This window comes from Vulpes vulpes, chromosome 1 (genome assembly GCF_048418805.1).
Source record: "Vulpes vulpes isolate BD-2025 chromosome 1, VulVul3, whole genome shotgun sequence".
NCBI lineage: Eukaryota > Metazoa > Chordata > Mammalia > Carnivora > Canidae > Vulpes > Vulpes vulpes.
The window spans coordinates 130,932,092-131,004,180 of NC_132780.1; the positions used below are offsets into that span (position 1 = coordinate 130,932,092).

Sequence of the window (72,089 nt, forward strand, 5' to 3'; positions counted from 1 at the left end):
GTATTACCCTATTTAACTCTTAAAATGATCTGTTCTTGAGATGCCATTCATCCACTCTAGCTCTCCCATCCTATTATGTTCACTAACATTTCCCCTTGTTGTCCATGCTGGACCCATGCCACATCTATTTTTGTATAAAAAATTTCCTTCATTGGGCAGCCCGGGTGGCTCAGCGGTTTAGTACCGCCTTTGGCCTGGGGCATGATCCTGGAGACCCGAGATCGAGTCCACATCAGGCTCCCTGCATGGAGCCTGCTTCTCCCTCTGCCTGTGTCTCTACCTTTCTCTCTCCCTCTGTGTCTGTCATGAATAAATAAATAAAATTTTTTAAAAAAATTTCCTTCATTCATTCACAATATTTAATCTTGAAACTTTTGTTTCAAGTCGTTTTTTGTTTTTGTTTTTGTTTTTGTTTTTTTTTTGTCATTTTTGTTGTTTTTTGGTGTGTGGGTTTTTTGTTTTGTTTTTTTTTTTTTTTGTCATTTTTCTATCACCTTCCCCTAAACCAGTCCGTCAAGGGGCCTACTGATTCACTCTTCATATTTCTTTCTTTTTTTTTTTATGATAGTCACAGAGAGAGAGGGGGAGAGAGAGAGGCAGAGACACAGGCGGAGGGAGAAGCAGGCTCCATGCACCGGGAGCCTGACGTGGGATTCGATCCCGGGTCTCCAGGATCGCACCCTGGGCCAAAGGCAGGCGCCAAACCACTGTGCCACCCAGGGATCCCTACTCTTCATATTTCTTAACATCTCATCTTCACACTCTCTGTCCTCTTAAATTCTCTGTGAGTGTTTTGCATGTTTAGAACCCAGCTCCTTGGCTACAATTGCTGACCAAATTCATTAATAAAACATCTTCAAGAATTAATTGTTAACCAAAAATTATATAAATGTGATTGAATGAAGATGGAGACTTTTCCAGCTCTCCTTACCCCAAACACACACATCTACATTCTATAAAATCATTCAGACCTAGATGAGATTCTACATTTTCTATTTCATGCAATAGAGCATAATATTTAAGAATACCATTTCTAGACTCTCTCTTACATGGACAGTGGAGTCAGGTCACTTCCTATTCCCAGGAGAATAGCTGAAAAGAGGATTCACAGGTGAGGGCGGCACATTTTCAGGACAAAATGGAAACAACTTTGCGTTGCAAAACAATGCAAAACAGCATTTCATTGCAAATAGAATGCCCTGTATTTCTGGGATTTGTGCTGGATTTGTAACAGCACGGATGATATGTGGAGTTGTAGGTGACTCCGAAAACAAGCTGCCAGAATGTGTAAAATACAGGAGCTGGTACTAAGTGAGTGATTTATTTTACTAAACGATTTATTGGCAATATGGAGGCAGCTTTTGGTGGCAACCAGTCTTAGGCTTCTGTAGTGATTTTTCAACCTAATCTATTCCTTCACAATCTCTCAGTTATTGAATTCAGCTTGTGCCTTTTAGAACCCACAAAAAAACTTGGGAATTATAAAACAACTTGACTATAGATGTTCAGATCATAACAACAGAACCTGTGGTTGGCTTTCAGGGAAATATTCTGAAATGTGGATTCCAAATTACCAATTCCCCACACCCCCCCCCCCAACAAACACATATACACACATGTACACTTGTGGCCTTAGTGTGAAAGTTATCTCATTTCCAAGCCATAACCTATTACCCCTAAATACCCTCTGGTTCTAGGTTTGGTACTGTGGGAGGAACAAGAGAGAGGTATACATATTTGCATTTAATAATTTCAAAAATTCCCATTAGCTTTTATGTGTCATCTGTATCACAGGAAATAGAAGTAAGAGTATTACATTTCCCAGGCTCTCTTGCCCAGGATCTGGACGTGGCCAACAGGCTGTCAGTGAAAGTTAGTATTATGAGATTTGGAAGGTGACAAGTAGGTTGAAGCCATCTGATACAGCGGACACAAGGGCTTCACGGACAGGACTCTTGGGAACAGCCTTGTATTGCCAAGACTTTCCTTTCCCTGGAGCTGTAGAGGAGCTGTGATGTCCACAGCAGCTTCCCACAGGTTCCTGATCTCTTGGAGTTAGGAGTCTGCACTGACCTTTGCTCTTTCAGGCTTCCTAAACACTTTAAAGTTATAATTCCCTCTAATACAGAAGAATTGTAACAAACAATTCTATTTAGAGTGTCTTACAAGGCCTTCTATTTTCAGACTGAACTATGACTAGTACAGTAGCTCCTCCCACCATTTGATGTCACTTCTCATACCTCACTGAGGTGCCTTCAGAAATCCCCTCAGACATAGGAAGCTAGAGTATGGGAAAAGAACAGGAGACCATGGGTAGTGTCCAGATAGAAACTTCTCTCCTAGCATGGAGAAAGGGAACTGAAAGTATTTTCTAAAGTCTCCCAAATTTGGTAATCTCATGAGAAGAACCAATCAGTATTTTAAATTAAGCCATATCATAAGTTGCTGAGCAACACCTTAGGTTGAAGTTGCTGTTATGACAAGTAAACCCTTTTTCTGTAAAGTGTCTCTGAGTTTACCATATATTCATTGAGCAGCTTATAAGAACCAGGCAGTATGATAGCTAGCAAAGGGCAGGCATACAGACATTATACTTGTTTTTTCCTCTGAGAGAGGAGATGACAAGCCTAAATCATAGGACCAGACTCTCAGCGGAGATTGATACTGTAAAGCCCTCATCTGGCCCATTCCTTTGCATCCAGAAAGTGTATTCCTTAACAATCTGAGGGCAAAACTGTGCTGTGAGTCTCTTCCACATGATCTAGAAGTCAATGTGAGAGGGCGTTCAAAGTCCTTAGATCTGATCAAATAATCGGTAATGTGTAGGGAAAAAACATCATGATTTGTGAGGGTGGCTGTGGAGTAGGATAATATCTCAGCACAACAGTATAGAAAATCCACCAGGAGCATATGTGTCATGACTGATATTAAACAGCAAACTCACCATCTGAGGAGCTGCCTCACTGTCAGGGCTCTCTCCCTTCATCGGAAGTATTCAGATTCCAAGCCTTTCTACATGTGGTTTAATTTTCCTTTATACTGTACTGTATGGTCAGAAACATGAAGGTCAGAATGATTTAACTTTCAGTTTTTTCAGTGGTGAATATCAAAACAAATTCTTGGGATCAGAACTTCAATAACTTATGACATGAGGAGAGCTTTCAGAATGTTATTACCTGAGGGACGTTATGGGAAAGCTCTCCTGCAGGTTATTATCTCTATTTCTCCCAGTAGAATAAGCTCTGCCAAATTTATTCCACCCTATTCATTGATCTAAGTTCCTCAAATGAGAGGTGTCCCCAGCAGTCTACTGCAATCTTTGATCATATTTAAGATGGTAGAGATTACAGTCCACTGTTTCTTATAGCCACTATCTATGGTGTGTCTACCATCCCTCTCTAGCTAGGGGAATGTTGACACTCAGAGTTTCTCTTCTGATATTCTCTCAATATAGTACAGTGCCAGGGATGCCTAGCTGAGTTGGGCTGAGTTGGCCATCTGGGAGTCTAGAGCACTGAAGGAGAATCCTGAAGCAAAAAGCTCCTGAAGTTACTTAAGTGAAGCTCTGTCACCCACTACTGCCAAGAATCAGGCATTCTCCATAGCATGACAACCTACCTTCTTTCTCAGATGATTTGTTGTCCCTTAAACAAACTCCCCAGCTGTCACAGCACAGAAGAATAATCTCTCACTAACTGCCATGTAGGGTGTTTCCATTGATTTTATTCTCACTAATGTGCTTCAAGTACATCCCTTTCTAGAACTTGGATTAGGATGAAACAGTCTATGGGTGAATGTGATTCTTGAACATTTGTTTATTTTGCTATTTTTATTTGATTATATGTATGGGGTGTTTTTTCTTTTTCTTTTCTTTTTTTTTTTTTTATTATTAAGAGCTTTACTTGTTTACCTGACCCTTTGACAAGAGCTCTTCCCCTAGCAACAGATGTGTCATCTCAAAAGTTTTTCTGATTGGCTTCAGCTCAACTTATTTAAATTTCAATCAGTCAAACTCTATCATACCATACATTCTCTCTTTTTTTTTTATCCGTGTCAGTTCTACCCTACTCTTTAGCTCTACTGACCTCCCAACAAATCACAGAAGAAAATGACCATAAGTGGAGTCCCAGTGCTAGGATTTTTCATCATGGCTTTCCTGATGGGTCCTCAGGAATCATGGGCTGTCAAAGGTAAGTGCTGAGAGAAACAAAACTTGGGATAGAAATTCTGAGAGCATTGGAGAGATAAATTGTAAATATTTGCAAGACTGTCTTTGAAGTGAAGGAAAAGTGTGGCAGGCATCATGTGGTCTAAATATGAAAGTATTAAAAAATTGTAGTTTGGAGGAGTTCTGATCTTATAAATTGAAGTCAGTCACATTTAGTTGAGAGGAACAAAAAATGGTATGGATTAATAGCATTGACTTTGAGATAAGGCTGACTTGAAGTGAAAATCTTTTCTGAGAGGCATTAACAAGCTACCCCTCTGGGCTTTAATTTCTTTTTCTGGAAAATTAGTAGATTTTGAAATCTCACATCATTTTGTGGGGATTAAATGAGAAAAAATATGAGAAGTTCTTGCAACTGTTTCTTAGACAAATATATGATATTTTTTTTGGCAAGTGAATCCTGTCAGAATATTTTAAGCACAGATATTGCATTGAAGATCACCAGAAAAGGAAGTTACCAAAAGCAACAATCTACCCAAAGAAGAGCAAGGGCAGGTATGCTTATACCAATTGCTCTTAATTTACTTCCTCTTAGGAGAAGGATGGCGCCTTCACCACTTCAGTGGATCTATGATCTATGGTCACAGCTACTTAGTGATTTTCTCAAAAGAGTAGAACAATGAATAAGGATATGGAAATTCTTTTATTATTCTCTGCCATCTGCAAAGCAAACGTTTACTGCTATGAAGATGTATTGTGAAAAAGTAACCTTTACCCAGACTAAACCCCAGAAAGGATGGCAGTAAGCTGGAAATAAGTAATATAATCATCCAGTTCCAAGACCCATGATAGAAACTGTATGTTTCTATTGCCTTGAAAGGGCCACAAATGGAGATGCATATATGATAAAATAGAGGCTCTTCCCTTGGGATGGAAGAGGAAGCTAGAGGTGTCTCTGTTCCTTAAGCAGTTTTGAACCTAAAATGCTTGTTATAAGCCTGTTGATGTACTAAGAAATTACTTACCTCATCTAATTCTTTTTATTATTATTATTATTATTTTTGAGAAAGAGTATGTGATTGCACAAGCGGGGTGGGGAGAGACAAAGAGAGAAAGAGGGAGAGAATCTTAGGCAGTCTCCATACTCAGCGCAGAGCCCAATTTGGGGCTCAATCTCAGTACCCTGAGATTATGACCTGAGCCAAAACCATCAGTCAGATACTTAACTGACTAAGCCACACAGGCGCCTCTCATTTAATTCTAAAGACAAATTCAAATTAGAAGCAAAACTTAAGAGAATATAATAGGAAAACCGCAAAGAAGTAGATAAAATAATCCATTTAAATCACTAGATAGGTAAATACCTGAATAAGAATTAAAGATTTAATTTGATCCAGAGTTCAGAACCTAGACTCTTATTTATTTATTTTTAAAGATTTTATTTATTTATTCATGAGAGACAGGGGGAGAGAACAGAGATATAGGTAGACGGAGAAGCAGGCTCCCTCTGGGGAGCCTGATGTGGGACTCAATCCCAAGACTCCAGGATCATGACCTGAGCTGAAGGCAGATGCTCAGTCACTGAGCCACCCAGGTGTCCTTTTAAACAGTGTTTCCCTCTTCTTAATAATCCAGTGCTCTGAGAGAGGCCCTAGAACTTTTGTTTAATTGTATTTAATGCCTGGGAAAATACAGTGAGTGATTCTCTTTTAGGAATTGCTGCTAGATTTCCAAAAAGGGAATCATTTCTCAGCTACTAGCATGGAACCTAACAGCAGCTTCACAAGAATCTAGGATTTTCAGCCTTCATTTCCTTCAATGCACCCTACCTCTGCCCTTCATTTCTCCCCTCCTAGCTCTGTTCAACATGTATGTTCTGCACCTGAGCCTCATCTTCCAGCTCATTTCTGCTCTCTGTCATTCCTCCATTCCACATGGCCAATCCCTTCCACTGCCCACACCCACATGTTTGTCTCACATCCTGGGTTCTACTTCCTCTCCTGCTCCTGGTTTCCACCCTAACTCTCTTCCCTGCCTTTTCAGAGGAGCACGTAATCATCCAGGCTGAGTTCTATCTGACCCCTGACCCATCAGGCGAGTTCATGTTTGACTTCGATGGTGATGAGATTTTCCACGTGGATATGGAAAAGAAGGAGACGGTGTGGCGCCTTGAAGAATTTGGACGTTTTGCCAGCTTTGAGGCCCAGGGTGCCTTGGCCAACATAGCTGTGGACAAAGCTAACCTTGACACAATGATAAAGCGCTCTAACCACACCCCGAACACCAATGGTACCTGCTGCACTCCTAGACATGGGAATCATAACTTTGAAATAGATGCTTCAGCTTATGTGTTACATTATTGTGACTGACTTTCCCTCCCAGGGGCCTAGTGTGGCCATAAACAAGTCCCTACTTCTCATGCCACAGGCCCAAGAATTTCATATGAGTTTGTTCCTTTCCTGATGTGCTCATATCTCATCCTTACCATCCACAGTCACTTATAGAGCCATTGCCCCAAATCTATGCTGGGGAGGGGGGACAGGAATGAAATTATCTCCAGTGCCTAAAATATCCTGTATATCTTACACCACAGCACTGGTTCCAGTTCATGGAGGAGAGTATCAGAGATAGGTATCTGAGACTGTAGTACAGATCCTCAGGGCAGAGTTTCAACTGCTTATTCTGTTTCAGTGGGAGGGAGAGGGACTAGCCCAAGCAGGGAAGGCTAATTTCTGTCCTATGTCCCCAGTACCTCCAGAGGTGACTGTACTCTCAAACACCCCTGTGGAACTGGGAGAGCCCAACGTCCTCATCTGTTTCATCGACAAGTTCTCCCCACCAGTGATCAATGTCACGTGGCTTCGAAATGGAAACCCTGTCACCACAGGAGTGTCGGAGACAGTCTTTTTGCCCAGGGAAGACCACCTTTTCCGCAAATTCCACTATCTCCCCTTCCTGCCCTCAGCCGAGGACGTTTATGACTGCAAAGTGGAGCACTGGGGTTTGGATGAACCTCTTCTCAAACACTGGGGTATGGACCATCCTTCCATCTCCTTTCTTTTATGATTTTCCCCGGTGATGCATATGTCTGGTGCTTTGGGATGTTCCCTAACTCATCCATAACAATTGCTATGACTCCTATTCCTTGTCTTCTCCCATTATTCAGTTTCACCCACCTTTTAATATGCATTTCCTTCATACATCATTCTGTCTTCCTCTTATTTAATTGATTGATAATTATTTTTTTGACAGAATACCCTACCTTTGATTCTAATTGTTACGCCATACACAGTCATTACTTCTGTACTGTACTCTGTTTTATTTTCCCCAGAGTTTGAAGCACCAACCCCCCTCCCAGAGACAACAGAGAATGTGGTGTGTGCCCTGGGCCTGATCGTGGGTCTGGTGGGCATCATTACTGGGACCATCTTCATCATCAAGGGCATGCACAAGGTCAATGCTGGTGAACGCCGAGGGCCTCTTTGAGGCACTTTCAGGTGGGTTTGATGTAGTTAGAGGAAGGCATATATATAGAAAGAATTATCCAAAAGAAGGAAACAGAGTGGGGAGAAGGATATGTGATATCTTTAAATGAAAATGATAGGAAAGTCATGACTCTTAATTTATCTTTGCGAGAACAGAATCAGACATTGACACCATCTGGTATCCCAAAACTTTAAGATCCCATATTCTCTCTTATACATGTGTACCTATACCACAACCTCAGTCTTAGAAATTATCTCCACTACCCAATACTATTGTTTCACATAATACTAATGAATCAATGATCTAGGAAAGATTTGAGTACTTTCTGGTATATATTTTCTGAAACAGTACCTCAGCTCAGAAATATTTCCAGAGCTTGGCTCTTTGGGGGTTAGGATAAATTCACCGCATAAATAAAAATCTCCTGAAGGCCAATGTCTGTTTTTTCTTCTCCAATCTGAAAAGTGGTGTTGAAACTTCTAAGAAAGGGTAAGCTCTGGAAGCTCTGGTCTGCTCATTTATGTTCACTTGGAGAGTGGGAGATGCAATTCATGCTAGAAAGTTTCTATTTACTAGATAGAGGTCAAGTGAATATTTAGAGACACTTCCAAAGTCAAAGGATTTTTCTTTTTTTTTTTTCTAAAGGGGTTCCAAAGTCAAAGGTTTAAGGGAGAAGAGGAATGAATCTGAAAAAAAGAGCTTAAAATAATAATCTTAACTCTTTAGTAACTATGTGTGTCCTGCTACAGGCAATGGAGTTTCCTAGAGAGAAGATCAGTGAAGAAATTTATGCTTCAATAGCTTTATAAACCTGGCAATACTCCAACTGTTCACCTCACTGAGAACAACCATTTTTTTGCATTTTCCAGACTTTTAGATATTCTAAGAAAAATGATGTCTTCCTGATCTGATATCTAGTTATTCTCTCTGTGCTGACCGTTCTTGGATCCGTTTTCCTCCATTTTCTACCATCATTTTAATATCACCATGCAATGCCTCTGGAATAAACCCCATAGGATCTTTTCTCTACTATGGAACCTTGTGAATGTTCAAAACAGATATCTCTTCTACACTTAGTGCTTTGGTTTCTTCAAATTGTGATTGTGATTTTTTTTTAACACAATAAAATATTTGATGGATCTGAGATGAAGTTTTTATGTCTAAGCCAGTTCTTCACAGGGACAAGGGAATATATGTGATCCTTTCATCCTGAAATGTGTGAATGTTGAATGTATGTGATAAGTTCTATAAGCAGTCAGAAATATCTAGGTTTGGGGCATGGGTGGCTCAGTCATTTAAGTGTTTGACTCTTGATTTTGACTCAAGTCATGATCTCAGCATCCTGGGCTCCGCATTCAGGGCAGTGTCTGTTTGAGATTCTCTTACTCCCTCTGCCCCTCCCCCTGCTCATGCTTTCTAAACAATAAGTAAATAAATAAATAATCTTAAAATAAAAAGGAATATCTAGGTTCATTATGACCATGTCTCATTCACAGCATCTGCAAGTAATCCAGTTGCTATGGTCCAGTCCCTCTATGGAAAACTCTAGAGTAGAGTTTGTTTGTTGAGAGATCTCTGCTTAGGAATGATTTCAGAATCTAGTTTTGGTTCCTGATTTCCAAGTCAGTGATACATGTGGATCTTTAGTAGAATGAATGTTAAAGCATAGGGTTTAGCCGCAGCTAATAGGCAAGACTGATGATGGGGAGCAGATGAGAGTGGAGTGCAGAACAGAGGAGGATTTACATGTTACAGGATTTACATATCAATGACACTCCAGATTTAACGGAAAATAGGATAGGACACTGTGGATCAGCATTACCCATTTTATTAACATGGTCTTTGATGCCTGTGTCATTACTAGATAAATGGTCTGACTTATTCCTGAAACAATCTTATATTGGATATGTATTCCCGTGCAGAAAAATCAAGTAAAAAGTGGAAAGTTCGGGGAAAACGTGACATTAAAATAGAGTGAAAAAATGTTTGAGATACAGTGAGTTCTTGCTTACTTCTCTGTGAAGCTATTACTTGAAATTTATTTCTAACTAGTTACCAGAGCCTACCCCAAACCATAAAGATCAATTATCCTGACAGTTTGATAGAGTAGCAAATACCAGATGTTGAATTGACGTCAACTTGGGCTTCATCTTACTCTACATTTACTAGCCGTGTATTCACTGATACCTTGCTTAACTCAACTTACTTGATTTGTTTCATGAAAATACTGATGGCAATTTTTACACACTGAGTTATTATAAGATTAAAGGACAAATGCAGAACACCTGGGTGGCTCCGTGGTTGAACATCTGCCTTTGGCTGGGGGCATGATCCTGGGGTCCTGGAATAGAGTCCCACATCAGGCTCCCTGCAGGGAGGCTGCTTCTCCCTCTGCCTCTCTCTGCCTCTCTCTCTAGCAGTCAGAGATAAATAAAATAATTTTTTAAAAAAGGAATTAAAGGACAAATGCAAGAAAAGTAATTATGTCTCATGCTTAGTGATTGCAAAAAATTATAAATTCCATTGTTTTTTCTCAAAATGTTTATAACCTGATGATAAAAATCCCAGAAATGCACAAATCAAAGCAAGATCACTTTGAAGGGCAGCAGAATAACTCATCTCAAAATATGCCACTCTGGCATAAGGCTTATTTTGAGGTGATAAGGCGTTTGAGGTAATAAAATTGGTGTAGATTGCTTGTTAGCTGAAGAAGGACTCAATGCCATAGCAAATACCTCCTGCTGCTCCTGGATCAATACCTCTGATATTATAGAAAGTCAGTACAAGAAATTAACAAGCCTTTTGGCTAAAACACATTGATACCAACTGGTCTGGTTCATGGAGGTCCTGACAAAAAGCATACTTCCCTCCCTTGGTATTCTCGTCCTGATAGTCATCATGAAGCTGTGTTCCCTCAAGGGTCTCAAACACATGCTCAGAGCCATCAGCAGTATATCAGATGGTCTCACTGCATTTGGAGAAACAGAAATGACATGAACAGTGAGGTGCAAACACCTTTCACAAACCTTACTTTATAACCTATGAGTTTCACAGGGAAACAAGAACCACTTAACCCTGATAGTGACCAGAGTGGTACTAATACCAAATTTTTGGTCTACCTCTTATGTGTACAAGGATAACCAAAAGGGGATAATTTTTGGAGTAATTTTACTAGGAGGCCATTAAACTGAGATGGCTCTAACAGCTTGGTAACTTACATAAGCAAACTGAAACCTAAACTAGAGTCAATCCCTGTAAGCACTCGTATCCCAGCAAATTCACCAATAGCCCAATGGGCTTTTCCAGGTAAGGCAACTGAAGAGAATATAGCCAATCAGGAAATTGGTAAGTGCTTTGCCTCTGCACCTGTTCTACCAAAGCCTATTCCTCCAGCTCTTGTCACAGAACTCTTCACCATTTTCAGGTTGGCACAGCCAGACTTGAATCATGTTCTCAAGTAAACACTTAGAAATTGCCTTATGCCTTAGTTTATCTAACACCTTAAAGGACTTACTAAAAACTAGCAAGTTTCTGTACTCTGTGGCTTAAAGAATCAAAGGCACATCTTTATAAATTTGAAAATAGTCACAGGTGTTTCTTTTATGCAACTCCCATTTTTTACCATAAATAGGTGGCAATAGAGAATACACTAAAACTCAGACATATGTGGCATAAAAAAGAAAACATCTACAACCTCCCATATAAAAAGACATTTTTTGAATACTTTACGTTTAATGAGCAGTTTTAGGTTCACAGAAAAATTGGGCACAAAATACAAGAGTTCCTGAATTTCCCCATCTTTCCCCCTCCCTGCTCCATACAGTTTCTCCTATTATTGATACTTGTCAGCAGGGTGGTACATTTGATCTTACCACATTGATGAATCAACATTGATACATTATTATTTACAGATGTCTATAGTTTAGAATAGGGTTCATTCTTTGTATGATATAAATGTCTATAGTTTGCCTTTTCCAGAATGTCATATAGTTGAAATCATACAGTGAGAGTTTTTTAGTCTAACATGATTCTTTCATGTAGCAATATGCATTTAAGGTCACCACGTCTTTTCAAAGCTTAATAGCTTTCTTCAAATTGCTGAATAATACTTCATTGTATGGACGTTCCACAGTTTATCAATCCACCTGTCAAAGGACATCTTGGTTGTTTCCAAGTTTCACAAAGCTGCTATAAACATTCCTGTGCCAGTTTTTGTGGGGACATATGTTTTCAACTCATTGAGTAAATACCAAGGAGAATATTGCTGAACTGTAATATAGGAGCATGTTTAGCTTTGTAAGAAATCACCACAGTGTGTCTTCCAAAATAATTGTAACATTTTGCATTACCATCAGCAAGGAATGAGATCCCCTATTGTACTGCATTCTGGCTTGCTAGCATTTGGTGTTGTGAGGGTTCTTGATTTTACCCAGAAGTCCACCTTAAAAATTTTTTTAATTTGAAATAATTATAGATTCACCAGAACTTGCAAAGACAGTATAGATAGACCCTATGTACGTCTTATCTAGTTTCTCCAAATGATTATACATTAAAAATTATAATACCATATCAAAACCAGAAAACATATTGGTAAATGTGCCTGTTTCCTCCCATGAGTACATCTGTGTGACCACCACCATAGTCAGGCACAGAACTATTCCATTACCAGAGAGTTCTCCCTCATGCTGCCCTTTGTATTCACAATCACTTCTCTTCAGACCCCATCACCTAACAACTGCTAATTTGCTCTCCATCTCTATAATTTGTTATTTTGAGAATGTCAAATAGATGGAATCATTCAGTATGTGGCTTTATGAGCTTGGCCTCTTTCAATTAGCATGATGCCCTTTAGATCTATCTAAGTTGTTGAATGTACCCACAATTTTTCCTTTTTATTGCTGAGAGTCTTCCATGATATGGACACACTTGTTGCAGGGCCTTTTGGTTGTTCCTAGTTTAGGGGAATGACATATAAAGCTGCTATGCAAATTTGTGTACAGTTTTGTGTGAACATGAGTTTTCATTTTTCTGACATAAAGGCCATGAAATGTGACTCCTGGGACAGGAGGTAAGTGTATGTTTAGTTTTTAAGAGACTGCCCCAAACTATCTTCCATTTCACATCCCCATCAGTGCAGGAGACATCCAGCTTCTCTGCATTCTCATCATCATTTGACCTTGTCATTATTTCATATTTTAAGTGCTTCAATAGGTGTATAGCGATGCATCAGCATGGTCTTAATTTGCATTTTCCTAATAGCTAGTGATGTTGAACATCATTCAGTGAGCTTATTTTCCATATGAACATTCTCTCTGATAAATGTCTCTTTGTGTCTTTCTCCCATTTTGTAATTAGAGTAGGTGTGTGTGTGTGTATCTTAACTGTGGAGACTTGGGAGTTCTTTATTGATTCTAGACATATTTGTTATGTTTGTTAATATTTGCTCTTTGTTATATTTTGGATGTTTAGATATTTTGTCTTTGTCTATATCTAACCTTTTCAGTCTCTCAAAAGGATATATTTTTTAATGATTTTATTTATTTGAGAGAGAGGGAGAGAGTGAGTGAGTGAGTGAGAGAGAGAGAACATTAGGTGGAAGAGAGGCAGAGGGAAAAGCAGAAGCATAGGGAGAAGCAGGTTTCCTGCTCAGCAGGGAGACTAATGTAGGGCTTGATCCCTGGACTCCAGGATCACAATTTGAGCTAAAGGTAGACACTTAACCAACTGAGCCACCCAAGTGCCCCAATAGGATATTTTTCAGAATAAAAGTATTTAATTTTTACAAGGCCCAATTCATTGATGTTTCTCCTTTATGGATCATGCCTTTGATGTTATGTCTAAGTAGTCTTCACCAGCCCAAAAATTTCCTGCTGTTTTCTTCTGAAAATTTTACACTCCCATGTCAGGCTCCTTGCATGGAGCCTGCTTCTCCCTCTGCCTGTGTCTCTGCCTCTCTCTCTCTCTCCCTCTCTGTATCTCTCATGAATAAATAAATAAAATAAAATCTTTAAAAAATAATAATAATGATAATTTTTTCCTTTCCTTTTTTTTTTCTTTTCCCTTTGATTTTGCTTGTTTGTTTTGTTTTTGTCTATGGATATCTATTTTGTCTATGGATGTGAAATGTGTTCCAACACCATTGTTTGAAAAGATTATCCATACTCCATTGATTTGCACTGCACCCTTGTCAATAGTGAGTTGGTGTGGGTCTATTTCTGGACTGGCTATACTCTTCCATCAGTCTATGTGCCTGTCCCTCCACAATACCCATTAGTCTTGATATCATAAGAATGTATATAAAGGTTTTAAATCTGGCTCGCACAATTATTCAACTTTATTTTTCTTTATCAAATTTAGCTTCATCTATCCTAATTTCATTGCTTTTTCATATATATTTTAAGATAACTATTAGAATTTAGAATAACTGTCTACAACCATTAAAAATTTAGCCGAGATACGGATATTAATTGCATTATATGGGGATATCAATTTGAGTGAGAATTGACATCTTTACTCTGTTCAGTTTTTCAACTGATGAATATGGTAAATATCTTCATTTATTTAGACCTTCGATTTCTTTCATCAGCATTTCAGATAGAAGTCCTGTGCACACTCTGTTGGAATTCTTCTTTAGTTTTTCTGTGCTTTTCCTTACTTTTTTTTTTTTGAGTGATTTTAAATAGTATTGTATTTTTAATTTTTAATTTTTGTTTTGCATCTTCATTACTATATATAGAAAAACAATAGATTTTTTTCTGTTGATCTTTAGTCCTGCCTTCTTATTAGTTTTTTTTTTTTTTTTTTTTGAGGTTTTATTTGTGTGGTGGGGGAGCAATTCCTTGGGATATTTTATGGAAACTATCATCACATCAAATGAGTGTAAATATAGTTTTATTTCTTCCTTTCTGATGTGCCTTTGTTCTGAATACCTCCTATTCATCTTGTTGATGATGGGGGGTCCCCCACCCTAAAGAAGATGAGATGGTTTATGAGATTAACATGGACAGATGAGATTAACAGCTGTTACATGTACTCACAGCCTGAGAGAGAAGGACACTACATTCTATATAGGGGCCCATGAAGGTTGCATTCGGGAACACAGGGAATCATCAGGGCTGAGAGGCAAGCTTTGTAGGAACAAGAAGATGAAGTGCCTCCGGGTTCCCACAACTGGATGTTATTGGTTTTTTTGAATAGTTCTATGGGCAGGCAAGGGAACTGAAGCCCTTAGGTTGAGGAACAGGTGGAGTGTAGCTTTTCAGACTCAGAAGTAGCTGAGTGAAGTCTTTCCTTCCAGGTTGGGGAAAGATACCTGGTCTAAGTGTGGGCACTCATAGTTATGCTTTCGGCGGCCCTTTAAAGGCTTTGCCACAGTAATTAGCCCCTTCTGTCTTATTGATGGCAAGGATTGAAGGAGTGCTCAAATGAGGTGTTTTGAGACAGCAAACACTTTAGTAAATGCTCCAGGGGATTGATGCTCCTCAAAGTAGCCTAAAAATCCTCAGTAAAGGAAGTCAGAAGAAAGGTTTTAATAGGATAATACTGAGGATGATTTTAAATGGGCTAAGGAAAGCCTTACCTAATCAATCTATTTGCACACCGAAATTGAGAAAGCTGCTCATTAAACTAAACAACCCGAGTGAAATACTGACAAAATTGAGCTCAAAAATATCAACTCCTGTGCTCGCTTCGGCAGCACATATACTAAAAAAAAAAAAAAAAAAAATCAACTCCTTCATACTTCCTACTTCTCTACCTTCTTCTTATCCTGTAAATGAGATACCAGGGATTGAGGCATTAAAATCAAAATCCTCCTTCTCCTCACCATGCTAAGGCAATGAAAGTTCTGAGGTCAAGAGCTGGCTAGAGTAGAAGCTGATATTAAGAGGCTGATAGGAATTCTTGAAGGCCTTCTCCATTAAGAACAAATTAGGACAATGTACCCAGAGAGGAAGAAGCAAATTGAAGGCAAAGTGATCAGATGGATAGATCAACCGATGATGTCTTTTAAGTGACCACCCAATTCCCTGAGAGATTGAAAACAATAGTTACCCTAAAAAAGAAAACATCATTGCTAAACATGAAATATAGGCCCAGAAGGAATTCAAAGTCCTTCAGATTCTCTAGGAACTCTTATCTAGACCATTCTCTGTTCCTAAGCCTGAAGAAAAAAGAGGTGACATGTAGGGGATGGGGTGGTGTGAGGGTTGTGTGGAAGCTTCTTAAAATTCAACTGGCTAGAAAAACACTCTGCTCCAAATCTAACCCAGTTTCCAGAAGATTACTTGTCAAGGATACATACAAATCTTTACTATCTGTGTTTATATATATGTTATAAATATGAGATTGCTCTATCACTGGATATTATTGATAAAATTAGTTTGTAAAATAGCTCTTTTCAGTTGGTGTGATGACAGGTATTTATAAGAATTAGGCTTTTTAAAATTTACAAGTCACCAAACAACAGATGTTGACAAGGATGCAGAGAAAGGGGAACTCTCTCACATTGTTGATGGGAATGCAAGCTGGTACAGCCACTCTGGAAAACACTGTGGAGATTCCTTAAAAAGTTAAAAAATAGAGCTACCCTATGGCTCAGCAATGTACTTCTAGGTATTTACCCCAAAGATACAAATGTAGTGATCCATAGGGATACCTGCACCCCAATGTTTATAGCAATGTCCACAATAGTCAAACTATGGAAATAGCCCAGATGTCCATCAACAGATGCATGGATAGAGAAGATGTAGTATACATATACAATGGAATATTACTTGGCCATCAGAAAATGAAATATTGCCATTTGCAACAATGTGGATGGAACTAGAGTATATTATGCTAAGCAAAATAAGTCAGAGAAAGACAATTATTTTTAATAAATTTATTTTTTTATTGGTGTTCAATTTGTTAACATATAGAATAACACCCAGTGCTCATCCCGTCAAGTGCCCACCTTAATGCCCGTCACCCAATCACCCCCACCCCCCGCCCACCTCTCCTTCCACCACCCCTAGTTCGTTTCCCAGAGTTAGCAGTCGAGAAAGACAATTATTATATGATTTCACTCATATGTAGAATTTAAGAAACAAAATAGAGGACCATGGGGGAAGGGAGGGAAAAATAAAACAGGATGAAATCAGACAGGGAGGCAAACCATAAGAGACTCTCAATCATAGGAAATAAACTGAGGATTGCTAGAGGGGAGAGGAGTGGAGGGATGGGGTAACTGGGTAAAGGACATTAAGGGGGACAGGTATGTAATGCGCACCGGGTATTATATGATGAATCACTGAACTCTATCTCTGAAACTAATAATATACTATATGTTAATTAATTGAATTTAAATTAAAAATAAATAAGAAAAAAATTTTAAAGAAATAGGTGTTCTAAACTCAAAAAGATAGAAACTAATCCAAATATTTCTCAAGTTCCTGAACACCAGAAAAATATTCAGTATTAAAGCTAATGTAAGGTTATTTGTTTAATTAAAATAGACATGCCTTCACATTTATAAGCATTACAATTAAAGCATCTTTTTCTGCCTGCATTTACTTAAGTCAAGCAAGTTGATACGCTCCCTGCTTCAAAATGTTTTTTGTTAATAAAGCTCCAGAGAATGAGTAACTTTGATATCTTGTAAAGTTTTTATTGGTAATCTAAGCATAATTGTCAAGAACAAGTAAATTAGATTTTAAAAATTGTAGGTAAACCTTTAATAGCTTCCAAAATCTTTATTAACCTTAAACTTTGAAGTTTGCCAGATTAAATAATAAAGTGGGTTAAATTCATTGGATATCTAAGTCTTTCCCAAATAAGATAAAATATTGAAACACTAATTTTTAAACATAGGTTTATCTAATTTTGTCTTATTGTTGTAGAATTGCAGGGTGTTTGTCGAAGAATGAATCTTCCAGACACAAAAGGGTGAAGTAAAGTGAAAGTTTATTAAGTGAAGGTGAGAGCAGAAAAGAAAGAAACAAGCTCTAGAGTGAGAGGGGTCCCAAATGAGTTGCCATTGAGGACTGCCACCGGCAGTCTCTTGTTGAGAATCGACTGGGAAGCTTGTGGCCTTGAGATTCTGTGCCATCTTGGTTTGTTCCCTTATACCTTGTTCTGCTCTGTCTCAGCATCTCCACCTGCCAGCAGTAGTTCTGGAGTCTAGTCAGAGGCGTCAGGGGCCTCCTATCTCTCCTGCCTAGACCTTCACCCCTTTCCTTCTCACAGGACAGGACCTGTGGGCAGAAAAAGCTGTACTGGGATTGTGAGGAGTGACTGACCATGTACTTTTTGGTTAGTGAGGGTTAGGAACAGCACAGGTCTCCAAGGAATCTGACAGCAAGGCTCTCAGGGCTTTGAAGGGCCAGCTGCTGCCATAAAAGGTTTTAAACATGCCTTTTAAACAGGAAGGCACTGAGGCAGCCACAAGCTCCATGACAAAGGTCATGCTCTGGCACGTCTCAGGGATCTATCAGTGGGCTACAAGCTGTAAGGAGATTGTTGCTAGGAGATTTTCACTTTCATTTGGTTCCATATATTTTCTATTTTCCTTAAGACATTCTTTCTGACTCAGAAGTATGTTGTTTGGTTTCTAAGCATTAGGAATTGTGCTGGTTATCTTTCTAGTATTGTTTGTTTGTTGGTTTGTTTTGTTTTTTTTTTTAACATAGCCTCCACATCCACTGTGGAGCTCAATACGGGACTTAAACTCAAAATCCTGAGATCAAGAGTTGGATGCTTAATCGGCTGAGCCACCCATGTTCCCTCCTGTTATTGATTTTCAGCTTAATTTCATTGTATCCAAAGAACACAATCTATATGATTTCAGTTCTTTAGCATTTGTTGAAGTTCCTTACATGGCCCACAAGACCATCTACCTTCAAAGAGATTCCATGGACACTTGAAAACAATGTGTATTGTCTTCTTGTTTGGTGGAATGGTCTAGAAGTGTCAATTAGATCATACTGGCTGATGGTGTTAAGTTCTATATTCTTGCTGAATTTCTATCTCGTGGTTTCATTAATTGTTCAGAGAAGACTATTGAAGTCTTCAAGTGTATTTGTGTATTTGTATATTTCTTTTTTCAGTTCTATCAGTTTTTGTTTCACTTATTTGCAACTCTGTTGTTTGCTGCATACACATTTGAGGTTGCTATGTCTTCTTGGAAGACTAGCTATTGTATATTGTTTCTCTGCATCTCTGGCCATATTCTTTGTTTTTTTGGGGTTGTTTTAATAATAAATTTATTTTTTATTGGTGTTCAATTTACCAACATACAGAATAACACCCAGTGCTCATCCCGTCAAGTGCCCCCCTCAGTGCCCGCCACCCAGTCACCCCCACCCCCCACCCTCCTCCCCTTCCATCACCCCTAGTTCGTTTCCCAGAGTTAGGAGTCTTTATATTCTGTCTCCCTTTCTGATATTTCCTACCCATTTCTTCTCCCTTCCCTTCTATTCCCTTTCACTATTGTTTATATTCCCCAAATGAATGAGAACATATAATGTTTGTCCTTCTCCGATTCACTCATTTCACTCAGCATAATACCCTCCAGTTCCATCCACATTGAAGCAAATGGTGGGTATTTGTCATTTCTAATGGCTGAGTAATATTCCATTGTATACATAGACCGCATCTTCTTTATCCATTCATCTTTCGATGGACACCGAGGCTCCTTCCACAGTTTGGCTATTGTGGACATTGCTGCTATAGACATCGGGGTGCAGGTGTCCCGACGTTTCATTGCATCTGTATCTTTGGGGTAAATCCCCAACAGTGCAATTGCTGGGTTGTAGGGCAGGTCTTCTTTGATCTGAGTCCTACTTTAACTCATATAACCATCTCTATTTTTTTGTTAATTGTTTTCTAGGCTTATCTTTTTCCATTCCTCTATTTCAGTCTTCCCATATTATTAAATTTGAAGTGAGCTTGTTGTAGACAGCACACAATTGGATCATTTTTCTCCAGTCTGGTGTTTGTCTGTTAACTGATGTTTTTAGATCATTTACATTTAATGCAATTATTAATATATGAGCACTTATGTTGGACATTGTATCATTTGTTTTGAGTGTACACAGCTCCTGAATCTTTAGGTGCATGACTTTTGCCAAATTTTGGAATATTCAGTCAAGTTTCCATCAAAAAGTTTTTCAGTATCACTTCTTTTTCATCTCCTTCTTGGTCTTGAATAGCACAAATATTTTATCTTTATTTGTAGTCCCACAAAATCTCCTACATGAAGTAATAATAAATATTATGAGCAAGTTTACAAAAATAAATTTGTATGTAGTGGATAAATTACTCAAAATGTGCAATGTATCAAAGCTCACAAACAGTATATAAAATTAAGAGTTCCACATCGAATAAAGAAAATAAGTCCATTATGCAAAACTTTTCCACAACAAAACCCCAAGTTTAGCATTCCAGTAAAGTCTTAAAAGTATTTAAGAAAGAAGCCATCCTAATTTATATGAACTTCCAAAAAAGTGAAAAGAGAGAAAACACTTGCAAATACTTCCTATGAGACCAGGATAATCTTTTTTTCAAAACCTGATTCTGTAACAAAAAGAAATATACAGACTCATCACTTTTATAAAGACAGATGCCAAAATCTTATGAAAAAATTATCAGATTGAATCCAGTGACATTCAGAAAGCATAATACATCATGGCTAAGCGGAACTTATTCCAGGATTGCAAGATTCTTTTAACGTTTGAGAATTAATTAATGCAATTTACCATATTAAGTTAAAGAAGGAGACAAGAAATATAATCATCTTGATAGGAAAATAAAATATCATTGGACAGAACTCAACACCTGTACTTAATTTTTCAATATCTAGATTTTAAAAGTTCTATGAAAAGGGAATTTTCTTGATTTAACAAAGAATAGTTACCCTACTACACACATCAGACTCATTTTATTACCCCCAATTTCCTACCTTTGGCAATCACCCATCTGTTTTCTGTATCTGTGAACAAGACTTTTTGTATTTTTGGGTTTGGGTTTTTTGTTTTTTGTGTTTTTTGTTTTGTTTTGTTTTGTTTTGTTTTGTTTTTTGGTTCAACATATAGGTGAGATCACTTTAATTTGCCTTTCTTGTTGTGATCTATTTTACTTAGCATAATGTCCTCAAGGTCCATTCATGTTGTCACAAATAGCAAAACTTCATTCTTTCTTATGGCTGAATAATACTTTTTTTTAAAAGATTTTGTTGATTTATTCATGAGAGAGAGAGAGAGAGAGAGAGAGAGAGAGAGGCAGAGACATAGGCAGAGGGAGAAGCAGGCTCCCTGGAGCCTGATGTGGAACTCGATCCCAGGACTCCAGGATCATGCTCTGAGTCGAAGGCAGACGTCTAATCGCTGAGCCACCCAGGCATCCCAGGAATAATATTTGTTGATGTATGTATACCATACTTGCTTTACTCATTCATCTCTTGATGGACATTTAGATTATTTTTAGATTATTTCCGTATCTTCACCATTGTAAATAATGCTACAATGAATAAGGGGATGCAAATATCTTTTCAAGTTAGTGTTTTAATTTTCTTTATTTAATCACCCAGAAATGGATTGCTGGATCAAATGATAGGTCTATTTTTAATCTTTTTGGAGAATTTCCACACTGTTTCCATAGTGACTGCACCAATTTAATTCATGCCAACAGTGCACAAGGGTTTGTTTTCTCCACATCCCTACCAACAACCCTTGTTATTTTTGTCTTTTTGATAATAACCATCCTAACAGGTATAAAGTGATATGTCATTGTGGATTTGATTTCTTTTTTCCCTGATGATTAGTGATGTTGAGCATCTTTGCATGTGCCTGTTAGCCATCTGTATGTCTTCTTTGGGAAAATGTCTATTCAGATCTTCTGCTCAAATTTAATTGGATTGGGGTTTTTTTATTGCTACTAGTTGAATGAATTCTATACATATTTTGGATATTAACCCCTCACCAGATATATGATTTGCAAATATTTTCTCCCATTTTGTAGGTTGCCTTTCATTTTGTTGATGGTTTCTTTTACTGTGCAAAAGCTTTTTAATTTGATGTCATTCCACTTTTCATTTTTACCTTTATGGCCTTTGACTTTCATGTTCATCCCAAAAAAATCATCACCAAGATAGATGTCAAGGAGCAGACTGCCTATGTTTTCTCCCACGAGTTGTATGATTTCAGGTTTTACATGCAAGTCTTTAATCTATTTTGGGTTAGTTTTTGTGTATAATGTAAGATAATGACCCATTTTCATTTATTTGCATGTTGCTGTCCAGTTTTCCCAATACCATTTATTAAAGAGACTATTCCTAGCCCATTATATATTCTTGAAATGCTCTACTTTAAAACTCAAGTGTTCATAATCTACTTCTGGAGTCTGCTATACTGCTGTATTTAACCAATAAGGAATCAATCCCAAAGAGTGTCAAGCAAAATTGATATATAACAGGTTTAAGCATTTTATCAAACTTAACACTCATTGTCTTTGAAATTTTTCTGGGAAATATCTTTTTCCTTATAAAATTAAGTATTAACATGTTAACTTCTAAGAACAAATAGTCCTTTTGCTTAGTTGCTGTTTTTTTTTTTATTATAATTGGGTTTATAACTACATTTTAATACTCCATGTTAAAAACAAATCCTTAAAACCTTTATTGATGCACCCCTCAACCTATCATCCTTCATGATGAAATAATTTAAAATAATAACACTCTAATAGTTCCAGATACTATAGTTTCCTTACCTAAAATTGTTCTCTTCTACCCGCTCTCACATTTCTTTCTTTCTGAAGATTATTTGCTCCCATCTTTCCAATGCATCAAATGAGGCAGGCCCCACAAAGCATGAAGCATAGTTTGTCTGAGACTACCACTGTCATTCTGTGGTCCTCTCAATGTGTGGAGGAAGTAGGTCTACTGAGAACACTTGAAGAAGGTTTAGTTCTCCCTTATAAAAATGTATGAGGAGAAACTGTTCCCTTTTCCTGTCTTTGGAAGTTATGAAGAAAATGAAGCCTAAAGCTACTGCAGGCATCCTACTACCATTTCAGGAATACTGACTTGTGGTGTATGATAAAGAGAAGAGATACAAAGTCCCAGGATCACTAGCAACACCACTGGCCTGATGAACTCACCAGCTTGGAGGTTAACTACCCAGGGTCTATCTGCTACATGAGACAAGGAGTTAAAGTCAAATAAAGCCAATTAAATTGATTTTTCTCCACTAGCAACAGAAAGCATCACCACTGAAATATTCCTGCCATACTTTTAAATTCTACATTATAATGTCACACCATAGATCTCAGATAAAATGAGACAACTCTTTTCTGCATCTTAAAGAACACAACAAAAGTAAAGTTGCAACCCTGGGATCAAACAGCGTCTGATTAAACCATATAAATATTGAACACATGACTGTTAGCTTATTAAATTCCCACAGGATGATAACCTGTTTCACACATTAATGCATAATAGAACTATAATATTTGTAAAATAAACTTTGAATTGGCCTGTTGTCTCTTATAGTGGAGAAATTGTGCTGAAATAGCTATTAACTTGAATTGAACTTCTGAATCTATTGTCTACTCTTTAGATTTGATTTACTTTTCAAAATGACTTGTCAACAGATTATGATAGCAGAACTCATCATCTCCTTAACCAATTTAGGTGTATTCTCTGAAACCTTTCCAACTTTTTTACATTATTGAAGTCTATGGAATCTAGAGCTATATACTGATTTACAATTATAGTTCCACAGTGTCCAAGCTCCAAAAATACTTGGTTTACTTTTCTAATTTGTTTCCGTTATGTACTTTTTGTCACATTTTCTTCATCACTACAGTTTGGTTTTAATTTTTACATATTGACTTTTTAAATTTTTTAAGTTATTACATAAAATGTTTTTAGGATCCTCAAACTAAAACTATTAACTAAGACATGTTGAGAAGATCCAGCTCTCATCTCTGTTCCCTTCAACCTACTCATTCATTTTGCCCAAGAGGCAATGGTTTTTAAAAAAATCCTCCATTGTCATATATAGAAAAGTAAGTAGATTAGATAGATGAGAGATAATTATAGCTGGATGTTATAGATAAAGTGATATAGCTATATATTCCTATTCTCTTACTCTATCTTTCAAACAAATTGTTGTGTGATGTACAAACTCTCCCGTACCTGTGCAAATGCCTTTTGGAGATTATTCCATTTCAGGATGGTTATTTTTCCATCCAGCTGCATGGTATTTCATTGTTTGCATGGACATCAGAGTATTCATAATTTCCCCTTTCTTTCCCAGTTTTCCTCTGATTTCTGCTAAGACAATATCTATCTGGGATGTTCCTGTAGATGGTAAATTTATATACAATATGAAAGGTCTCAGAAATGCATCTTTTCCCCTAGAGTTGTGGTTTTGTCCTGATGGTCTGAGACCTATTTATGGGGAAGGATGCATCTCAAGTCAAAGTGTCAGCATGCCACGGATGTTTACCTGAGAGACAGAAAAAGATGGAAGTGTAGATAGAGCTCCCCATCAATATAATGAGAGGGATTTACTCAGTTTTAGATACTTTCCTATAAAACTCAAGAAGGGGGAATTGTGAGCCTCCCGCATTAGGCATGGAGCCTACGTAAAAAGTAAAATGAAATTAAAATTTAAAAACTGAGGCAAAAGACAGTGATTATAAAAATTCTGAGGGCATCATTCCCTTACAAGTTACTCGGATGACATTGCAGGGATATTTTTTGTTCCCTTTCCTCATCCCATGGTGCAAAGGGACGTTTGTGTTTGTGTTTGAGAACACAGAGATATAGGATACCACTGTCACATAGGTCATCAAGGGCTTCCTCCTAGCTCCAGAAAACACGCCTAAATACAGAATGCATAGAGCCCATGATTAAACAGAGAATGAAGCAAGGATACCTTTCAGATGCATATCTGAACAAAATTTAGGAATATAAATAAAAACCATTATTTTTTGTGATGAATCCTCCCATTCTCCCTCTTTTTTTTTTTTTTTTTACTTCTCTTCCTTGAAAACACATGAAGCAGATGATTTTCAATCCACATTTATTTGAGAAAAGCTTATAAAGAAACATGAGCAGAAGGTGAGTTCCCATGCAAGGGAAACATAAGGGCTGCATAGGAAGAGGAAGGAGAGAATGCAGATAAGGTACTGCAGTCAGCACTGGGGGTTCCAGGTCAAGGACGGGGCAGAGGGAGCCATTGGGGAACACAAGCTGTGCAGGGTCACTGAAGCCAGGGCAAACCAGATCCTGAGAAAGCGCTGTATTTGTGGAAGAATAAGAGCCAAGCTGGAAACCTTTGGACTCTGAGAAGAAGCTGGAAAGGAAGGTTTTTTCTTGAGGGTCACCATCTCCACTTCAGCTCAGGAGTCCTGCAGAAGAGAGAGCAGAGTATTGTTCCAGACCCACCTCTATAAGCAGCTTCTTCTCCTCTCCCTCAAGGCCTCATGTCAAAGCGCTTCAGTAATAACATATTTTTAGGTCTCCCGGGGCCAAAGCTATTTTACAGCACAGGCCTTTCACTAAGTGGAGAGAGGTAGCGTCAGTATAAACTGCCAGATCAGAAGTCAGATCCAAAGTCTTTCCCACTGGGATGACTGGGTGGCTCAGTGGTTGAGCATCTGCCTTCAGCTCAGGGTATAACCCTGGAGTCCCAGGATCGAGTCCCACATCGGGGTCCCTACATGGAGCCTGCTTCTCCCTCTGCCTGTGTCTCTGTCTCTCTCTCTGTGTCTCTCATGAATAAATACATAAAATCTTTTAAAAACAACAACAACAACAACAACAAAGTCTTTCCCATTATTTCTGTCTTTTCACCTTTACTATCTGCTCCAGGATAACCAAATCTATCTGTAAAGGGGATGAAGGAGCATTACCTGTTGGCTGAAGTCCAGAGTGTCCTGGAAAAGAGAAGGGAAGACATAGACTTAACAGATATGGAGGTAAATCTGGCCCCACAGACAAGATTCCAGCCCCAGACCTGCCTCCTTAGATTTCTCTAACAGCCCAACCCATATTGCATGATGCCAGGGGAGAGTGGTAAGTGAAAGATATGACCCATAAAGTCTCTGTCACACAAATCCAGTTTCATTAGCTTTAGCGTCTCTTTCTGCATTTGGCCCAGGATCTCAACCCAAGATCCTCATGCTTGTTAATCTCCTTCTTGGCTCTACAGAACACATGACCTCTTAGGCTGTGACACAGTAACCATGGACTGCTGATTTCTGGATTTCTAGGGAATCTGAGGTCAAATTGGGAAAGAATGGCTTTATACAGGGCCATCGGTAGACAGAGAGCTTTTGATCAAAGCTGTATTTCTCTCCATATAGTCTCTGGGGAATCTCAGCTACCAACAGGTGCCTTACCCTTCTGATTTCTGAAGTAGATGAACAGCCCCACTGCAAGGAAGAGCAGACCCAGAACAAAGCCCCCGATTCCACTCAGCATCTTGCTCTGTGCAGAATCAGACCGTGCCCCTGAAAGAAGAAGCAGTTTTAGTGCTTTTTACACCAAACTGATGGACACTGGGATTGAGAATGTCACTTTAGTGATTTTTACACCAAACTGATGGACACTCAGATTGAGAACTTTGAGAATGAGGAAGGAAGGCTGCCTTGGAAGAAGTAGAATAATTAGCAATTTCTGGAAAAGAAATCTAAAATCACATTGAGTAGATACGAAGTCTATGCATTGACCTTTTTAAATATCACAATTCTGACAAATCCACTACTTCAACATCTATGGATGAGGAGCCTGGGACTCCGTGAAGTACAAGTAGCTTGTGCAGGGTGACAGAGCTAATAAAAGGAATCCAAGATTGGATTCCCCTCAAGTCAGAAAGGTCCCTACAATGTAAAGGATTCTCAGATGACAATGAAGAACTCAGAGCAACAGTGCCAGAAGCACAAGCCCGGCCAAAGGCAGTGGACTGGTGCCCAGTGTCAAGACGGAACTCTGACCTGTGAACCATGGAAAATCTGAAAACATGGACAACCTCCTTTCCGCCTGCCACATCTAACTGCCTCCCCAAAGACTATAGGATCTGTAGAAATAATCACAGGATATCTTAAATTATCAGAGGACATCACTCAGCTACCCTCAGGGACCTGTGCTAAACAGAAGAGAATACGGAGGAAACGAAAAATGGTATAAGGAGAGAGAACCCTGACACTCAGAAATAAGCAAATCCCCTCTTTGGTAGTTGAGGAACTTATGTCAGGAAGCTTCTCACTCCATTCCACGGTGACAGGGCTTGTCAAACTTGGGTGCTCCACTTGGCAGGTGTAGACCTCTCCTCTCTGAGGAACGATCTCCAGCATCACCAGGATCTGAAAGGTCCAGTCTCCATTACGGATTAGGCCTGTGGACACAACCCCAGCTTCCTCTTCCTGGCCATTCCGGAACCACCTGACTTCAATGTGGCCTGGATAGAAACCATTCACAGAGCAGACCAGGAGGTTGTGATGCTGCAAGGTCTGAGTCTTCGTAGGATACACAGTCACTGTAGGCTCGACTAGAAGAGAAGTGGTAGAGGGACTCAGTGAGGAAGACAGACAAAGCAAGTCTCCCTGGTTGGCTGCCTTGCTGCCTCCAGTCTCCGGTCACAGGCTGCATTTCAAGCAGGCTTTCCTCAAAACTGACCATGTGGCCCAATAAGAGCCAGTGTCATGAGCCTTTTTTTTTTTATTTTTTTAAAGATTTTATTTATTTACTTGAGAGAGAAAGCAAGCAATAGTGAGAGAGAGAGAGAGAGCACAAGTAGGGGAGAGAAGGAGAAGCAGACTCTTCACTGAGCCAGAAGCCTGATGCGGGGGCTTGATCCCCGGACCCCAGGATCATAAGGTGAGCCAAGGAAGACATTCAATTGACTGAGCCACTCAGGCACCCCCAGTATCGTGACTCTTGAATTTAATCCTGACAGCATGAGTCCATTAGATTTAAGTGATGTTGCAGAAATTTGTGGGGTTTATTTTTCATAGAGTGAAACAGTTTCTTGTTGAATTGAAGTGTTTACAAATTTTGCAAGTCATATAATGTATTTAAGTAAAAGCATGATTTCTAGAGAAGGCTGACTAAATTCACGTCCAGACTCTATTACTTTACTGATTCATCCTGGGAGAATATTTACATTCTTCTGTGCCCCAGCTTTTTAACCTATCAAGGAGGATAGTAATACTAACTTAGCTCTCAGGGTTACATGATACTAATGCACCCGAGGTATATAAAACAATAACTGGAATTTAGTTTTCAATATATGTTACCTTATTATCCTTTTTAATTGGGGAGAAAATATGATTTGAAGAAGTGTGGTTAAAGTGGGGAACAGCCTAAGATAGGTGGGGGAAGAGAGTAGGACATCCTGGGAAAGCCACACTCACACCTTAGAACACCATGGAAATGGATCTACCCTGGAAAGCAGGAAAGACAGAGGTGCTTCTCTAGGTCTGGGAGCTGAGTCCCAAGGACAGTATGAGTCCTGAAAGGGAAAGGAGCAAAGGAACTCATTTATTTAAAAAAGTTCTTATAATTGCATTTGCCTGATTACTCCTTCTTCTTTGCAATACAAAAATATCCATTATTATAATTGTCATCATTTCATTAATTTATTAATTATAAACTGACATTTGAATTCAGGGGAGTGTCTGAGACTCATTAAAAGGTATCCTTAGAGCCTAAGACAATCCCCGACACTACAGCCTCCATAAATACAATTTCCGTTTTTGTAAAAGGAGAAATATGAGGAAAACCTTTTACAAACCATAAAATTATAGATCTAAGATTGATGACAAATCATTGCCAATTATTTTGTAGCAAATTTCATTCAATAAAAATGTTTACATTCCTAGCATGAAAAGTAATAAACAGAATCAAAATATAAACCACAAACTAGGGAAAATGTTGACTCAAATATCAGGAAAGCTTTAATAATCTTATGCATGGAGACACAAAATCACTGAGGAAAAAATGAGAGCTCTACAGATAGTAGACAGGAGATAATGTTTACAGTAGCAACAACAATTAGCCAATAAATATGTGAAATAAATGTTCGAGAACCATACAAATCAAACAAATATAAATTAAAAATAAAAAAGATAAATGTTTGGCAATATGGATAAAAAGGTTCTAACAAAGGGGAATGAATGTGAGGTGAATTGTTATGACTATGTAAAGAAATCACATGCAACTCCTTAAATACTTTCATCATTATAAAAATGGGAACATCAGTATGTTAAGTAAGAAAGTCATAAGTAAAAAATCCGATTTGCGGACGCCTGAGTGGCCAGTGGTTGAGCCTCTGCCTCTGCCTCAGGGCTGATCCTGGGGTCCTGGGATGGATGTGTCCCCCCCCCCCACCCCCCCACCCACAGGCTCCCTGCGGAGCTCTGGCTGTGTCTCTACCTCTCTCTCTGTGTGTCTCTCTTGAATAAATAAATAAAATATTTTTTAAAACAAACAAAAAACACCAGCTTTCACAATCATTTCATGTAAGAATACATGCGCTAAGAAATACAAATCAAGTAGCTGAGACCCAAAGGAAGCCTCAGAAAGATGAGAGAGGCCTCAGAAGTCCCCTTACCCCTCAAAACTCAGTGGCCACTTTTTCTCAGTGAAGTGGTCCCCCCCACACAGACACAGGCGGACCTACTTCAGGGGGTCCAGGGTGAGGAAGGGCGCGTGCCAAGCACAGGGGTGAGTGGTCTCCTCACTTTCTCCCCAGTCTTTAATCCGCCCCCTCCCCTAAACCCGCACCCCAGCCTGGACTCCTGCCACTTCCCTTCCCAGGTGTCCAACCACCTGCCTAGTGTCCCCTCCAACTGGAGCTCTGAGCCCCCTCCCCCTCCCTCAGGGACCACCCACCATGCCCGCTGTCCCCTCCTGTCCCCCCCCACTCTTCCAACCCATCCCCCACATGCTGCCCACAGCCCCCTCACACCCATTCCCTGCCCCCCTCACTGCGCAGTCCCCCTCCCCTCCCCACAGTCACCCAGGGACACAGCTACGCAATCTCCACGGTCACGCAGACACCCTGACGCTCCTGAAACCGGGCTCTCGGAGGGACCCCCCTCGCTTGTACCGGCTCGAGGCAGTGCTCCTCCGGGACAGGCTCTGTCTGTCTGTCTGTCCCACACACCTCACCACCGGGCCCCGCTGCGCTCACCTCGCCGCTGCACCGTGAAGCTCTCAAACACCCCGTAGTTGTGTCTGCACACCGTGTCCACCTCGGCCCGCTTCTCCTCCAAGATCTCCTTCTGCCCGTTCCAGTACTCAGCGTCGGGCCGCCCGAGCTCCGTGACCGCCCGGAACTCCCCCACGTCGCTGTCGAAGCGCACGAACTCCTCGCGGTTATGGATGTATCTGTCCAGGAACCGCACCCGCTCCGTCCCGTTGGTGAAATAGCACTCGGACTTTGCCATCTCCAAGAAATGTGCTGGGGGTGGGGGGGGGCATCCGGTCACCCGAGGCTCCTGGAAGACTCCGACGGCGGCACCCCTCGGTGGTGCCACCTGCACCCCCAGCCCACCAGCACCCACGGCTCCTGTTCCCTCCGCTGGCGGTGGACGGAGGCGGCCCGGCGTGAGGTGCCCCCTCTCAGGGGTCCCCTCGCCCCTCGCCCCTCGCCCGTCGCCCCTCGCCTCCCGCAGCCCTTTACCTGTCCTCAAGCACGTCCCTGCTGCTTCCCCCTGGTTTGGGCCGAGCTGCCCTGTGAATCCAGAGAAGGGAAGACACACGCCCCCTCCGCTCGGGGAGCGCAAAATGGAGGGAAAGTGACGGACTAAACCCAAAGTGGCAAGACTTTGCACAGAGGCGAGGAATGTTAGAGGGATGAAGTTCCAGGACTGAGGATAGTTGGATGGTCTGAATTACCTCAGAGTGCCAGAGAGGTGGTTCAAGGGTGACATGAGATGTGACGTGAAGGATGAAGTAGATGCGCCGAGAGAGGGGGAGAGAGAAGAGTTTGGGGACAAGGGGAGGCACCATTCAGGTCAAGGCAAATGTAACTGTGCAAGAGCCCGAAAGAACTGATGAATTTCCTCAAGAACCCAGAGGAAACAGTTGATGGAAACACAGACAGTGAGAGGAAGGAGAGGGAAGTTTAGGCTGGAGTCATCAAATGGAGCCCGTTTGATGGTGGTGGGTGGTGACAGCTTTTGACTTTTACACTAAATTCAATGGGACATGACTGAAGTTTCAACGAGATTAAAACCATGATCGCAATACAGTTCTCAATCTTTTACCTACGTTTCCAGATTCAGAAATCTCAGAAAACCAGATCTTTCTAAGAATTCTGATGCAGAACCCGTTGGCCAATCTAATCTGATGAGGTAAGGGTCAGTCAGAGCTCTTACTGGTCAGTCACGTGTGCTTCTGTAGTTTCAGTATATGTAAACACACACACATCATAATTCATGTATATATTTGCAAACTATGTATATATTTCGATATTTATGTTTTACATTTAATTAAATTAAGACAAGTGTTTTATTCAAGTATAATTAACATGAAAATTTTTTAAACATGGAAAAAATAACTGTTTAAAAGGGAGACAAATAAAAGAGAGCATCTGACATTATTAATAGAGTAGATTGTAGAATTAATACAAAAGTTTGACATATTTTACTAAAAAAAATTTGTGGCAGTCACAATTTATGACAGAGATGGGGCTGATCAAGAAATCATGAAATACTGAAAAACGTTGCATAAGGCAAAAAATAAAAAACAAAAATCTTGGCTTGCATGGATTGAATCGGCTCAACAAGAAATTGGTGAATTTACATGATTTTATAGTTTATTACTTCTGTATTTAAACAAACTAAAGGGATCCCTGGGTGGCGCAGCAGTTTGGCGCCTGCCTTTGGCCCAGGGTGCGATCCTGGAGACCCGGGATCGAATCCCACATCAGGCTCCTGGTGCATGGAGCCTGCTTCTTCCTCCGCCTGTGTCTCTGCCTCTCTCTCTCTCTCTCTGTGACTATCATAAGTAAAAAAATAAAAATAAAAAAATAAACAAACTAAAATAAACCACAAAGGCCCGAATTGGAAGGTGAACGTGTGTATAAAGTGTGAGTCAAGAATTTTTAGAAGCCCCACAGTATATAAATCAGTGTTTTCAATCTCAGCACTGTTAACATTTTAGAGTTTTTGTCTGATTCTTTGTTTGAAATCATACCCTGTATATTTTCCAACCACAATGGTACACAACCAAAGAAAATAAAACAAAGCTGGAAAATCTATAATGTTAATATTAAATATTTATTTGTAAATATTAAACAACACATTACTATACTAGCAATGGGCCAAAAAAATCAAATGGCAAATCAAAATATGTCTTAAAGCAAAAGAAAAAGAAAACATAAGTGAAATTTATGCTATAAATGCTTGTATTAAGAAAGAAATCTCAGCTTTCTTCTCCAGCCACCCAAGATGCTGAAAGGAAAGGAGGCTAAGGGGAAGAAGGTGGCCCGAGCCTCTGATGTTGTGAAGAAGTAGGAGGCCAACAAGGTGGTCTCAATATCCTGTTTGAGAAAAGGCCCAAGAATTTTGGCATCTGACAGGACATCCAACCCAAAAGGCACCTTACCCTCTTTGTCAAATGCCCCTGCTACATTTGGCTGCAGTGGCAAAGGGCTATTCTCTATGAACATCTAAAAGTGCCTCTCACGATTAACTAGTTCACCCAAGCCTTGGAAGGCCAAACAGCTACTCACCTGCTTAAACTGGCCCACAGATACAGACCAGAGGCAAAGCAAGAGAAGAAGCAGAGATTGCTGGCCCCTGGCTGAGAAGAAAGTTGCCAGCAAACGGGATATCCCCACTAAGAGGCTCCCTGTCCTTCAAGCTACGGTTAATACTGTCACCACCTTGGTGGAAAAGAAGAAGACTAGCTGGTAGTGACTGCACATGATGTGGATTCCATTGAGCTGGTTGTCTTCCTGCCTGCCCTGTATCATAAGATAGGGGTTTTCTACTGCATCATTAAGGGGAAGGCCAGACTGGGGCATCTGGTCCACGAGAAGACCTGCCCCACTGTCACCTTCATACAGGTTAACTCAGAAGACAAAGAAGCTCTGGTTAAGCTGGTGGAAGCAATTAGGACCAGTTACAATGACAGATATGATGAGACCCACTGTCCCTGGGGAGGCAACATCCTGGCTTCAAAGTCAGTGGCTGGCATTGCCAAGCTGGAAAAGGCAAAGGCTAAAGAACTGACCACCAACCTGGATTATGGGTGTACTGTTGAATTTTCTGTACATAAAAGTAATAAAAAGTACTCTTTCAGCCAGTATCAAGGGAAAAAAAGTTATCTTTCAGCCAGTGTCAAGGAAAAAAAAGTTCAAACAAACAACATCACACCACAAGGAACTAGAAAAAGAAGAAACATGGGGAAATTTAGGAGAGGAAGGAAGTAACAAAGAAAAATCAGAGATAAATAAGAGACCAGAATAACATTGAAAGTAATGACTAGTTTTCCCAAAAAATAAAGTTTCCAATGCTTTATCTACATTAACTAAGAAAAAGAGAGAGAGAGAGAGAGAGAGAATCCTCAAAACCTGAAATGAAAAATGGAAGAGAAAATAATACAATAGATAATCACAGCAGTTGACATTTTGGACAAGATAATGTTGGGAAGCCTGTTCTGTACATTGTAGGATGTCTATCAGCATCACTAGCCTCTACCCACTCAATGTCAGATGAAACCTCAGTTTAAAAAACCAAACAGGGGCTCCAGACATTGCTATATTCCCTGGGGAGGCGGTAGCAAAACAATTCCTGCATAAGAACCACTGTTATATTAACTGAAATATATGCCGTGAAAAAAACTGATGCTAATTATGGAACAGCTGAGTATTACATTGAAAAATTTGCCAATATCATATCTTATAAAAAGCTTATCCCAAGGAAATGTATTTTGCTATAAAATAGCTCAGTGCTGGGACCAGATTCCTAAAAAACATACATAAGGCCTAATAAGAGAGTATCAAAAAGCTGCTAAGAAGTCTAACCTAAAGATGATTGTTCTTGGCTGTGCTCATGCATCAGGCTCACCCAGAACAAAGTGAATGGTGATTGAAAACTAAAATCCAGGCACTCCTAAAAGCTGTAACTATTTTACCTGTGCATTATTTTCAAACAAGGCAATACGGATAACCAGATACAGATTTTCTAACTGGCTCAATCACTACTTTGCATCAGTGACTTACATTCCTGATGGCCACGCTGGACTGTGAGAAACCTGGAATGTCATTGTTTCTGGATAATTGTGCCACATATGGCTCCTCTGAACTTCTTGCAAAAACTAAAGCTTTTGGCTTTGAACTTCCCCTAGTATGATGTCTGTGTTGAAATATTGTGACCAAGGCATTTTTATCTCTTCAAGAGCAGGTACAAACAATTTTCAAATTCCATTCTTATTGCAGTTTACAGAGAAGCCTACAAATCCATGGCTTTCTGAGAGCAATCAGTTACTAGTGCCTATTATGAAGCTAAGAATTAATTAAACAACTTTAACAAACGTTTGGCACAGCCTTTAGGCTACGTTCATGTTTGCATGAACTAGCAGATGAAGATTTTGAAAACTGTCATGTCATTAATGAAAAAAAAATCATATCAAAACTTCAATATAAGCTAGAGTTAATCAGATAAAAATCTAAATAACATCAAAAAACACTGAGCACTGACGATGAGGCCATGTTGGGCATTCCCTGAGTGTTGGAAACTTGGTAGTGGTGACAAACAGCACTCCCCAGCTTCCTCCCTACAATCCAGCCTCTCTAGTCTTCCTTTTCTTTTTTCTTCATTTATTTATTTATTTATTTATTTATTTATTTATTTATGAGAGAGAGAAAGTGCATGCATGAGCAGGGGGACAGGTAGAGGCAGAGGGAGAAGAAAGAGAATATAGAACAGAATGCCCTGAGCATGGAGCCCAGTGTCTGACAAGAGGCTCAATCTCATGACCTGAGCCGAAATCCACTCAGATGCTTAATGGACTGAGTCACCCAGGTGCCCCTCTAGCCTTCCTTCTGTCTTTTAAACTCAGCAAACATCTTCCCACACTTTGTCCTGTTCTCTCTTCCCTCAAATTCTTCACATGGTGGACTTTTCTTCATCAGTCATGTCTCAACTAAATGTCACTTTCTCAGGGGGAGCTCCCTAGCCACTTGCAATGTAGTCAGGTGAATCCAGTTCTCTCTATTTCACAAACCTGGTGTGTTTTTCTCAGAGCGCTGATTGCTCTCTGAAATTTTTTCTCCTTTAAATGTTTTTTGGGCTTTCTACTCTGTCAGTACATAATACTCATGATGGTAGTGATTTTATCTTATTCAAATAGAGTTCACTGAGCCTAGAACAGAACCCATTACAAAATAGGTGCTCAGAAAAATATCTGTGATTTAAACAAATAAACTCAGTGCTCTGAGAATCAGTCACTGTAAGGATCCTGGGAAATAAAAAGGGGCTTTAAGTTTCAACACTCCTTTATTCTTATGATATATTATTTCCCTTCTACTTCCTGGGTGAAAATCAAACAAACTTCCTCTTTCTCCTACTGTTCTAAAAAATATCACGGATAAAGAAAAGTTGGCTTTAAGAAAAAAAGGAAAATTTCAGGCAGCCTGGGTGGCTCAGCAGTTTAGCATTGCCTTCAGCCCAGGGTGTGATCCTGGAGACCCAGGATCGAGTCCTACATTAGGCTCCCTGCATGGAGCCTGTTTCTCCCTCTGCCTGTCTCTCTCTCTCTCTCTCTCTCTCTCTCTCTCTCTGTGTGTGTGTCTCTCATGAATAAATAAATAAAATCTTTTAAAAAAATACACAGCATTTAAAAAAAAAAAGGAAAATTTCATTAGGTTTCAGCTCATCCTGTTTGTGATAATGCTGAAGGTCTGTGCAAACACTGGGCATTCTCAGTAATGGTGATGACTGAGTTGGGAAAGAATAGTGACAAACTGGAAGTGGAAGCAACCAAATACGGCTAATTAAGGAAAAAGAAAACATGATGAATGAATCTATGCAATGTGAGACCAAGACCTCAGTAAGGTAGTAAGTTCAGTTTTTGCTCTTGGCTTTCAGTCCTATAAAATGTAAATAACCTTCACTCTTTCTGTACCTTGCTCAGAGTTTGCAGTTCGAATACATGAAATTCCCAATACTTGACTAGTTTTGGCTTTCAAAAACATAATTTCGTATAATTTCTCCAATACTAGTTGAACCCCTTCCTGTGGGCTCAGGGCAAAATGGGAATATGCAGGAAAACGTGACTCTATAGAAAGGTTCGAAATAGATTCATAATGAAAATTAACCTGTGCCAAGTTCTTGGAAGAGATATTAAGCTCTTTAAGACACCAAAGAACACGCCATATGTGCTTCTTATTTACTGTATTATTTCAAGTACTAAAGATCACTGCTGTAGCTCCAAGGTGAGATATAGAGATAAAAATTAACCCCAACTTTTTTCTGAGAACCTCCAGTATAGGATAAAGGCCTTATAAACTTTGGGGCTCAGGAGAAAGGACAGGAGATCATGGGAGAAACCTCTTGATACATCCTCACATATTAGAAAGAGACACCAACATAACTGATCCAATGAAGACATAAAACAGGGTCTTCTCAGAGAGAACTTTCTAATTCTTTTTCATTCTCCATAAAATTTTCAGAGAAGCTTTCCTACTTTCTAGCATAACTCAACATAATAAAGGGGACTACTTGATGGGAATCAATTTGGAATCATTATTTCTAAGTCTTCTCAAGACCCTGATGGAATGAGATGCAAGCCTGAAAAGCTTTTATTGGAGGAGAGTTGAGAAGAAATGGCCTATATATATGAAAGACCCCTTAAGCAGCTCTTGTAGAGGGCAAGCCGGTGAACTCCTTTTGTTCTCAATAGAATTGGGAGTCTATATATGATAAAAAGTTGGTGGTTATTGAAGAAAATATCACAGTTTTCTAAGGGACATAGCCTGGACACAGTGGCAAAACTAATTTCTTTCTTCCCTCCAACCCACAATATCTTACCACCCAAAGTGTGCACTTACGTGGGGTGTCCCTGGCCCAAGCCAAGGGAGGGTTCAGCACCATCAGTATCAGCATCAGAGCTGTCATCCAGGAGCCTCCAAGAAAACACAGACACACCATGCTGGAAAACAGAGAGGACAGGGTGCAGGGGAGCAGTCAGGTGTCACTCAGTGAAGACTGGGACCCTACTTTGGCCACATCCTAAATAACACTAACCAAAGAATTCATTTCATTGTCCCTGGATTGGGTAATCTTGGTGATAAGAACCAATCAGCATCAGCAATATATTGCATCATCAGTTGCTGGTCAGAGATTCAGTGTGAAGAGCCTCTTCTGAAACTTTGATTTTGTTCATTGGAAGGATTGTTTTAACTTAATACTTTAAAGATTTGATCCAGGTGTATATGAAACATTTTATTGGACCCCTATTGTGAACCAGTTCTGTGCTGGGCAGTGGTGTGCACGAAAGTTCAAGCCTTCTAAGAGTATTCATGTCTCTCTTGAAGACAGAATTGTTTTCATCCATGTAATATGTTTTTAGGAGCTGAGGACATGGAGGGAAGATGATTGCAAGTCAATCATCTTTGCTCTGGACCTTGCTGCACCATCACTTAGTGCTGTAGATTTGAGGAAAATATTTAACCTTAACCTTGAAATGAAGGCACTGCAATCTTTCTGGTACTTCGATATGGAAAGTGATGTGATTCTCTGGAAAGCCCAAGGAGCAGCATCTCCTGGTAACTGATGATATAAAAGAATTATGGCTATTGATTGGAGAGTATAGTATGTACCTCCTTATATGTAGGGAAGTCTCTGGTAAAGCTAAAGGAATTGAAATTCAGTCATTAACTTAACCTGAGTTAAAAGGTCCTTCAAGTTTATTTCCTGATGGGGGAACAGAGGACTGGCTGAGGACAAAGCAGGAGCCCAGGGCAGCACATTGACAAGCCCTTGAAACAGGCAGGGAGACATTCCTCTATGGACTCAACTGCCTCGATGTTCATACTTTGCTAAGGAGAAAAGGGAATCTTAGCCCAACCCCCAGGATCCTGTAAGTCTACTTTAACATAAAATTCCTTTAGAGAGTTCCTTTATCTCTAAACCCCTAAGATACATGTTGGCAATCATCCCCCAAGCACATGGCCCACCCATACACATCTGAAGGGTCTCATGACTAAGGTTTTATTAGACAGTAATAAGTGACCTTTTCCCAACAATAACTAGCCCCCTCAAGGTCCTGGAAACCTTGCTTCCAAAATCCCTTAGACATTTACCCTATCCCTAACCACCTCCCAACTCCCAGGGATATAATCAGCCACCCTTTACAAGCCGGGACAGCAGCTCTTCCTGCCCACAGGTCCTGTCCCCCTGCTTTAATAAAACCACAACTTTGCACCAAAGACGTCTCAAGAATTCTTTCTTGGTCATTGGCTCCAGACCTTACCTATATTCCAAAACTTCATTACTATCATTGAGTTTGGAGACATCTCCAGAATACGCATAGGGAAAGGGCTTAGAACATGATCTATGTGGAATAGAGGGTCTTGAAAGTTCCTTCATATAGCACTTAACCTAACAAAGTGATAAGGCCAACTGCCCAAATCTACACTTACGGGGAGCTAAGAGATTGATAAAGGACTCAAAGTCAGCTTCTAGCGTAACAGCTCTGCTTTCGGATAATTAATATATATGTGGCAAATATGTTCAGTCCACACTCCTGGATCCCATTCAGTTTTCCTCATTTTACTGGATATATGTCTTTAGTGTGCATCTTCTCTTGCTTTGTTTTAAGGAGACATATAAGAAGCTGGTGCTAATGAATACATTATAGAATGTTCAGGAAATAGAACACAATGGAAATATTATGAATTATATCCTTTGATATAACCATATAATTTTAAACATATATTTCCACTTTTAGAAAATTATTATACATTATGTTAATATAAATGTAATATCTCAGATTCAGAATGGACTTTTTAAAAGATTTTATTTATTTATTTATTTATTTATTTATTTATTTATTTATAAGAACAGAAGCAGAGGAGGAAAGGGCAGAGAGAGAGGAAGAAACAAGTCCCTGCTGAGCAGAGAATCCAACGCAGGGCTAGATCTCAGTACCCTGAGATCATGACCTGAACCAATGTTTAGCCAACTGAGTCACCCAGGTGCCCCCAGAATGGACTTTAAAGGACAACTATCTATCTAAACTTCTGCATTAATTCACATTCTACCACAGTCCTTTATGGACTAGTGACAAACTATGGATACCATGTTGCAATAACATGACTAATATTTACTAAGCAAATTTTGAGCATTTTGCTTTGCACCCAGATTATACAAGAGCTATTTACACATCATATTTATATTTAATTCTCACATCACCTCAGTGATTTGAGTACCCTTTGCATCCCTACGGATGGAAAGAATAAAATGATAAATGACATTAAAAAGCTTTGGCAAGGGCAGCCCGGATGGCTCAGCGGTTTAGTGCCACGTTCAGCCCAGGATGTGATCCTGGAGACCCGGGATCAAGTCCCACATCAGACTCCCTGCATGAAGCCTGCTCCTCCCTCTGCCTGTGTCTCTGCCTCTCTCTCTGTCTGTGTCTCTCATGAATAATTAAATATAAAAATCTTTAAAAAATAAAAAAGCTTTGGCAAGGACACAAGGCAAGTAAATGGTGTATTCCAGATTGAGCCAAGTTATATGTGAGTCTAAATCCCACATGGCCAACCATTACACCTTACCACCTCACATTTAATTTATGATGAGAATAGTGACCATTATGTTAAAACTATTATTATCACTTTAATTCATGGTTATGGATGTCTATGTGACTACTCCTTTTAACGAATACAGAACTTTATATAAATTGAGGCAATTCCTCTGTGGTAATTCTAGTTCCTCCCAAAGATTCCTCTCATCACTATCATAAACATCTTGTGAAAATGACAAACCGTGCATTTATCTTATGCAATGGCTCCCAATACTCCTGCAAGTGTCCTTCCTATTAAAACTAACAGTGGCTCCAAATTACTAAATCAATCTATTGTTCTCAATCATAATTTCAAATTTCTCAGCATGATTTATTACAAATTTAAATAAGTCAAGAATAGATAGAAATTTTATCTCATATAGTTTGGAAAAATGTATTTCTGTTAATGTGGAAACTTCAAAGTATCTTGTACAAGTGGGAAAAAAGTCATTGCTGTCCCTGGATTTCAGAAGAAAGTATGTTCCTAGAACCCAGTTTTAATTCAGTTCTATTGTAAGTTGTACAATTGCAACCAGGAGAATGCCATATTTAATTTTAGAAATTAAAATAATAATTTACTCCAAATTAACTAGCTGTACCAGTGACAATCTGGGAGAGTCAAGCTTAAATTCACCTTAAATTATAGGATAAAAAGAATGGCAAAGAAAAGTAATTGTGTATCAAGTACATATTGAATATATTGAAATATCAAAGAGAATACTATCAAAACTTGCCCATATAAGTTTGACAATTTACAAATCATACAAATTTATTTTTGAAAAAAATAGGCCAGCAACTATGACCTAAATTCTGTATTTATATACATTTATGAGTAACAAAATGTGTTGCTTTAAATATTATATATTTCATACTTTTCTTCAACATTATTTCAGTATAAGGAAAATTCAGGTAAAAGAATATAACAACTTCTACCAAACCACCAATCCTACAGGTGTCTAAGCTGAACTTCTTCCCCTGAAGCAAAAGGAGCAGTTCTCAACTTCTGCTGTGTATGAGGAGTGTCAAGTAAGACTTTATTTCCTGAAGAAGAGATGGTTAAATCAGTTTCTAGAAGAGTGGTTATCAATACACAAGTTCTACAGTCTCTGTTCTTGATACATGAAGTGATAGGTTTGTTTTCATTGATAATAAATCAAAACACTTTTGGGAACTAACAAAAGACATCAGAAGCACAAGCTTTTGTTGAACACAGGCAGATGGAAATTTGTAGCATCACAAAATGTCTTGAGTCCTACCAGTTATCACAGAATGGGACTCATTTGTGGTAAGCCTGAAAAGTTGCAATATATCTGGAAAATAGGCTCTTAGTTATCAGCAATCCACAGAATGTTAGCACAGAATGTCCATCATTTATCCAAGTAGTCTCAAAATATTCTCTGCAGTTCTCAGACAGCTATGACCATGAATATGGAACTGAGAAGTGAGAAGCAGGTCAGAAGTCCCTTTATCTAAGAAAAAATAGTAACAATAAGAAGTGGATAAATGGGGCCAATTTCTTCTACCATGGAAGACATGTTTCTTTGACAGAAGACTGTCCTGTTTACAGGTCATATTAGCACTTAGCAGACTTGATTGGACCCTCTCCAGTGAGATCTCATCAATGATGTCTTCCATTGGGGAATTTTGGTTGAAGCCAGTCTTTATACTGTGGAGTTATCTAAGTCAATAGACAGGGCTTCTCCAACTTCTGAATGTCATTTTTTGACTCAATTTTCCTGTGTTTTATAATACTTAACACAGCACTCTTTTTTAGAACCAGAATGTTTCCTATTGACTAGTCACAGAAAGAACAACTAGAATTCTCATAGACCTGTCATTAATATCATATGTAGGAAGAATTTTAGTTTACTTTCTTTTTGTTCTAGGCCATGTTTTAATTGTACTATGGCAAAATACTTATCTCTTATCCAGTACAAATATTGGCCATATTATTTTTCAAAATTCTGCTTTGTTGTTTCATTAGTCAACTGCCCATTGATTCTTGTTGTGTGCCTAGAAGGTTGTCTGTTTTGTTCAAAACTAATAAAATCTTTTAGCTATTTGACTAATAGTTCAGCAGCCTATCTCCTTATAAACAAGCAAGTTTCCACCCTGAGAAAGTAAATTTATTAGTAATTATTCTCCCCAAGAGAAAGAAAAAAGACTTTGCCTTGTAATTTCTTCCTACATGGTATGCCTGTCAAAAAAAACCCCAACTCTTTCAATATTGGAGAGCAATTTTGAGAACATTAGAACATAAGACTCCACTAATTATCGCTGGCATCTATATTTTGGTCATATGTTCATTCCATAGTTTATACAAGCAAGAAAAGGAGCATAACTTGGTGCTATTACACTTCTACCTAAAAATGCTAAAGCTGATTTGGGTGCAATGACAACCTCTCAGTTTTTAGAGTTCAGAATTTAGTACCTGACCTTAAAGAAAAAGTTTTCAGATGAATTATGTCAGTTGTTAAAATAGGATTCAAGGGGAATTTAATTTAAAAAATATATATATTAACCAAGGAATTTAATTTTAAAAAATATATTAATATATATATTAATTCAAATTTAATTTAATTTAATTTAAAATATATATATATATATGTTAACCAAGGAAAAATGTTTCCTAATAACCACAACAGAAGATAACATAAAGACACTTAGAAAGTTTAAGCTTCTTCAGAAGTGAGGATCCTTATTGCTTTTACAATTTTTAAGCTATGAAAACCACAAAAGGATTAATAAGGATCAGAATCAATTCTGACATGCAGCAAAATACATAGCTGTTGGTTTATTTTCCGTATAGAACAGCAGTTAAACACAAAATTATTTTAACTGTCAACATTTCCTTTAGTGCTATTGCTGGTTTAATTGCAATATCATTAATATTAACCATGGTCTTTTTAATCTGAAGTTTTATAGCCATGTGACTTCAAACTATCAGAAACAAGCTCCTTGTGGACAATTCCCTGGATTGTTTACATAGATAGGTTTCTTTCTTTTTTTTTTAAGATTCTATTTATTTATTCATGAGACCCAGAATGATAGAGAGAGAATGAGAGAGAGAGAGAGAGAGGCAGAGACACAGGCAGAGGGAGAAGCAGGCTCCATGCAGGGAGCCTGACGTGGGACTTGATCCAGGGTCTCCAGAATCAGGCCCTGGACTGAAGGCGGCGCTAAACTGCTGAGCCACCCGGGCTGCCCCATAGATAGGTTTCTAAAGGTGAATCTGGTTTCTCTATTAGTTAAAAACAGAATCACTACCATGATAAAGATTTAAGTAAGTGAGTTGTAAAATTCTAGATGTGTTTAAGAAAGTTCATGTAGGCCATGAAATGTTGGCAGAAATTTGTGGCATGCTGTGATCTTTGGCACACCTCTGACAGATCACACTTAAAATGTCACCTATGAAGTCTAAATATAAAACTTCTTGGGAAAATGAAGAGATATAATCAAACTCTCCATAGCTTTTCCTAAACAAGAAGTGCTGAGAGTTGTGACCATGATTTTAATTTCATTCAATCAACTACAAAAATCAGGAAAATTGGCAAAATTTAGGCTGATTTCATAAGGGCACAAATTGATAGTCCTCTCTGTATCGGGCCTCCAGATTTGAAATTTACAGCCAGGGAGAAACTCAGAACCCTTCCAGAATGCAATCCAATATAGATTCCAAAGAGTTCAGTGAAAATATTCTTAAAATGATAAACTTTTAATATCTTAGTGACCCTGTAACCTTTGGGCAGAGATACATTGAGTTCCATAGAAGGAAGACTGCTGCACAGATTGCTGTGCTAGTGGTATCTGCAGACAACAGAGTAAACTTCAGCTTTTCAAACACCCTGATCAGAAAGATGAAAAATATCCTTGGTAAGTATGACAATATCCTTAACTATGTCTGATTATTATCCCCAGACCCACCAAAAAATGATCTCTAAGATTGACAGCAGGGTAATAATGAAAGTTTCTCTAGGTTAAGAAGCCTCATGCAAAAGGAATAAAAACTCCTCAAAAGAAGTGTCTCTGGATCCCAGCTGCTATGGAAAGTCTAAGGTTGAGAGTTGTCTTTTATTATCATCTTCAATTCATTTCCCCATCTCAAACATGGGGAGCATTGCAGATCATATATTTTGATAATGTTTATATTATAATAATGCTCAAAAGCAACAGGGTCACAGTGTCCTGATCTTCAAAATAGCACATGTGGCAAACATGAGAGAAACAGCTATTAACTTGCAAGGCAATTTTGTTTCCACTAATCTTTACAGCATCACCCCCCCAAAACAGGTGCCATCAGTCAGCTCAGTGGCTTAAAAAGCCTATACGTAGATATCCTATAGCCACGTGAAATCACCATTTGTTAGAGGGTGCCAATTCCACCGTGGTAATCATGGTAGCCATCAGCTGATAATAAGTCAATAATCCCTCTAGTAAAAGCTGAATGAACCTGTGCCACAGCCAACCAGCCAGACTAGCACCAGGTCCTGAAGATGTTGAAGAATGCTTCATGAGCACTGATGATGATGCTTACCTCTTCTGAAAATAGCTTCCAGAACCAATGAAACACTGATTTTCATGTTTAAGAAACTCAAAATCTACCAAGCAATATAAATGAAAAAGAAAACATACTAGACATACTCTAGTAAAACCATAGGATACTTAACACAAAGAAATCTTAAAGCATCAGGGGTGGGAGGAATGCAGTTTATCCTCAAAGAGAAGAAATTAGACTAATTGCTGACTTTTCGTCAGCAAAAATGGAAACCAAAAATAGTACAGTGATGTTTTCATGATGTTTAATAAAAATAACTGCCCACCTATGAATTTTATACCTGGTGACTCTATTTTTCAAGAATGAGGAAAGCATTTTCAGATGAACAAAAATCAAGATCATTTGCCTCCACATATTTTAATGAAGAAAATTATAAAAATATGTACTTCATGCAGAAGGAAGGTAATCCCGGATACAAAGCCTGGAATGAAATAAAGAACAAAGACAGTTAGTAAATATGTGAGTCATGCTAACATATCTCAATTTATAAAATCAAACTAATTATTCTGTGGAGTTTTAAAATAATATGTAATTTAATACCCAAAACAAGAATATGTAAATTGAGAGAGAGTATAAAGTGTTAAATCATTTCAACATCTTTGTATTGGTTTTCTTCTTTTTTTTCAAAACAGAAATAATTAGTATCCATATCAGCTATCATGTCTTCCAGAGCAGAGGCTGATTTTATTTATTTAGACTTGAAAAATACTAACATCAAATCACGCTTAACAATGTAGGCCTAGGCTCAGTCTCTCTCTTGTTTTAATAGTGAGTAACTAATGGAATATAATATGTGGATTCCTGGGATCAATCCCGTTCAAATCATGAAGCAAGAATGTACAAACTAGTACCAGTAGCAGTAAGTATTGCACGGGTAATTCTAGCCAATGAGAGATATTTGGAACAAAAGAGTAAGCAAATCCCAAACTCTTAAACTTTCCTTTCCTCCTTAGAGTAACCTTTTGAAAAGTATAATAAAAATTCAATTAATTTAATATTAATAAACTGTATCCAAGTAATATTGTAATAAGAAATATTCCAAATATTATGAAGAAATTCTACTACTGTATTAAACAAAAATGTGTTTAATTCCAAATAAGGAAATCAAAACAGGAACTCTCTGGCACTCTTTCTGGGCTATCAATATATATCTAATTTTTTGTAACATCTTCGTTCGTGATGGTGCTCTGGAGTCACACACTGGATTCTTTTTTTCCTGAAGATTTAATTTAATACCAAGAATCCATTTAAAAGGTGATTGAATAATATCATATCTTTATTTATGATAAAGAATGTTATCTGTGGTATGGATGGGAAGAGGATGGGTGCAAGGCTCATCATCAGTAAAAAATTCAAAGTTATTAGAAATCAAGCAGGGGAGAAACTCTCAAATGTATGGAGAATGAAGACAAACTCTCAAATAACTTCTAGAGGTACAGCTCAGGTAAGACATCTACAGAACATATATCTGTTCACAGCTGTGCCATCAATACTCCTTTCACTGCTCCCACCCAGTTTCAGACTGTCACCAATTTGAGAACTGGCATTCAAAAGTGGCACCAACCTGACATTTTCTCAATTATGTATAAAGTACTAAACATATATAAAAATATTTAAATGCATAAAAATAAAACAGTATTTTTAAATAAAAGGCCTTGGAGAACTGGGAATATTTTTGTGGATATTGGAGCAGATAAGGGAAGGTAAGTGTGGAAAAGGGAGGTAGGAAAGAAATATTTCCTTGAGTATAAATGTTGGGGAGAGGGGTGGGAGCTGGGGGAGAAGCTGAGCATGGTGTTCTATGGTAAAGAACGTGCATGGTTCATGGGAAGTAGCATGCGTGAATCATAGAAGGACCATAATATATGGAGAATAAACCAAGATGGTGTCCTAGGCCAGTTGTCAAAGTCTAGTCAAAAAATACAGTAATAATTCAGTAGCAATATTGAATAAAGTCAGTGAATAATGTAAAAATGAGAAAGTATTGAAATAAGATTACTGATTCCTACAGGACTCTCTTCTTTTTTCTTTAGAGAGAGATTTGGGGCAGAGAAAGAGAGAGAATGAGAGAGAAAGAATTTTAAACAGGCTCCATGCCCAGTGCAGAGCCTGACTCAGAGCTTGATCTTACAACTCTGAGATCATGGTCTGAGCCAAAGTCAAGGGATTGGGCATAGAGATTAGCATGATAACAATAGGAATGGATCTATAGGAATGGACAATAAGAATACCATACATTTTGGGGCACCTTGGTGACTCAGTGGTTGGGCATCTGCCTTTGGCTCAGGTTGTGATCCCAGAGTCCTGGGATCAAGTCCCACGTTTGGCTCCCCTTAGGGAGCCTGCTTCTCCCTCTGCCTAATTCTCTGCCTCTCTCTGTGTCTCTCATGAATAAATAAATAAGATCTTTAAAAAATGTTTTAAAAGGATACCATGCTTTTTTTTATTCCCAGGCATGCATTAGAAACTAGTATTTGGGGTGCCTGCATGGCTCAGCTGGTTAAGCATCTGCCTTTGGCTCAGGTCATGATCTCAGGGTCCTGGCATGGAGCTCCAAGTCAAGCTCCCTGCTCAGCGGGCAGTCTGTTGGTCCTTGTTTCTCTGCCCCTCCCTCTACTTATGCTCTCTCTCTCTCTCTCTCTCTCTCAAGTAAATAAATAAAATCTTTAGAAACTGGTACTTGATGAATAAGGAAAGAACCTGAGTTTTTTTCCCTAAAGAATGTATTTTGCTTTCCTTTTGGAAATAACACCCAAGGATCAGACTTTGTATTGGTGTAGGTGTTAGCTTGTGGGTAAGACACATTGGAGAAAGGGAGAGATAGAGAGAAGTATGCTGAAAAATCTCCATCCTTTCTCAGATAATTGTTTTTCTCTGTGTCCAATGGGGATAAAGAGTAAGGCAACATCACTTATTTCTAGCAGATCCACCTGACTAGAAGGTCTTATTTAAAGTCTGAGGTACAGAGAATCCAGAAGTGGACCCTCAACTTTATGGTCAACTAATATTCGATAAAGGAGGAAAGACTATCCACTGGAAAAAAGCCAGTCTCTTCAATAAATGGTGCTGGGAAAATTGGACATCCACATGCAAAAGAATGAAACTAGACCACTCTCTTGTACCATACACAAAGATAAACTCAAAATGGATGAAAGATCTTAATGTGAGACAAGATTCCATCAAAATCCTAGAGGAGAACACAGGCAACACCCTTTTTGAACTTAGCCACAGTAACTTCTTGCAAGATCCATCCAAGAAGGCAAGGGAAACAAAAGCAAAAATGAACTATTGGGACTTCATCAAGATAAGAAGCTTTTGCACAGCAAAGGATACAGTCAACAAAACTAAAAGACAACCTACAGAATGGGAGAAGATATTTGCAAATGACCTATCAGATAAAGGGCTAGTATCCAAGATCTATAAAAAACTTATTAAACTCAGCAGCAAAGAAACAAACAATCCAATCATGAAATGGGCAAAAGACATGAACAGAAATCTCACAGAGGAAGACATAGACATAGCCAACAAGCACATGAGAAAATGCTCCGCATCACTTGCCTTCAGGGAAATACAAATCAAAACCACAATGAGATCCCACCTCACACCAGTGAGAATGGGGAAAATTAACAAGGTGGGAAACAATAAATGTTGGAGAGGATGTGGAGAAAGGGGAACCCTCCTGCACTGTTGGTAGGAATGTGAACTGGTGCAGCCACACTGGAAAACTGTGTGGAGGTTCCTCAAAGAGTTAAAAATAGATCTGCCCTATGACCCAGCAATTGCACTACTTGGGGATTTACCCAAAGATACAGATGCAGTGAAACGCCTGGACACCTGAACCCCGACGTTTATAGCAGCAATGTCCACAGTAGCCAAACTGTGGAAGCAACCTCGGTGTCCATCGAGAGATGAATGGATAAAGAAGATGTGGTCTATGTATACAATGGAATATTACTCAGCCATTAGAAACAACAAATACCCACCATTTGCTTCCATGTGGATAGAACTGTAGGGTATTATGCTGAGTGAAATGAGTGAATTGAAGAAGGACAAACATTATATGGTCTCATTCATTTGGGGAATATAAAAATTAGTGAAAGGGAATAAAGGGGAAAGGAGAAAAAATGAGTGGGAAATATCAGAAAGGGAGACAGAGCATGAGAGACTCCTAACTCTGGGAAACGAACAAGGGGTGGTAGAAAAGGAGGTGGGCGGGGGGTGGGGGTGACTGGGTGACCGACACTGAGGGGGCACTTGACCGGATGAGCACTGGGTGTTATTCTATATGTTGGCAAATTGAACGCCAATAAAAAATAAATAAAAATATATAAAGTCTGAGGTAGAAGTCAGGGGAGGGCAGAATGACTAAGTTAGATGACTATTAAGGGTAAGACAAGCTGAACATTTCCTTGAATGGAATTATTTAGGACATAATTAGGTGGTTAGCTAGGAAAAGGTATTGTGGAGTAAAGCAAAATGTGGAGTGAGGATTGGAGGAACTAGGCATTTAGAATGGCAGAGACACGATGCCTGTTTTTCTGTGCCTATGTAGGAAGTCCCTGGCTATGATTAAAAAGCACAATTAAAAAGCTCTGATGTTGGCATCTCCCTGCTATTCCTGTTATAAAAGAGATGGGGGATGGGAGGGTACTCAGTTGGCTGAGGGTCTCATTCTTGATTTCAGCTCAGGTCATGATCTTAGGGTCCTGGGGTAGAGCCCCACATGGGCTCCCTACTCAGCAGAGTTTGCTGGAGGAGTCTCTCCCTTTCCCTCTGCCTCTCCCCCTGCTCGCAATTCTCTCTCTAAAATAAATAAATTTAAAAAATAAAATGTATAATTCAGTGTGTTTTGAAAAAAGATGGGGACTATGAAAGAAATCCATAACCCCAACTCCAGTTGCACAGATAGACAAAGGGGGAAGCAAATAGGGAATTATTATTATTTATTTTCTACCAGGCACTTAGTTATAGCCTTCCAGACACTTGATTTCATTAATTATCCCCATAATTAATTTGCAATAGGTGTATCATATCACCTTATACCATCAGTTTACTGCTACAACCCCAGCACATTTAAGAATGCTACCACTCAGAGTACTCAATAAATAGTGACTACTAGAAGGTCAGGAAATTAAATGTTTTGCATTTTTCATACTTTTTAGTGAAATAGACCACAATATAAAAAAGCACATAAAGCAAAAATGTACAACTCATTTGATTATTATAATGCAAACATCCATGGAACCTCCCCAGATCAAGAAACAGAACATTGGGCCAACACCCAGAAGCCCATCATATGCCTCTTCACATCCCCACTGAGATAACTCACTATCCAAACTGGTACAGCAATCACTTCCTGGCTTTTTGATATGCCTTCACCCTGCGTTACTTATCTCTAAACATGTTTAGTAGCAGTATACAAATTAACTTTTGTGTGCTCATTGTTTTCAACTGAGCAGCCAGGAAAGGATAGTCTTGTCAAGAAATGCTGCTGAGCCAGTTGGAAATCTTTATTGAAAAAAATATATGAAATTTCACACCTCTTTCACACCATACACAAATTAATTCCAATTAAAATATATTTGTATATACAAAAATCAATGCAATAAAACCTTCAGAAGATAATATTAGAGGCTCTCTTTATAACCTTGAAGTTGGAAATAACGCCTAACATAGGATCCAAAGCTCACTAGCCATAAAGAAAACAATTAGCCAGTAGTCACAAGTATAACATTTAAATGAAGACAGTAGGAAATTATTGCACACAACTAGAGAGTGTCATGGGATACACTAGGAAAACTCCTGATGTAGATCTTCAATGAGCAGATGACACTGGTGCCAGAAGCCTCTCACTAGCTGGGTTTCAATATTTTTGGTTTAGAAAAAGAGAAATAAGTCGACAGGGGAGCACACCCTCAGATAGTTTGGAAATCACTGAAGGGAAAGGGGTGGTTAAATCTGTGAAACAAGATGACTTTTAGGAAGGTGATGAACTGAAAAGCAAAGAGGGAAGGAGAGAGTGGCATGTCAGTGGCAACCTCTCTAATTATCACTTCCAAAGTCAGAGAAGGAAATTCTTCCTCATTATCCACCTTAATTTCTCCTTGATGCAATGGTATCAACTAAACAATAAATTTTACCCAATCACCTACAAATGTCAAGCGTTATGCTAATTACTGTGTGAACAATGCAAGCATGGAATACAGTTGGTGAAATTCAAAGAGCAAATATTTATTGACCACCTCCTATGTTCAAAGGACTGTGAGAAGGGTTAGGAATACCAGATAAAGATCTCAATAAGGTCAATATCTACCAGAATAGAAACACACATAGAACAGAAACTCCATGAGTTGGAGACTTTATATTCTTTGTGTATCATTCCCTCCCCCGTCTTAAGAAAGTCCTGGTTCAAAGCAGGTAATCATAAGTAGTTGCCAAATTAATAAATAATATATTAAGGATAAATATAGGCATTTATAAATCACAATAAAGATACAAATGGGTGGGCAGCCCTGGTGGCGCAGCAGTTTAGCGCCGCCTGCAGCCCGGGGTGTGATCCTGGAGACCCGGGACCGAGTCCCACGTCGGGCGTCCTGCGTGGAGCCTGCTTCTTCCTCTGTCTGTGTCTCTGCCTCTGTCTCGCTCTCTCTGAATGAATAAATAAATAAATCTTTAAAAAAAAAAAGATACAAATGGGTATAATTTAAAAGTAACAAAATTTTATTTTATTATTATTTTAAGATTTTATTTATTTATTAATAAGAGACACAGAGAGAGAGGCAGAGACATAGGCAGAAGGAGCAGCAGGCTCCCCATGGGGGACTCAATCCCAGGATCCTGGAATCACAACCTAAGCCAAAGGCAGACGCTCAACCACTGAGCGACCAAGGTGCCCCCAAAATTTTAAAATAGTAGAGAGATAGGATGTATTCACAGAGTCTGGAATATTTAGAGGAAACTTGAAAATTTGCAGAAGTGAGACTTGAGGCAGAAAAGGAAGAGGTTGTGATTCAGAAGAACAGCAGGGGAAAAGGAACAATCATGAGCCACAGGAGCAAAAGTAGTACCAAGTGGGGTGACTTAATGTAAGGAGCAACTCTGATTGGCTGGAGTGAACATTCAGATTAAAGAACAGTATGGGATAAGAGAAGATAGGCAGAGAGGACCTGCTGTAGAAGAGGCCTTGGAGGCTGGGCAGAGCAGTTACTTCTTTTGAAAGGTGATGAAATGACTCATACTGAAATATATTACATGTATAAATGTAAAGCAACAAAATCAACTGTTGGTAACCCAGGTGTCTTGTAGGCATAGGAAGACCATCAAAACTAGGAAGATTAACAGTGAGACTAGGGGACTGGCATTACTGAAAGTCTTGTGTCTTCACAAACTTGTACAAGATACTCCTATCAGATGAGTAGGGAAAGAAAATGTAAAGCTTTTTAGAACTGTCTCTCTTCTTTCAGGAGTAGCATCCAGAGACTCAGTCCTTGAACTTCAAGCTGCTTCTCTACTCTCTGTACCCCCAATTTTTTCTTTTAGGTCAGTTTTCTGTACAAAGCACTACTTAAAGTTCCTACTACTAATCAATTTTTTTCCTACAACTGTTGGGTGAAGTAACATGACTTGTCTTCACCAAATAATGCTACTTCAATAGCTCTAGCACTAGTCCAGTTTCAAGATCTTGTGAGAAAGTGAAGTAGGGGCAGGTGAGTTACACAATGAGAGGAAGGTCGAACACCTGGAGTTTGTGGTAAGAAACAGGACATTGGCAGTATGGATTGTCAAAGACTCTCCATATTTGGTTTTCAAGCACAATTTAGACGGGTGTACAGTGCTATTAATCAGGATACTTGTTCTTTTTCAGGCATAGCTGGAAAGCCCCTGGCCAGAGTTAAATGGAAAGGAAATTGCTGTGGTGCTAGTGTGTCTTTGCTGGTAAAAAAAAAAAAAAAAAAAAAAAAAAATTCTCTGTAGTGAAAAGAAGATTGAAAGGAGAGAGTAAGGAGGGAGTGAGGATGAGGGGAGAAAGAGATTAAGGGCCATCACTTCATTTGCTGATCATCAAGAGAAAGTGGAGGGGTGATGATGGAAAAGGCAATCAATAGTTTTGGGCCTTGATTAGGCATTTTAAAATTATCGCATTTAATCTTTATAAAAACTCTGCAAATAAAAATTTATACCATTTGCAGAAATGTTAGTAGGAATGTGGGAATTATAGCTTGATTTCAAAAAGAAAAAATGTTCTTTTTGGGAAATATAAATTTAGTACAACTGTATTAGTACTGCAATCATGCAAAGCATTTTTCAAGGTGCTGGCATTACAAGGATGAATGGGATCTGTTGAACTCGTTTCCTAGGAGTTCAGAACCTACATAATCTTGCTATTTTATACTGCAACAAGAACTGCAATAAATTTGTTTATGACATACAGTGAGTAAATGGGTAGGGCTATGAGTTTTCAACAGTGGACAAAATTGTTTAAGTGTTTTACAAACCTATAAGAACCTTAAAAATTAAAGACTAAGCTCTTTCTGTACATGAAATAATAAGGGAAAGAGACTATATCTCAGATTGATTAAGGGAGAGGAAGGGGCAAAGAAAACATAATGAAATAATATGCAGAACAACAAAAGATAAAAGATGCAGGCAGGGAGAAGAGTCCTGCCTGGTATTAGAGAAAAGTCTTCCTTAAGGAATGAGAGCAGATATACAGAGTGGGACCACCCCAACAAAGCAAAGGAATTGTGCAACTGCAGATAGAAAAGGAAACAAACCAAAAAGTCGTTTTGGCAATTCCAGTGTAGTTACAAGGCTAGAAAGTGACAGAATGGAGTTTCTGGATTTGTAGAGCACTAAAATTCTCATAGTCATGCTAGCAAATAACATTTGCTTAAGAGAGGAATTCATCTTCTCTCTTTTCAAAGCGGCACCTACAGACTCAGCCCTCAAACCTAGAATCTGAGTCATCAGCTAGCTAGTCCAGGTTCAGGTTAATGCCTTCTTGGGAAGGTATTCCAACTCTTGCACTGAGGCATTTTAAGAAAGGAAAGTCATCCTGGAAATCCCCATCCCTTTATTGACCAATAAGGATAGAAAGTGAAATAGTATCACTTGTCTCCAGCAGACGTATCTGCTACGCAGGTCTGATCTGATTCTAGGTCCTAGAGAGAAAATCAATAGGAAGCAGGATGACTGATATGTGGTGAGAGCATTGACTGACCACCTAGTTTCAAGGAAAGAAATGATATGTCATGTTGGAGAGCCAAGAAACTACATTTTATAATTGTGAAGCAGAGTAGACAGTGAGGATCTAACTATTTAGTGTTGGGTGGTGGAGGGGAGGGTACCTGATATTTTTCATGCATCTGTGGAAAGTCCCTGTTCAGTTTAAAAGAGAAGGAAATGGGGATCCCTGGGTGGCGCAGCGGTTTGGCGCCTGCCTTTGGCCCAGGACGCCATCCTGGAGACCCGGGATCGAGTCCCACGTCGGGCTCCCTGCATGGAGCCTGCTTCTCCCTCTGCCTGTGTCTCTGTCTCTCTCTCTCTCACTGTGTGCCTATCATAAATAATAAATAAAAATTTAATAAATAAATAAATAAATAAAAGAGAAGGAAATGGGTATGACATTGAGCATTCCCTGCTAGTGATATGTGAGTACCTGTGGTGGACAAGTAGAAAATTGTGAAAAAAATCCTTGATCACCTGCAGATTTTCATATGACAATTTGAGGGAAAGTCACAATATCATATACTAATATTTGTTCCAGCAAGGCAGGACTTCCAGATATGTTATTTCTCAATTAACTATCATAACAGACTTGCATTTTTATTAACTGCTCAGTCTCCAGAATAGTTCTTTATATTCAATATAAGGTGGGTCAATTAATTAATAAATGGGGATACTAAGAATTAGTGAATTTAAGAGACATAGGATCATAATTATTAGGATCCAATCCCAGTTCTGCCTAAGTCTAAAACCCAGGAATTAAAAAGATTATCTGAGGTCAAAGTGTATCTGGAATAAAACTTGCATCTTCATTCTATGAATTTTACACACCTCAATTTAATAATTCTTCTTCCAGTATCCCTCCCATACAAAGCAATATTTTGCTTTGTCAGACTTACTCTGGAATTCAGTTAGGAAATATATATTGCAAAATAGAAAAAGAATTGTGTTCATTGCCATGAGATTAGAATTCTGACAACTGATCTATATCTTCATCCATGATTTACTCTTTTAAGCTTCCATTTCTTCATCACTAAAATTAAAAGACGGAATTACATTTAATTCCCCGTGTTGACACCTACCTGGTTCCTGGACTATGATAACTATTAATAAAAATTTAATTTCTATTTCACTTACATTCATCATTTCAGTAACAAAATAATCACATAAAGGGGAAAGGAAAATGGCTTAAAAACTGACTTCAAAAAAAAAAAAACTGACTTCAACAGAAAATAAGGATAAATTCTTTTTTAAAAAAGATTTATTTAGGGGGATCCCTGGGTGGCGCAGTGGTTTGGCGCCTGCCTTTGGCCCAGGGCGCGATCCTGGAGACCTGGGATCGAATCCCACGTCGGTCTCCCAGTGCATGGAGCCTGCTTCTCCCTCTGCCTGTGTCTCTGCCTCTCTCTCTCTCTCTCTGTGTGACTATCATAAATAAATAAAAAATTAAAAAAAAAAAAAAGATTTATTTACTCAATCAAGGGGCAAGATGGCACAGGAGTAGGGTCCCCAAATCACCTGTCCCCACCAAATTACCTAGATAACCTTCAAATCATCCTGAAAATCTACGAATTCGGCCTGAGATTTAAAGAGAGACCAGCTGGAATGCTACAGTGAGAAGAGTTCGTGCTTCTGTCAAGGTAGGAAGACGGGGAAAAAGAAAGAAAGGAACAAAAGGCCTCCCAGGGGGAGGGGCCCCGCGAGGAGCCGGGCTGAGGCCGGGGCGAGTGTCTCCAGGACAGGAGAGCCCCGTCCCGGAGGAGCAGGAGCTGCACCAACCTTCCCAGGCGGAAAGGGGCCCGCAGGGAGGTGGAGCAGGACCCAGGAGGGCGGGGATGCCCTAGGGCTCCCTGGGACACTAACAGGCACCTGCGCCCCGGGAGATGCCCCGAGCTCCCTAAGGGCTGCAGCGCGCACGGCGGGACCCAGAGCAGCTCAGAGGGGCTCGGGCGGCGGCTCTGCGGAGGGGGCTGTGGGGCGGGAGCGCGAATCCAACAGCGCAGACCCCTGAGCACAGGGCGCGGGGACACAGCCCAGGATCCGGCCTCCCCCGGGACAGGCAGAGGCCGGGAGGGCCCAGGACAGCGAGGACGCTCCTGCCTGGAGCTGAGCTGATCAGCGGCCCCGCCCTGGAGCCTCCAGGCCCTGCAGACGGAGATCCCCGGAGTTACTGCGGGGGCTGAATCCAGGGCTGCAGAGCTGCCCCCGCCACTGCGGTTGTTCCTCCTGGGGCCTCACGGGGTGAACAACCCCCACTGAGCCCTGCACCAGGCAGGGGGCAGAGCAGCTCCCCCAAGTGCTAACACCTGAGAATCAGCACAGCAGGCCCCTCCCCCAGAAGACCAGCAAGACGGACCAGTTCCAGGGGAAGTCAAGGGACTTAAAAGTATACAGAACCAGAGGATACTCCCCCGTGGTTTTTTTGTTTGTTTGTCTGTTTGTTTGTTTTCCTTTTGGTTTTGTTTGCTTCCTCCACCCCTTTTTTCCCTTTCTTTCTTTTTCTTTCTCTTTTTCTTCTCTTTTTTTCCTTTCTTTCTTCCTTCTTTCTTTTTACTTTTTCTCTTTTCTTTCCTTCTTTCTCTCCTCTCTTTTTCTCCCTTTCCCAATACAACTTGTTTTTGGCCACTCTGCACTGAGCAAAATGACTAGAAGGAAAACCTCACCTCAAAAGAAAGAATCAGAAACAGTCCTCTCTCCCACAGGGTTACAAAATCTGGGTTACAGTTCAAAGTCAGAAAGCCAATTCAGAAGCACTATTATACAGCTACTGGTGGCTCTAGAAAAAAGCATAAAGGACTCAAGAGACTTCATGACTGCAGAATTTAGATCCAATCAGGCAGTAATTAAAAATCAGTTGAATGAGATGCAATGCAAACTAGAAGTCCTAACGGCGAGGGTTAACAAGGTGGAAGAACGAGTAAGTGACATAGAAGACAAGTTGATGGCAAAGAGGGAAACTGAGGAAAAAAGAGAAAAACAATTAAAAGACCATGAAGACAGATTAAGGGAAATAAACGACAGCCTGAGGAAGAAAAACCTACGTTTAATTGGGGTTCCCAAGTGCACCGAAAGGGACAGAGGGCCAGAATATGTATTTGAACAAATCCTAGCTGAAAACATTCCTAATCTGGGACGAGAAACAGGCATTCAGATCCAGGAAATAGAGAGATTCCCCCCTAAAATCAATAAAAACCGTTCAACACCTTGACATTTAATAGTGAAGCTTGCAAATTCCAAAGATAAAGAGAAGATCCTTAAAGCAGCAACAGACAAGAAATCCCTGACTTTTATGGGGAGGAGTATTAGGGTAACAGCAGACCATTCTACAGAGACCTGGCAGGCCAGAAGAGGCTGGCAGGATATATTCAGGGTCCTAAATGAGAAGAACATGCAACCAAGAATACTTTATCCAGCAAGGCTCTCATTCATAATGGAAGGAGAGATAAGAGCTTCCAAAACAGGCAGGAACTGAAAGAATATGTGACCTCCGAACCAGCTCTGCAAGAAATTTTAAGGGGGGACTCTTAAAATTCCCCTTTAAGAAGTTCAGTGGAACAATCCACAAAAACAAGGACTGAATAGATATCATGATGACACTTAACTCATATCTGTCGATAGTAACTCTGAACGTGAACCGGCTTAAACACCCCATCAAAACGCGCAGGGTTTCAGACTGGATCAAAAAGCAGGACCCATCTATTTGCTGCCTACAAGAGACTCATTTTAGACAGAAGGACACCTACAACCTGAAAATAAAAGGTTGGAGAACCATTTACCATTCAAATGGTCCTCAAAAGAAAGCAGGGGTAGCCATCCTTATATCAGATAAACTAAAATTTACCCTGAAGACTGTAGTGAGAGATGAAGAGGGACACTATCTCATACTTAAAGGATCTATCCAACAAGAGGACTTAACAATCCTCAATATATATGCCCCGAATGTGGGAGCTGCCAAATATATCAATCAATTAATAACCAAAGTGAAGAAATACTTAGATAATAATACACTTATACTTGGTGACTTCAATCTAAGCGCTTTCTACGCTCCATAGGTCTTCTAAGCACATCATCTCCAAAGAAACAAGAGCTTTAAATGATACACTGGACCAGATGGATTTCACAGATATCTACAGAACTTTACATCCAAACTCAACTGAATACACATTCTTCTCAAGTGCACATGGAACTTTCTCCAGAATAGACCACATACTGGGTCACAAATCAGGTCTGAACCGATACCAAAAGATTGGGATTGTCCCCTGCATATTCTCAGACCATAATGCCTTGAAATTAGAACTAAATCACAACAAGAAGTTTGGAAGGACCTCAAACACGTGGAGGTTAAGGACCATCCTGCTAAAAGATGAAAGGGTTAACCAGGAAATTAAGGAAGAATTTAAAAGATTCATGGAAACTAATGAGAATGAAGATACAACTCTTCAAAATCTTTGGGATGCAGCAAAAGCAGTCCTAAGGGGGAAATACATTGCAATACAAGCATCCATTCAAAAACTGGAAAGAGGGATCCCTGGGTGGCGCAGCGGTTTAGCGCCTGCCTTTGGCCCAGGGCGCGATCCTGGAGACCCGGAATCGAATCCCACGTCGGGCTCCCAGTGCATGGAGCCTGCTTCTCCCTCTGCCTATGTCTCTGCCTCTCTCTCTCTCTCTCTGTGACTATCATAAATAAATAAAAGTTAACAAAAAAATTAAAAAAAAAACCAAAAACTGGAAAGAACTCAAATACAAAAGCTAACCTTACTAGCTAGAGAGAAAACAGCAAATAGATCCTATACCCAGCAGAAGAAGAGAGTTAACAAAGATTCAAGCAGAACTCAACGAAATCGAGACCAGGAGAACTGTGGAACAGATCAACAGAACCAGGAGTTGGTTCTTTGAAAGAATTAATAAGATAGATAAACCATTAGCCAACCATATTAAAAAGAAGAGAAAGAAGACTCAAATAATAAAATCATGAATGAGAAAGGAGAGATCACTACTAACACCAAGGGAATACAAACGATTTTAAAAACATATTATGAACAGCTATACGCCAATAAATTAGGCAATCTAGAAGAAATGGACGCATTCCTGCAAAGCCACAAACTACCAAAACTGGAACAGGAAGAAATAGAAAACCTGAACAGGCCAATAACCAGGGAGGAAATTGAAGCAGTCATCAAAAGCCTCCCAACACAAGAGTCCAGGGCCAGATGGCTTCCCAGGGGAATTCTATCAAACGTTTAAAGAAGAAACCATACCTATTCTACTAAAGCTGTTTGGAAAGATAGAAAGAGATGGAGTACTTCCAAATTCGTTCTATGAGGCCAGCATCACCTTAATTCCGAAACCAGACAAAGACCCCACCAAAAAGGAGAATTACAAACCAATATCCCTGATGAACATGGATGCAAAAATTCTCAACAAGAAACTAGCCAATAGGATCCAACAGTACATTAAGCAAATTATTCACCATGACCAAGTAGGATTTATCCCCGGGACACAAGGCTGGTTCAACACTCATAAAACAATCAATGTGATTCATCATATCAGCAAGAGAAAAACCAAGAACCATATGATCCTCTCATTAGATGCAGAGAAAGCTTTTGACAAAATAAAACATCCATTCCTGATCAAAACTCTTCAGAGTGTAGGGATAGAGGGAACATTCCTCGACATCTTAAAAGCCATCTCCGAAAAGCCCACAGCAAATATCATTCTCAATGGGGAAGCACTGGGAGCCTTTCCCATAAGATCAGGAACACGACAGGGATGTCCACTCTCACCACTGCTATTCAACATAGTACTGGAAGTCCTAGCCTCAGCAATCAGACAACAAAAAGACATTAAAGGCATTCAAACTGGCAAAGAAGAAGTCAAACTCTCCCTCTTCGCCCATGACATGATACTCTACATAGAAAACCCAAAAGCCTCCACCCCAAGATTGCTAGAACTCATACAGTAATTTGGTAGTGTGGCAGGATACAAAATCAATGCCCAGAAGTCAGTGGCATTTCTATACACTAACAATGAGTCTGAAGAAAGAGAAATTAAGGAGTCAATCGCATTTACAATTGCACCCAAAAGCATAAGATACCTAGGAATAAACCTAACCAAAGAGGTAAAGGATCTATACCCTAAAAACTATAGACACTTCTGAAAGAAATTGAGGAAGACACAAAGAGATGGAAAAATATTCCATGCTCATGGATTGGCAGAATTAATATTGTGAAAATGTCAATGTTACCCAGGGCAATTTACACATTTAATACAATCCCTATCAAAATACCATGGACTTTCTTCAGAGAGTTAGAACAAATTATTTTAAGATTTGTGTGAAATAGAAAAGACCCCGAATAGCCAGGGGAATTTTAAAAAAAACATATCTGGGGGCATCACAATGCCAGATTTCAGGTTGTACTACAAAGCTGTGGTCATCAAGACGGTGTGGCACTGGCACAAAAACAGACACATAGATCAATGGAACAGAATAGAGAACCCAGAAGTTGACCCTGAACTTTATGGTCAACTAATATTTGATAAAGGAGGAAAGACTATCCATTGAAAGAAAGACAGTCTCTTCAATAAATGGTGCTGAGAACATTGGACATCCACATGCAGAAGAATGAAACTAGACCACTCTCTTTCACCATACACAAAGATAAACTCAAAATGGATGAAAGATCTAAATGTGAGACAAGATTCCATCAAAATCCTAGAGGAGAACACAGGCAACACCATTTTTGAACTCAGCCACATTAACTTCTTGCAAGATACATCCACGAAGGCAAAAGAAACAAAAGCAAAAATGAACTATTGGGACTTCATCAAGATAAGAAGCTTTTGCACAGCAAAGGATACAGTCAACAAAACTAAAAGACAACCTACAGAATGGGAGAAGATATTTGCAAATAATGTATCAAATAAAGGGCTAGTTTCCAAGATCTATAAAGAACTTATTAAACCCAACACCAAAGAAACAAACAATCCAATCATGAAATGGGCAAAAGACATGAAGAGAAATCTCACAGAGGAAGACATACACATGCCCAACACTCACATGAGAAAATGCTCTGCATCACTTGCCATCAGGGAAATACAAAACAAAACCACAATGAGATCCCACCTCACACCAGTGAGAATGGGGAAAATTAACAAGGCAGGAAACCACAAATGTTGGAGAGGATGCAGAGAAAAGGGAACCCTCTTACCCTGTTGGTGGGAATGTGAACTGGTGCAGCCACTCTGGAAAACTGTGTGGAGGTTCCTCAAAGAGTTAAAAATAGACCTGCCCTACGACCCAGCAATTGCACTGTTGGGGATTTACCCCAAAGATTCAGATGCAATGAAACGCCGGGACACCTGCACCCCGATGTTTCTAGCAGCAATGTCCACAATAGCCAAACCGTGGAAGCAACCTCGGTGTCCATCGAGAGATGAATGGATAAAGAAGATGTGGTCTATGTATACAATGGAATATAACTCAGCCATTAGAAACGACAAATACCCACCATTTGCTTCGATGTGGATGGAACTGGAGGGTATGATGCTGAGTGAAGTAAGTCAATCGGAGAAGGACAAACACTATATGTTCTCATTCATTTGGGGAATATAAATAATAGTGAAAGGGAATATAAAGGAAGGGAGAAGAAATGTGTGGGAAATATCAGGAAGGGAGACAGAACATGAAGACTCCTCTGGGAAATGAACTAGGGGTGGTGGAAGGGGAGGAGGGCGGGGAGTGGGGGTGAATGGGTGACGGGCACTGAGGGGGGCACTTGATGGGATGAGCACTGGGTGTTATTCTGTATGTTGATAAATTGAACACCAATAAAAAAATAAATTTATTTAAAAAAATAAAATAAAACAATGAAATTTTTAAAAAGATTTACTTATTTATTTATTTATTTATGATAGACACAAAGAGAGAGAGAGAGAGGCAGAGACACAGCAGGAGGGAGAAGCAGGCTCCATCCCAGGAGCCTGATGTGGACTGGATCTGGGATCCCAGGACCGCGCCCTGGGCCAAAGGCAGGCGCTAAACCGCTGAGCCACCCAGGGATCCCCGGATAAATACTTTTTTGAGAACAGATTTATATTTTACCTTTTAAATTTTTTTATTTATTTACTTTTTAAATTCCAGTATAACTAATGTACAATATTGTATTTGTTTCAGGTATACAATACAGTGATTTAACATTTCTATACATTCATTACTCAGTGCTCATCAAAATAAGTGTACCTTTAGTATCCTTACCTATTTTAGTCATCTCCACGCTGACTTCCCCTCTAGCAACCACCAATTTGCTCTCTATATTTAAGAGTCTGTTTTGTATATCTGCCCCTTCTTTTCTTTGTTCACTTGTTTTGTTTCTTATATTAAACATATGAGTGAAGTCTTATGGTATTTGTCTTTCTCTGACTTCCTTATTCAAAAATGATTAAATATTTAAATGTGGGACATGAAACCATAAAATTCCTAGAAGAATTACAGATGGTAATCTCTGACATCAGTCATAGGAACATTTTTCTAGCTATGTCTCTTAGATATGGCAAGGGAAACAAGAGCAAAATTAAACTTTTGGACTATACCAAAATAAAAGGCTCTTACACAGCAAAAGAAACCTTCAACAAGACAAAAAGACAACCCTCCAAATGGAAGAAGATATTTGCAAATGACATATCTTATAAAAGGTTAGTACCCAAAATATATAAAGAACTTATACAACTCAACACCAAAAAACCCTCAAATAATCCAATTAAAAACTAGACAGAAAACAGGAACAGGCACTTCTCCAAAGAAGACATACAGATGACCAACAGGCACATGAAATGATGCTCAACATCAACTCAACATCAGAGAAATACAAATCAAAACTACAATGAGATGTCACCTCAAATCTGTCAGAATACCTAAAATCAACAATGCAACAGTTGCTGGTGAGGATGTGGAGAAAAAGGAGCTCTCACATACTGTTCATGGGAATGCAACTAGTGCCATCACCGTGGAAAATAGTATGGAGGCTCCTCAAAAACTCAAAAATAGAACTACCGTATGATGGTGCAATAGCACTACTGGGTATTTACCAAAGAATACAAACACATTAACTCAAAAGGATATTTACACCCCGATGTTCATTGCAGCATTATTTACAGTAGCCAAATTATGGAAGCAGCCCAAGTGTCCATTGATAGATGAGTGGATAAAGAAGAATTATATATATACACAGTATATACAATAGAATATATATGTATATATATTCCAATATATATAATGGAATATTATTCAGCATAAAGAAGATTGAAATCTTCCCATTTGCAACAACATAGATGGAGCTAGAGGGTATAATGCTAATAGAAATAAGTCAGTCAGAGGAAGATTTCATTCATATGTGGAATTAAAAAAAAACAAAACAAATAAAGGAGAAAAAGAGAAGAAAACCAAGAAATAAACTTTTTTAACTGTAAAGAAAACATAATGTTTATTACAGGGGAAGTATGGGTTAATACATTAAGGGGATTAAGAGTACATTTATCATGATGAACACTGGGCAATGTATAGAAATGTTGAATCCACTATACTGTACACTAGAAACTAATATAATACATATACTAACTATACTGGGAAAACAATTAAAAACTTAACAAAAAATAAAAATTAAAGATGAGCAGAGGACAAAAACAGACATTTTTCTAAAGAGGACATGCAGATGGCCAGCGGGCACATGAAAATGTGCTCAACATCACTAGTCATCAGGGAAATGCAAATCAAACCACAATGAGATATCACTTCATACCTGTCAGAACTGTTAAAATCAAAAACACAAGAAACAGTGTTGGCAAGGATGTGGAGAGAAAAAAATAACCCTTGTGCACTGTTGGTGGGAATGCAAACTGGTACAGCCATTGTGGAAAACAGTATGGAAATTCTTCAAAAAGTTAAAAAATAGAATTTCCATATGATGCAGCAATTCCACAAGTGGGTATTTACCCAAATAAAGAAAAAAAATTTAATTATCTCAGAAGAAAATAATTTCTCAATATGGCCAAACAATACTAATAAAAATATTAGTCCTTTTTGGATTCTTCTTAAAGTATCTCTTAATGGCAGGAATAGGATGTTATTGTTAAACTATTCTTGGGGTAACTGTGCTCATTTTAATTCAGGAGTTAGTGAGTACACTGCTAGCACTCTTTGCCTTCTAACATAGAACTGTGGGACAGGATCTTCACCCTTTTGGTTGAAAAAATATATTTTCTAAATTAGACAAAAAATCTATGTTAGCATAATTTTCATCACTATGTATTAACTAACTTTCCAATCCATTCCCTGATTTACTGATAGCTACCGCCTTTGTAACATCATAGAGATACTTCTCTGAAAACCTGGCATGGGTACTTGGGTTTCTATAGCAGGTGGACATCTGTATACTATTCTAGGCTTGCCAGTTCCAAGGCTATGGCGGAAATCCTTGTTTACATATGAACCACAAGATCATTCTTTAAAAAAAAAAAAAAAAGATTCTATTTATTTATTCATGAAAGACACCCAGAGAGAGACAGGCAGAGGGAGAAGCAGGCTCCATGCAAGGAGCCCGATGTGGGACTCCATCCAGGGTCTCCAGGATCACGCCTCGGGCTGCAGGCGGCGCTAAACCGCTGCACCACCGGGGCTGCCCCACAAGATCATTCTTAATGGAGACAAGAATATCCTTAAGTAGGATTTATTGAAGTTTCCTATAGGTAACTGTAGATTATTGGACTATCTGTCAAGAAAGGAGAAAAGTGGAGCAGGATCAAGTGCTGGAGGTGGAAGCCCCGTGGGCTGGCAGCCCGTGATGCTAGGCACCCTGCCGCCCCAGCTTACCGCACCCAGGCCATGTCACTCTGGCCGTTAGGGTCCAACTGAGTGGAGAAGGCAAGATGATGGAAGAGCAGGGGTCCTCCTTTCACCTGGTCCCTGAAACTTAGCTAGATAACTTTCAAGCCATCCTGAACACCTATGAATTCAATCTGAGGTATAAAGAAAACAGCTGGAACACTGCAGAGAGAAAAGTGATGCTTCTTACAAGGAAGGAGTGTGGAGAAGAGAAATGGAGGGATATATCGGGAGGTAAAGGGCGGGGGAAGGGAGCCTTCCTAAGCCCCTGCGAAAGCGGTACAGCACTAGGGCTTACAACTAGATCCTTTAGAAATCTGCTCCTGAGAGAGTCTTCCCTGCCTGAAAAGTGCAGAGTGGTGACATAGGGCAGAATCACAGGAGGGGCAGTGACATCTCAATATTCCCAGAGACAGAGTAAGAATAGGGGCACCAAGGAGAAAGCTCAGCTTGTGCCATAAACCACAAACCCCTATCAGATCATCAGACGGATACCATCCTAGGTCCTGGTAAAGGACTGGGAGTCTGGGAGTGGCCAAGCGGTGCATGCTCGAGCTGGTGAACGCTCTTTGCCCCAGGACCTGGCAGCAGACAGGAGTGGGCTATCCTGTTTGCTCTGGCAGAGGTGGAGCCAGTGAGCACGTGAGACAGTGAAAGCTCTCCCGCTGTGAGGCGCCCTTCAAATTGTACAAATCAGTACCCCCATGCCTGCCCCCAGGAGGATTGAGCCAGCGCTGCTAAGAGACTGCAGTTCCTTACACGCTGGAAGCGAAGCGCTTGGCTCCCGGGCTAGAGATCTGGCCACAGCTACTTTCTTTTCTCCTTTCCCCCAGGAGAGGCCTGGCCTCTGGGAACAAAGACCTCACAGGGCAGACAGCTCACACTGAACCCCGCTACCTGGCCAGGGGAGGGGCATCGCGGCCCAGGCCCAGGCAGCTGAGAATCAACACAGCAGGCCCCTCCCCCAGAAGACCAACGGAAGAACAGAGAGAGCAAGTTTACTAACCAAGCAGCCCTGGAAAGCTCCAGGTTTGAGGAAGAATAGTGTATAGAACTCTAGGGGTTTTTTCCTTATAATTCTTTTATCTTTCAGGTTAAAGATTTCCAATAGTCTTTCTTTTTTCCTACCTTAACTACAATATTTCATCAACTCTTCATTTTTAAGTTTTTCTTTCCTTTTGGACATTCATATTTTTATAATTACATGTCATAGATATATTCTTCATTTTTGGCTTCCTTTCAGTGTATTCCATTTCATGTTTGTAGATATGTACTTTTTGGGGGGTTTTGGTTTTGGTTTTGGTTTGGTTTATAATATTGGAATTTAGTACCTCCTAACATATAGACCAAAATATACTCAGAAACACGTGGAGCATTGTGTTGGTCCACTCTATGAGATTATACTCCCTCTTCCTTCCCATTCCACCTCTCTCTTTTGTCTTCTTATTTTTGTTTTTGTTGTTGCTATTGTTTCTCCATACAAGTTTTACTTGTTTATGTTTTTATTTTATTATTTTATTTAAAAAAAATTTTTATTGGCGTTCAATTTGCCAACATTTAGCATTACACCCAGTGCTCATCAGACCAAGTGCCCCCTCAGTCATCCCAACCCCCCGCCCACCGCCCTTTCCACTACCCCTTGTTCATTTCCCAGAGTTAGGAGTCTCTCATGTTTTGTCACCCTCACTGATATTTTCTCTCATTTTCTCTCCTTTCCCTTTATTTCCTTTCACTAATTTTTATATTCCCCGAGTGAATGAGACCATATGATGTTTGTCCTTTTCTGATTGACTTATTTCACTCAGCATAATACCCTCCAGTTCCATCCACATCAAAGCAAATGGTGGGTATTTGTCATTTCTAATGGCTGAGTAATATTCCATTGTATACATAGACCACAGTTTCTTTATCCATCATCTTTCGATGGACACCGAGGCTCCTTCCACAGTTTGGCTATTGTGGACATTGCTGCTATAAACATTGGGGTGCAGGTGTCCCGGCATTTCACTGCATCTGTATCTTTGGGGTAAATCCCCAACAGTGCAATTGCTGGGTCGTAGGGCAGGTCTATTTTTAATTCTTTGAGGAACCTCCACACAGTTTTCCAGAGTGGCTGCACCAGTTCACATTTCCACCAACAATGCAAGAGGGTTCCCCTTTCTCCACATCCTCTCCAACATTTGTTGTTTCCTGTCTTGTTAATGTTCACTATTCTCACTGGTGTGAGGTAGGATCTCATTGTGGTTTTGATTTGTATTTCCCTGATGTCCAGTGATGTGGAGCATTTTCTCATGTGCATGTTGGCCATGTCCATGTCTTCCTCTGTGAGATTTCTGTTCATGTCTTTTGCCCATTTCATGATTGGATTGTTTGTTTCTTTGCTGTTGAGTTTAAAAAGTTCTCTATAGATCTTGGATACTAGCCCTCTATCTGATAGGTCATTTGCAAATATCTTCTCCCATTCTGTAGGTTTTCTTTTAGTTTTGTGGACTGTTTCTTTTGCTGTGCAGAAGCTTCTTATCTTGATGAAGTCCCAATAATTCATTTTTGCTTTTGTTTCTCTTGCCTTCATGGATGTATCTTGCAAGAAGTTGCTGTGGCCAAGTTCAAAAAGGGTATTGCCTGTGTTCTTCTCTAGGATTTTGATGGAATCTTGTCTCACGTTTAGATCTTTCATCCATTTTGAGTTTATCTTTGTGTATGGTGTAAGAGAGTGGTCTAGTTTCATTCTTCTGCATGTGGATGTCCAGTTTTCCCAGCACCATTTATTGAAGAGACTGTCTTTTTTCCAGTGGATAGTCTTTCCTGTTTTGTCAAATATTAGTTGACCATAAAGTTGAGGGTCCACTTCTGGATTCTCTATTCTGTTCCATTGATCTATGTGTCTGTTTTTGTGTCAGTACACACTGTCTTGATGACCACAGCTTTGTAGTACAAACTGAAATCTGGCATTGTGATGCCCCCGGCTATGGTTTTCTTTTTTAATATTCCCCTGGCTATTCGGGGTCTTTTCTGATTCCACACAGATCTTAAGATCATTTCTTCCAACTCTCTGAAGAAAATCCATGGTATTTTGATAGGGATTGCATTAAATGTGTAAATTGCTCTGGGTAACATTGACATTTTCACAATATTAATTCTTCTAATGCATGAGCATGGAATATTTTTCCATCTCTTTGTGTCTTCCTCAATTTCTTTCAGAAGTGTTCTGTAGTTTTTAAGGTATAGATCCTTAGCCTCTTTGGTTAGATTTATTCCTAGGTACCTTATGCATTTGGGTGCAATTGTAAATGGGATTGACTCCTTAATTTCTCTTTCTTCAGACTCATTGTTAGTGTATAGAAATGCCACTGATTTCTGGGCACTGATTTTGTATCCTGCCACACTGCCGAATTGCTGTATGAGTTCTAGCAATCTTGGGGTGGAGTCTTTAGGGTTTTCTATGTACAGTATCATGTCATCTGCGAAGAGGGAGAGTTTGACTTGAATTTGGAATTTAGCACCTTCTAACATACAGAATGAAATACACTCAGAACCAAGAGGATCACTGTCTTAGTCTACTCTGTGAGATTATATTCTCCTTCCCCACTACTTGCTCTCCCCCTTTTTTAATTTTATTGTTAATCCTTTTTGTTTGTTTGTTTCTTACTTTCTTGCTCTTTTTCTTTTTTTTTCTTTTATTTTCTGGTTTATGACCTCTTTGGAATTGTCTAGGGTATATTTTACTAGGGCGTGATTGATATTTTTTACTCTACTCACTCATATAGCCATTCTGCCCTGCACAAAATGAATAGAAGAAAGAATTCACCACAAAAGAAAGAACCAAAAGTAATAGTCTCTGCCACAGATCCAGGTGGACATGAATTTAAGTAAAATGTTGGAGAAAGAATTCAGGATTACAATTATAAAGTTACTAGTTGGGCTTGAAAAAAGCAGAAAAGACTCTACAGAATCTCTTAGCGCAGAATTGAGATCTCATCAGGCCAAAATTAAAACTACTTTAACTGAGATGCAGTCTAAATTGGATGCTCTAACTGCTATGGTTAATGAGGTAGAAGAGAGAGTGACTGACATAGAAGACAAGTTGATGGAAAGGAAGGAAGCTAAGGAAAAAAGAAAAACAATTAGAGACCACAAGGAAAAAATCTGGGAGATAAGTGATAGTTTGAGAAAGAATATCATTCCTGTTAATGAGATTCCAGAGAGTATGGAGTGAGAGAGAGAGAGGACCAGAAAATATATTTAAATAAATTAGAGCTGAGAACTTCCCTAATCTGGGGAAAAAAACAGGCATTTATATTCAAGAGATAGAGAGAATGCCCCCCCCCCTTCAATCAACAAAAGTGATCAACACCCAGACATAAAATAGTGAAGCATGCAGATTTCAGAGATAAAGAGAAAAACCTGAAAGTAGCTTGAGACAAGAGATTCCTAACATATTGGGGGGGGGGGCGGAGAATTATACATTAATAGCAAACCTATCCACAGAGCTCTATCAGTCCAGAAAGGACTGGGATGATATATTCAGAGTACTAAATGAGAAACACATACAGCCCAGGATACTTTATCCAGCAAGGCTGTCATTCAAAATAGAAGGAAGATAAAGAGTATCCAGGATAGACAAAAACTGTAAGAATATGTGATCACCAAATCACCTCTGAAAGAAATATTAAGGGGGACCTTGTAAGACAAGAGGTAGCCCAAAGAAACAATCTGCAGAAAGTGGGACTGTATAGGTAATACTACTACACAAATTCATATCTTTCAATAGTTACTCTGAACGTGAATGGTCTAAATGCTCCAGTACGAAGACACAGCGTATCAGACTGGATAAAAAAGCAAGACCTAACCATATGCTATCTACAAGGACACCTTCAGAGTGAAAATGAGGAAAGAGAACCATTTACCATGAAAATGGTCCTCAAAAGATTGCTTGGGTAGCAATCTTCATGTCAGAAAAATTTGATTTTAAGCCAAAGACTGTACTAAGAGATGAAGAGGGACACTATATCAAAATTAAAGGGTCTATCCAACAAGAAGACCTAACAAATGTGAATGTTTATAACCATAATGTAGGAGCAGCCAAATATATGAACCAATTAATAACCAAAGAGATACATACATAATAATACAATTAATAGTAGGAGATTTCAATGCTCCACACTCAGTCAAGGACAGGTCTTCTAAGCAGAAGATAACCAAGGAAACAAGGGCCATGAATGACACACTGGACCAAACGGGTTTCACAGATATATACAGAACATTCCATCCCAATACAACTGAATATACATTCTTCTCAAGTGCACATGGAACTTTCTCCAATATAGACCACATACTGGGTCACAAATCAGGTCACTACTCATACCCAAAGATGGGGATTATTCCCTGCATATTTTCAGACCAAAATGCTTTAAAACTAGAACTCAATCACAAGAAGAAATTTGGAAAGGACTCAAACACTTAGAGGTTAAAGAGCATCCTACTAAAAGATGAAGGGTCAACCAGGAAATTAGAGAAGAATTTAAAAGATTTATGGAAACTAACAAAAATGAAAGTACAACTGTTTAAAATCTTTGGGATACAGGAAAGTCAGTCCTAGGAGAGAAATACATCTCAATACAAGCCTCCTTCAAAAGATTAGAAAAATTGCAAATGTACAAGCTAACTTTACATCTAAAGGAACTGGAGAAAGAACAGCAAATACAACCTACGCCAAGCAAGTAAAGAGAAATAATAAAGAATAGAGCAGAAATCAATGAAATAGTGACCAGAAAAACTGTAGAACAGATCAGTGAAACCAGGACTTATCTTCAAAAGAATTAATAAGATATATAAATCCCTAGCCAGACTTATTAGAAAGGAAAGAAAAAAGGCTGAAATTAATAAAATCACTAATGAAAGAGGAGAGATCACAACCAATACTAAAGAAATACAAACGATTTTTAAAACTTATTATGAGCAACTATATGTGAAGAAATTAGGCAATCTGGAGGAAATGGTTGCATTCCTGGAAACCTACAAATTACCAAAACTGAAACAGGAAGAAATAGAAAACCTGAACAGGCCAATAACCAGGGAGGAAATTAAAGCAGTCATCAAAAACCTCCCAAGACACAAAAGTCCAGGGCCAGGTGGCTTCCCAGGGGAATTCTATCAAGCATTTACTTACTGTACTAAAAGCTGTTTCAAAGGATAGAAATGGAATACTTCCAAACTCAAAGACCCCCACCAAAAGGGAGAATTATAGAACAATATCAGTGGTGAATATGGATGCCAAAGTTTTCACCAAGATACTAGCCAAAAGGATCCAACAATACATTAAGAGATCAGTTGTTCACCATGACCAAGTGGGATTTATCCCTAGGATGCAAGATTGGTTCTACATTTGATAGATCACATTAATAAAAGAAAAGACAAGAACCATATGATCCTCTCATTAGATGCAGAGAAAGCATGTGACAAAATACAGCATCCATTCCTGATCAAAACTCTTCAGAGTGTAGGGATAGAGGGAACATACCTCAGCATCTTAAAAGCCATCTATAAAAAGCCCACAGCAAATATCATTCTCAATAGGGAAAAACAGAGAGCCTTTCCCCTAAGATCAGGAACATGATAGGAATGTCTACTCTTACCCTTGCCTATTCAACATAGTACTAGAAGTCCTAGTAATCAGACAACAAAAAGAAGTAAAAGGCATTTGAATTGGCAGAGAAGAAGTAAAATTCTCCCTCTTTGCAGATAATAAGATACTGTACATAGAAAACCCTAAAGAATCTACCCCAAGATTGCTAGAATTCATACAGCAATTCGGCAATGTGGCTGCATATAAAATCAATGCCCAGAAATCAGTGACATTTCTATACACTAACGAGACTGAAGAAAGAGAAATTAAGGAACTGATTCCATTTACAGTTGCACCCAAAAGCATAAGATACTAAGAATAAACCTGACAAAGAGGGTAAAGGATCTATAAATTAAGACTATAGAACACTTGGGAAAGAAACTGAGAAAGATGCAAGGAGTTGGGGGAAAAAATAACATGCTCATGAATTGGAAGAATAAATATTGTGAAAATGTGTATGCTACTCAGAGCAATCTACACATTCAATGCAATACTTAACAAAATACCATGGACTTTCTTCACAGAGTTGGAACTAATAATCCTAAGATTTGTATGGAACTAGAAAAGACCCCAAATAGCCAAGGAAATGTTGATAAAGAAAACCAGAGCCAGAAGCATCACAATGTCTGGCTTCAAGCTGTATTACAAAGCTGTAATCATCAAGACAGTATGGCAAGGGCACAGAAACAGACACATCAATCAATGGAACAGAATAGAAAACCCAGAAATAGACCCTCAATTCTATTGTCAACTCATCTTCAATAAAACAGGAAAGCATATCCCCTGAAAAAAGACAATCTCTTCAATAAATGGCATTGGGGAAATTGGACAGCCACATGCAGAAGAATGAAACTGGACCATTCTCTTGCATCATACACAAAGATAAACTCCAAGTGGATGAAAGATCTAAATGTGAGACAGGACTCCATCAAAATCCTACAGGAGAAAAGACAGCAACCTTCTTGATCTCAACCACAGCAAACTCTTGTAAGACATGTCGGTAAAGGCAAAGGAAACAAAGGCAAAAATGAACTATTGGGACTTCATCAAGATAAAAAAAACTTCTGCACAGCAAAGGAAACAGTCAACAAAACTAAAAGACAACCTACAGAATGGGAGAAGGTATTTGCAAATGACATCAGATAAAGCAATATGAAATAACCAATTTCTATCATGGAAAAGGTTTTTAGAAACTTTCTCAGAATCTCTTCACCATTTGCCAGGACTGCATGAAGGCTTCCTGGGAAGGAGATGTTCACATCAAAATGCTCAGAGTAGGAAAAGACAACAGTGCCTTTCACCGAATTACTGGACACAGTGCAGCAGATCGCCCCAAAGCAACCCAGCAAGCTCAGTCATGTCCTTCAT

The 72,089-nt window shown here is 39.2% G+C and overlaps 2 protein-coding genes across 5 annotated transcripts; one reads left to right on the forward strand and one right to left on the reverse strand.

Annotated features, from left to right (window-relative positions):
• The first annotated feature begins 4,005 nt into the window (after nt 1-4,005).
• On the forward strand, nt 4,006-8,798 carry LOC112913647 (HLA class II histocompatibility antigen, DR alpha chain). 4 transcript variants are annotated; one of them, XM_025990541.2, is made up of 5 exons: nt 4,006-4,190; nt 6,212-6,457; nt 6,918-7,199; nt 7,500-7,665; nt 8,404-8,798. In XM_025990541.2, exons 1-4 carry the CDS (start codon nt 4,109-4,111, stop codon nt 7,652-7,654), a joined length of 765 nt encoding a protein of 254 aa, XP_025846326.1. In that variant the 5' UTR covers nt 4,006-4,108; the 3' UTR covers nt 7,655-7,665; nt 8,404-8,798. The 4 variants fall into 4 exon arrangements, with proteins under 4 accessions (XP_025846326.1, XP_025846328.1, XP_072585066.1 ...); XM_025990543.2 differs by having other exon boundaries at nt 4,020-4,190; nt 8,300-8,798; XM_072728965.1 differs by having other exon boundaries at nt 4,020-4,190; nt 8,524-8,798.
• A 15,902-nt stretch (nt 8,799-24,700) lies between these two features.
• On the reverse strand, nt 24,701-36,908 carry LOC112913648 (DLA class II histocompatibility antigen, DR-1 beta chain). Its single transcript, XM_025990544.2, has 6 exons — nt 36,703-36,908; nt 29,833-30,102; nt 26,905-27,186; nt 26,039-26,149; nt 25,550-25,573; nt 24,701-25,045 (listed from the first exon to the last, which is right to left on the reverse strand). The coding sequence occupies exons 1-6, from the start codon at nt 36,800-36,802 to the stop codon at nt 25,032-25,034; spliced, it is 801 nt and encodes a 266-aa protein (XP_025846329.2). The 5' UTR covers nt 36,803-36,908; the 3' UTR covers nt 24,701-25,031.
• Between the last annotated feature and the right edge of the window lie 35,181 nt (nt 36,909-72,089).

Excerpts from the sequence above, each read along its gene's own strand:
- LOC112913647 (XM_072728951.1), top strand. The coding sequence starts at position 6,103 with ATGGCCAATCCCTTCCACTGCCCACACCCACATGTTTGTCTCACATCC. Across the intron at positions 6,458-6,917 it reads CCACACCCCGAACACCAATG|TACCTCCAGAGGTGACTGTA; the intron begins GTACCTGCTGCA and ends CTATGTCCCCAG. Across the intron at positions 7,200-7,499 it reads ACCTCTTCTCAAACACTGGG|AGTTTGAAGCACCAACCCCC; the intron begins GTATGGACCATC and ends TATTTTCCCCAG.
- LOC112913648 (XM_025990544.2), bottom strand. The coding sequence starts at position 36,802 with ATGGTGTGTCTGTGTTTTCTTGGAGGCTCCTGGATGACAGCTCTGATG. Across the intron at positions 26,150-26,904 it reads CCCTGTCACCGTGGAATGGA|GGGCACGGTCTGATTCTGCA; the intron begins GTGAGAAGCTTC and ends TTCTTCTTTCAG. Across the intron at positions 25,574-26,038 it reads CTACTTCAGAAATCAGAAGG|GACACTCTGGACTTCAGCCA; the intron begins GTAAGGCACCTG and ends TCTCTTTTCCAG.